Consider the following 72089-nt stretch of genomic DNA (forward strand, 5'->3'; position numbering starts at 1 on the left):
CCACAGAGCTGCTAGTCACTAGGAAAGCGTTGTTTTTTTATGCAGAAGATAGTGTGGGTTGGGGGTGGGGGAGGGAAGGAGTAAAGTGGAGATAGAGCCCAGAGAGAGAGATAAACAGTTGGGCAGACGGAGAAGTGGAGCAGCCTGGGAAATCAAATAGCTTATAGGGGGATAAATTAATGGCTAATAATGGGTTGGTATGTAATAGCAGACCAGGCAAGGACAAGGCTTGGGGTTGGGGCAAGGAATGGGAGAAGGTGTTTCAAGTTCTAAAATTGTTGAACTCAGAGTCTAGAAGGCTCTGGAGCTCTCAAATAGAAAATGAGGCACTGTTCTGGAACAATGCAGCAAGCCTGACACAGTGATGTCGGCCAGAGAGCAAGATGGGATGCTGAAGTTTCAAGCAACTGGAAGCTCAGGGACATTTTTTTGCACACAGAACATGGATGTTCTGCAAAGCGGTCACCCAGTCTATGCTGTTTCTCCAGTGCAGTAGAGACCACATTTTGATTTCAGTAAACTAAATCGAGTGAAGTATAGATTAAGCATGACTTCATCTAGAAGGTGTGTTTAGCCGCTGAGATATTGATGAGGGAGGAAGTAAATGGGCAGATATTCCACCTTATGGGGTTGCAGAATGAAAGAGGAGTGCACCAGAGTCTCCCAGAGAGAATGGTCCTTGCAGAAGGCTGACACGGGAGGAGAGGAGATGGGAGGACATATTTGTTGATGATATTTGGAGGTGGCAGAAATGGGGCTTATGGAGTGTAGAGAGACCTAACTCAGTTCTTCTTTTCTTCCCTTGTCCACATAGAGCCCAGTTATGTTGTCTCTTTGTGGGGTATGTGGACAAGGGAAGAAAAGAAGAATCCTCACCTGAACAGCTTCTCTTAATGGCACTCACCTTCTTCAGGTCAGAGTGAGTGCCATTAAGAGAAGCTGTTCAGGTGAGGATAAGCTCAGCCAGGTGGAGGAGGGTGGTGGTGGGTAGGGCCCATCAGGCCATTTTTCCAGGAAGAAGCAGAGAGCCCTGAGACCACCCTGATGGGGATGGATGGGGAAAGGATTGCTTGTCCACGGTAAAGGGGAGGTGGCTAGAACCTGCAAACTGAAAATTCTGAAACTGACGTAAAGTATTAGAGAAATTATAGATGTAAGTGGGAAGGGACTGGTCAATGGAAGAAAACCAGATGTGAGTTAGGTATCTCTACACTGCATAAGCCCCATTTCTGCCACCTCCAAACACCATCAACAAACTGTTCTAGTAACTGTTTGTGTGGAGTTTGCACGTTCTCCTTGTGTCTGTGTGGGTTTCTTCAGGATGCTCCAGTTTCCTCCCACATTCCAAAGATGTGCAGGTTCGGTGAACTGGCCAAGCCTCCCATGAGAGGAAACATCCTCCCTGCATTTTCCCTGTCAAAGCCTATGTTTCAATGAGATCACGGCTCATTCTTCTGAATCCCAGTGAGTACAGTCCCAGACAGTTTAATGTTTGTTCATAAGACAATCCATCCATTCTCGGGACCATCCGAGTGAATCTTCACTGAACTGCCTGCAATGGAATGATGCCTTTCCTTAAATAAAGGGACTGAAACTGTTCACAGTACTCCAGATGTAGTCTCACCAGCACCTTGTACAGTTACAGGAAGACTTTCCTACTCTTATACTCCAACCTCCTTGAAATAAGGGCCAACAATCACAATTGCCTTTTTTTTCCAGAATCCCTACAATGTGGAAACAGACCCTTCGGCCCAACAAGTCCACACTGAGCCTCTGAAGAGTAACCCATCCAGACCCATTCCCCTCCCCTACTACTCTACGTTTACCCCAATCTCATGCACCTAACTTGCACAGCCCTGAACACTATGAGCCATTGGTTTAGCTCAGTTGGCAGGGCAGCTGGCTTGTAATACTAATAGCAGAAGTTCAAATGGCATCCTGGCTGAGGTTACCAAGAAGGACTCTCCTTCTCAACCTTTCCCTTTGTCTGAGATGTCGTGATCTTCAGGTTAAACCACCACCAGTGACCTCTGACTAATGAGAAATCAGGACTATGGTCACTTTGCCTTTTCTGTTCTGTATGATTTGAAATGGACTTTAATGGAGTGTATTGCACATATTATTTCATAAAATGCTGCATACTTTTGCAACAAAAAAAATCATTGATTCACATAAATTATCCAATTGTATTACTTAACAATTCAGTATCATCATATTCTACCTCATCAGTGTTCTGACGTGGATAGCTGCCAGAATTTGTTAACCCAAACTGTACACAAAATCTTTGAAAATGCTGCAACCTGAATGTCCCTGTGGAGATTTCCAGAGAATATAGATAATTGGCTTCATTGACTCCAAGTTTAATTCAGTTGGGTTGTTCGAGGCAGAGTAATGCAGTCAGAAAATGCACGGAATTATTCGCAATGTCAGCAAAATATATGACGATCCTGGCCATCATTGGTATTCCGGGTAAGTGGGTTTGTACTGAAACTGTGTAAATATGCTGGTTTTACTGTGGGACTGATACTGCTGACCGTCTTTCTGCAGATACCAGGTCACTTTTTATCATATATTTTCAAACTGGTCGGTTGGTCTCAATTAACTCTGGAGTTTTGATTGACTGCCTCGGATACAAGTGAGGTTCTGATTGTAGTTGGCATGACTGTTTAGTACAGTGATATCTAAACCAGCGATGCCTGCAAAAGAAAAATTGATATTATCAAATCAGAAACAGAAATTGCTGGAGAAACTCTGCAGGTCTGGCAGCATCTGTGGAGAGAAAACAAAGTCAACGTTTTGAGCCTGGTGACCCTTCTACAGAATTAAATCTGTTCCAAAAGCTTTGGTTTTGTTTCTATTTGCTTCATTGTCCCAGCTCATCTTGCTCTCCTGCTCCCACCCCTCCCCAAATGGGGAATCCAGAGCAAACTGAGGTCCAGCTGCATTTGGTCCACTTTGGTAACTGAGGTCACTGCTCATGATATGATTCTTTAGCAACGTGTTTAAACTTTGGTCAGAAGACAACTCTTCCATACAGGGCTTCATCCTCGTATTTGGACCTTCTGTTACTCATCTGCAAGAGGCCACTCAAGTCACCATCCAGAGGTGTGATGGGAAATGGGGTAACATGGTGGAATCTGGAGTGGAATTCTGGTCCAGGTAATGTCTAAGGTTAGATTGACCAAATCCCAGTATGATCTGAAGATACAACCGGAATGGGATCCGATCTTCAACATTGTGCAGCTTTAGCTTCTCGTGACTCTAAAATAGGTGAGCTAAGTCAAAGAAAACCATTCCCATTTTTCCAGCCTGATAAGAAGCGAGCTTACATTTTCACTGATTCTGGGTTTACCTCCTTTCAGCTTCCTGATTTCCCACACCAGGCTGGGAAATGCTCAAACTGCAAAGTCAGTTAAATCAAGGTTCAAAAATCTCATTGAAACTTACAAAGATGTCAATCGTCTTTCAGGAAGTGGACTAAAGTTTATCCCATAAACTCTCTGTGTATTAAACCTTGGAATAGATATGTCTGAGATTAAATGAGATCATAGTTGTGATGTTTAACCATTTGCTTAATTCAAAGTCCATGTCTTTTTGTATCAAAATACAGATATGATAGCCTGGACTCGGGCAGTATGTTTGCTTCAAACTATTTTAGTCTATTTTCTTTTCTCTCCCTAGCAACAGTTAATTTAGTGGCACTTAATATTTTGTCTCTGGAAAGTGTGGCCTGTCTTCCTGCACCTCTTGCTACCTGGTGGCTATGGCAGCATCTGATCTGATGGTTGTTATCACTGAGGTCATACTGAGGCAGATCAATGTTTATTATTTCCCTTTATCTTTCTTGGATAAAACTCCTGTGTGAAGCATAAACTATGTCCTGTCAATAACAGCCACTTCTTGCTCTGTTTGGTTCATTGCCACTTTCAGCTTTGATCATTTTGTCACTATCTGCTTCCAGAAAATGAAAAACTAAATATTGCACAAAGAGAAATGCTGTTGTAGTTCTAACAACAACCTACCGTGGTTTTGTATTTCAAGGCCGAGCTATTATAGTGAATCCCAGCTGGGTGGGATTTAAATGGTTCCTTACAGTTCTTAATCCATTGTTGCCATTTGATCTAATTCTGCTGCTCAACGCTCTGACAGTCAGACACATTATAGTAGCCAGTTGAGTCCGTAAGGGACTGAGGGGTCAGAACAAGGAAGAGAATCACAGTGATCCAGAGATGGAGAGCAGAAGGAGGTCTATAATTTTACTCTCTACCATTTCTGGCAGCTTTGTTATTTTGTGATCCACATATGTGATAAATTTCATTTACAATACTATTCCTCGAACTGATCCCATCGATGGAAATCATTCTTTACACGTATTTGAACAAGTCGGAGTTATTTTGGTGAATTGAAGTGGTTGCACAAATGCATTTATTTGTGGGGCAACATAGTCCAAATTCAGGCACCAGATCAAGAAAGCAGTGAAATGTTCTTTTACATAAATCAGCATTGTAATGAACAAATAGAACAGCATAGAGTGTCCAAATACAGATCCTAGTGTTTCCATAGCATGGAAAGTTTATTAATATCTTAACTTGACATTTGCATATCTCTAGTGGCTGATTTTGTGGGTGGATGAATGAGATGTTGCTGGGAACGGTGTGTAGGGGGATGCAGGTAGTGTTGTAAATGGTAAAATAATTGTGATTCTGAAAAAACTGCACAGAGCTGGTATCCCATTATCAGGTCACCTTTTATCGACATGTGCACAGTACACTGGCTGTGGGTAGCCAGCTCAGAATCAGCCCCTGAAGTGAGGAGACTGAATTTCCTATTTTTTTTTCTTTTCTCTTAAACTATTTCAGATGGTGGTAATTCTGTGTGAAATTGTGCTCTGTTATTATCCTTATGCAGCCTGTTTTGGAAGTCAATTGCTCATTCATTCTCTTTGCCCAATCTGTCTAAATCATAGAATCCCTACAATGCAGAAGGTGGTGATTTGGACCATTGGGTCTGCCCTCACCCTTCAAACAGCATCCCACCTAAACTCAGTGCATCACTTTAACACTGTAACCCCAATTTACCATGGTCAATTCACCTAGCATTGTACACCCCTGGACACTACTGCATAGTGAATCCACCTAACCTCTACACCTTTGGACTGAAGGAGGAAACCCATATGGACACAAGGAGAACATGCAAACTCTACACAGACATGGGGTGGAATTGAACCCAGGTCCCTGACACTGTGAAGCAGTGATGCTAATCACTGAGCCACCATGCCAACTTTCCCACAGATGGAAGAAACTGGAACCAAATCAATGAAAACAGAGGAGTAGTTGTGGCTATATCTTCACCTCAATATTGTATAATGTTGCAGAACCATTGGCATTACCTCAGTGTCCCTTAGCTTGTTGTCAAGGAAGAGCTGAATCTCATGGTCATTTGTACAATTAACAGACTTGTATAACAGATCTGTGTAATCACTGGATGGTCGTCTGTGAAAAGGATTGATGTTTACCCTCAGAAACTCAATCAAAAAGTAAAACTTGCTGACTTTACAGGTTCATGTCAGTCTCATTCATACCTTGTGTTGATCCCGTGGGAATTGTGTGAAATAATTGCTGGAATAGGGAAGGGTCCAGCAATTCCTTTCCCTCCAGCTCAGTCTGAACAGCATCAAGAAGCTGTGACTCTGGGACTGGAACAGATCTGCAGCAATCTCGGCTGGTTCTAACAAGTCAGTCTGACAGAGAGAGAGAGAGGTTTATGTGTGGATGTGGGGATGGCATGGGCTGGGTCCTGGTCACTGGATATCCCACACTTAGTCTAGGTTCAACCCTCCCTGTTCCACTAAGCTGCCATCACCTGACTGGTCGCACTGTATACTGCAAAGGTTGTGCATCCTGACAACATCAGTCTCTAAAAATTGTCACATGCCTAATAAAGGTGTGCCAGTACAGCTACAGTGCTGGCGTGGAATACAATGTCTACAGTATGAGATAACTGATGTATGGACTGTCTACAGTAATACAATATCTACAGTAATGCAACATCTGTAATATTTGATAACTAATATACGGACACTCTGTAGTGTGCAAAGTGTGAACTTCCAACAGTGATTGCTGTCCACAGTGTGTGACAATGACACGTAGACAGTTAGCAGAGTGCACGTTTGTATTGTCTACAATAATACATAGTCAACAGTGTGGGAGACTGATATTTGAATATTTAGCTGAGTGCAGCCTGAATTGAACACACGGGTGCCCAATGAGATGCTGGGTCCTTTCCAGTCTTTACCATTGGACGATGCACCATTTGTTGAACTCTAAGACTGAATGGAACCTTGTGGAGATCTGTGTTAGAGGCAAATATTTAACAGACAAATCGACAAAATTGCCGTTGGACATTGACAAGTTGACCTGACCCTACAACCCGACATGAGATAGGGACCAGAGATGGTCAAAGTGAAATCCCAGTGAATGCAGTGGGAGCATCAAAAAATGGCCTTTTCGGGACTGGGAGGGAGATTACTTAATTAATCTTCCCTTACAAATGTGATTTCTTTCAGAGTTTTGTTAGCGGGATCTCTGCAAGTGTCGGGGTCTCCAGTGTATTTGATGAGAGTGGGACAGGCACACGTTGTGCAGATGGTCACTGGTTCCAAACTACGACCTGATACTGACTGATTTTACACACACTGTTGATGCAGACCCTGTCATTCCCACAGGGGAACAGTTACAGCGCTGATCAATCTCTGACCCAGTATTTACACACACTGTTGATGCAGACCCTATCATTCCCACAGAGGAACAGCTACAGCACTGACCAATCTCTGACCCAGTATCTAACACAGACTGTCACTAAAGTCGAACGCTGGGAATAATTACACACTTGAACATATGTTTATTACACAAACAACCATATGTTTATGACAAATTGAGTATAGCTTTATGTACAACTGAAGACAGGTAGTAATAAGAAATAATTAATAACAAACAGGTTTATTGTAAAATTGAACAAATTGCAGAGTATGGAGTACAGGAGTTGGAATGCCTTGTTGCAGGTGTACAAGAGCTCTTTGAAGAAGTAACAAAGAGGATTGATGAGGACAGAGCAGTAGATGTGATCTATATGGACTTCAGTAAGGCTTTGACAAGGTTCCCCATGGGAGACTGATTAGATCTCATGGAATACAGGAAGAACTAGCCATTTGGACACAGAACTGGCTCAAAGGTAGAAGACAGAGAGTGGTGGAGGAGAGTTGTTTTTCAGACTGGAGGCCTGTGACCACTGGAGTGCCACGAGGATCCTCTGCTTTTTGTCATTTACATAAATGATTTGGATGTGAGCATAAGAGGTACAGTTAGTAAGCTTGCAAATGACACCAAAATTGAAGGTGCAGTGGACAGCGAAGAGGGTTACCTCAGATTACAACAGGATCTGGACCAGATGGGCTAATGGGCTGAGAAGTGGGAGATGGAATTTAATTCAGACAAATGCGAGGTGCTACATTTTGGGAAAGCAAATCTTAGCAGGACTTATATACTTAATGGTAAGGTCCCAGGGAGTGTTGCTGAACAAGGAGACCTTGGAGTGCAGGTTCATAGCTCCTTGAAAGTGGAGTCGCAGGTAGATAGGATAGTGAAGAAGGTGTTTGGTATGCTTTCCTATATTGGTCAGAGTATTGAGTATAGGAGTTGGGAGGTCATGTTGCAGCTGTGCAGGATTAGGCCACTATTGGAATATTGCATGCAATTCTCGTCTCCTTCCTATTGGAAAGATGTTGTGAAACTTGAAAGGGTTAAGAAAAGATTTACAAGGATATTGCCTGGGTTGGAGGATTTGAGCTATAGGGAAAGACTGAACTGGCTCGGGCTGTTTTCCTTGGAGCGTCGGAGGCTGAGGGGTGACCTTATAGAGGTTTATAAAATTATGAGGGGCATGGATAGGGTAAATAGGTAAAGTCTTTTCCCTGGGGCCGGGAAGTCCAGAATTAAAGGGCATAGGTTAAGGATGAGAGGGGAAAGATATAAAAGAGACCTAAGGGGCAACTATTTCACGCAGAGGGTGGTATGTGTATGGAATGAGCTGCCAGAGGAAGTGGTGGAGGATAGTACAATTGCAACGTTTAAGAGGCATTTGGATGGGTATATAAATAGGAAGGGTTTGGAGGGATATGGGCCGGGTGCTGGCAGGTGGGACTAGATTGGGTTGGGATATCTGCTCGGCATGGACGGGTTGGACTGAAGGGTCTGTTTCCATGCTGTACATCTCTATGACTCTATGACATGAGTGAGGTCACATTTGGAATACTGTACACAGTTCTAGTCGCTCTACTATAGAAAGTAACTATTAAACTAGAAAGAGGGCAGAAAGGATTTACTAGGATGTTACCTGGACTGGAAGGTTTGAGCTACAAGAAGAGATGAGATAGGATGGGACATTTTTCCTTTGAGCGTAGGAAATTCAGGGGTGACCTTATACAGAACTATAAAATCATGAGAGGCGTAGATAAGGTAGATAGCCAGCAGCTTTTCCCCAAGGAAGTCTAAAACTCTAGGGCATATGTTTAAGGTGAGAGGGGAGAGATACAAAAGGGTATAGAGAGGCAGTTTTCTTCACATTGAGGATGGTGAGTGTCTGGAATGGGCTGCCAGAGATGGTGGAAGTGAGTGCAATTTCATCATTTAAGAAACATTTAGACAGGTGTATGGATTGGTTAGATATGGGGATACATGGACCAAACACAGGCAAAAGGGACTAGTTTAACGGTGAAAACTGGACAGCATGGGCACGCTGGCCGAAAGGCCTGTTTCTATGATGGCGATCTCTCGGACTCTTTTATAAAAGCTTCACAGTCACAGCTCCATCTCCCTGTGCTCGACGGTGAATATCACCCACACACCAACACACACCAGCTGCTACTGAAAGTTTCTAGGAATTGTTTTTCTTGAGCCAATGTAATATCTCATGTGTTTCACTTGATGGAGGTGAGAGAAATACACCTCTCAGTAATATTAAGTCCAAATAGTTGGTAATTTCTTGATCCTTTGATCACACAAATACTCAGACACCAGCCCTGCATTCTCTCAGTGATCAGAGCTGCTTCTTTCTATCTGAACTGAACTGATTCCTCCATAATGTAAGAAAGAAATTAATGATTAATAACCAACCAATTAATAAAGTTAAAATGACAATCATTCATAATTTTTCAATTGAAACACACATTTTGAAATCAAACTGTGAGCAGCTAAACAGTAACAAATGGGTGTAAGTGGTGGGGGAGAGAGAATCTAATGAGCTGCTGCACACACAGACAGTGCTGTAAGAAACTAAGGTGTTGATATTTGGGGAATGATGTAAATTGAGGATGTAGTTGGACTGGGGGAAATCGCATTGGACTTGTAATGCAGTGACCTAGAGTACAAATGCCAGCAACTGGCTGTATTTTATCTCAAATAATTAATCCATCTGGAATTGAAAGTTAGTTTCATAGTCACCATTTTCATAGAACCTAATCAATGATTGCTGTAAATACACATCTGCTTCACTCATGTCCATCACCAAAGGGAATCTGGGAATCTTACCTGGTCTGGCCCAGAGGTATTTTCAGAAGACATTAAATAGTTCTGACTGATATACAATGTGTGGTTAAAGATGTATGTTTCAGATATTAATATGGAATGAAAATGGGATGGATATCTGGTTTCAACTTTGGCACTGAAGTTTACAACACACGTAATTAACACGGTAATGACTCCTTCCTAACGACTGGTATCAAGACAGATATGGGCAAGGATTTTTATTTTGCTGATTTTTCATCACTTCACACTGAAATGTTGATTGCACTTTGAACACCACCTCAAAGACGTGCTTCAAATGGCAAGGACGGAGAATAGATTCCGACTGGGGAGCATCAGATTCTCAGTAGCAACACAAGGGACCAAATTCGTTAATTCGTGAAGACATTGTCAACCAGACTAGACCTGAAACTAGCGCAAAGGGAACCAATAAGAGATAACAACTTGTTTCAACTTAATGAGATGGGAATCGCGGAAGCCATGGGACTCAGCAGGAGAAAGAGCATCCACCAGAGGGTGGTAGTGAGAAGTGACTGAGGAAAATTCTGGAAGTTGAATCACTAGAACAGGGAAGGAGATTGCTGAGTATTCAGTGTCAAAGAACAGCTGGATTAGTCCCTGGAAAGGGAGGGTGAACAGCAGTGTGTGTGATTCAGGTGGGAACTAACAATCAACAACTTTGAGGCAGAGCAAAGAGTGTCTTTCAGCAAGGTGACGGTCCTCCAGGAGTAGTTGATGTTTGTCTCATTGTGCGTCCCGGGGAACAGACTGTATAGCACAGAGTCTTGTGTCATGGAACTGCTCAGGATGAACCTTGACAAAGGCCGCTGCATCTTTCTCCAGACTTCCTTTGCAAAGACAAATTCCAGAAGGAGATGTGTGACAGTCTCTCCCCCCCCCACAACCCCTTAGAGAGTAGCATGCTGAGGCGAAGAGAGTCCGGGTGTGAGAGAGGCAGAGAGAGAGAGACAGACAGACAGACAGAGAGAGAGACAGAAAAAGAGAAAAAAAAGAGAGAAGAGGATTCAACGACAGGAGCAGGGCTGTCTAGTTGCCTACATGCAGTGCCTTGGTGAGACTACACCTGAAGTCATGTGTATAGTTTTTTGTCCCTTATCTAAGGAAGGACATTCGTGCATAGAAGGAATACAACAAAGGTTTCCCAGACTGACTCGTGGGATAGCAGGACTGATGAATGAAGAGACACTGGATCAGTTAGGACTATTTTCACTGTAGGTTAGAATAATATGGGGCACCTTTTAGAAACCTACAAAATTCTAACAGGAAAGGTCAGGGTAAACACAGGAAGGATGTTCCCAAGGTCCAGAAAGGGTCAATGTCTAAGGGTCTGGGGTCGGCTATTTCGAGCTGAGATGAGGATAAATTTCTTCACTCAGGTTGAGGTGAGTCTGTGAAATTCCCTGTCAGAGAGAGTGTTTGTTGGCTAAAACACTGAATGGTTGGAAAGAAAAAGTTAAATATTGTTCACAAAAAGAACAGAAATTTCTGGTGAAACTCAGCAGGTTTACAGAGAGAGAAACAGAGTCAGCTGTGAAGAAGGATCACTGGACTCGAAACATTAACTTTACTTTCTCTCCACAGATGCTGTTAGGCTTGTTGAGTTTCTTCAGCAATTTTGGCTTTTGTTTCAGGTTTCTACTATCTGTATTTCTTTGCTTTAGTACGTCATGTTGTGGCTGTGCAGGCCATTGCTTTGGCCACTTTTGAAATGCTGCATGCAGCTCTGGGCTTCTTGCTATAGGAAGGATGTTGTGAAAGTTGAAATGGTTCAGAAAGGATTTACAAGGATGCTGCTGGGTTTGAAGGGTTTGATCTAGAGGGAGAGGCTGACTAGGCTGGGGCTGTTACCCTTGAAGCGTGGGAGGCTGAGGGGTGACCTTATTGAGGTTTATAAAACAATGAGGGGCATGGGTAGGTCAAATAGACAAGATGTTTTCCCCAGGGTTGGGGGAGACCAAAACTAGGGGCATAGGATTAAGTTGAGGGGGCAAGATTTAAAAGGGTCCTAAGGGGCAACTTTTTCACACAGAGGGATGGTATGAGATTGGAGTGAGCTGCCAGAGGAAGTGGTGGAGGCTGGTACAATTACAGCATATAAAAGGCATCTGGATGGGTTTATGAATGCAAAGGGTTGAGGGGGATTAGGGCCAAATGTTGTCAAAGAGAGTCTGTGATGATGTTGCTCCTTTAACAAGGTTCTGTTGTACTTGGTTTTCTTCCCCCCAGAGAGATCGTAAAAGACACAGGTTCCAAAAGGTTTGGGTTTCGAAGGGTTTTAGGGCCAGGTTGATTATAGCTACAGATACTGCCTCCAGCAAAAAGTTTTATTTTTAAAAGAATTTGTGCAATGAAAGGGGAATGGTCACTTCCGCCAGCTCAGCTTTTCTCTGGTTTGATTTGGTTTTTGGACGTCTGGCTATTCACTGAAAGCAGGCAGGTAGTGTTTTGAGGCTGCTGATCCAAGAAACAGTTACGTGAAAGAAGCAGGTTCGTGCTGATCTTCTCTGTCTGACATCTCTCTCCTGTAAGACCCTGTGTTTGATGCTACCTTTTGCGCCACGAGGTATTTATGGGGATTGTTGCAAGTATAGGGAACAACAGGTAAAGTCTGTTTGGTTTTTGGATAGGTGAGGTTATTCTGCATTCGGTTCTCTTTTGCTTCTATTGCATTGGGTAATCTTGTAAATAAATTTGGTTTTGTTTAAAACGAAGTGGTTTGACCAATGGCACCTCTCCTGGAATATCCACTTTACACCTTCTTAAAACAACGAGCAAAGTTAGGATCTAGGCTACTTCCTTGAAATGTTTTGAGGGGGTCTGGCCTGGTCCATAACAAGTCAGAGACATGTACAGCACAGAAACAGATCCTTCGGTCCAACTCGTCCATGCTGACCAGATATCCAAACCTAATCCAAAAATCATTCAACACCAGGTTATAGTCCAACAGGTTTAATTGGAAGCACTAGCTTTTGGAGCACTGCTCCTTCATCAGGTGGTTGTCCGGAGCAGCGCTCCGAAAGCTAGTGCTTCCAATTAAACCTGTTGGACTATAACCTGGTGTTGAATGATTTTTAACTTTGTATACCCCAGTCCAACACTGGCAGCTCCACATCCTAACCTAATCTCGTTCCATTTGCCAGCGCTTGTCCCATTTCCTTCCTATTCTTGTACCCACCCAGATGCCTTTTAAACGTCATAATTGTACCAGCCTCCACCATTTCTCTGGCAGCTCATTCCATACAAGCACCACCCTCTGCATGAAGAGGTTGTCCCTTAGGTCCCTTTTCAATGTTTCCCCTCTCACCCTAAACCTATGCCCTCTAGTTCTGGACTCCCCCATCCCAGAGAAAGACCTTGTCTATTTACCCTAACCATGGGACTCATTATTTTATAAACCTCTATAAGGTCACCCCTCAACCTCCGACGCTCCAGAGAAAACAGAGTTTATTCAGCCTCTCCGTACAGCTCAAAGCCTCCAACACTGACAATAACTTTGTAAATTTTTTCTGAACCCTTCCAAGTTTCACAACATCCTTCCTCTAGGAGAGAGACCAGAATTGCACAGAATATTCCAAAAGTGGCCTAACCAATGTCATGTACAGCTTCAACATGACCTCCCAACTCCTAGACTCAGTCCTCTGACCAATAAAGGAAAGCATACCAAATGCCTTCTTCACTATCCTATCTACCTGTGACTCCACTTGCAAGGAACTATGAACCTGCACTTCAAGGTATCTTTGTTCAGCACAGTCCCCAGGACCTTCCCATTAAGTGTATAAGTCATGCCCTGATTTGCTTTTCCAAAATGTAGCACCTCACATTTATCTAAATTAAACTCCATCTGAACTAGATTAATTTGGGGTATCTGTTCAGCATGGACAGTTAGACAAAATAACCTGTTTCCGTGCTGAACATCTCTATAACGCCAGGCAGATAAAGTTCTTAAGGGTTAAAGGGGTCAAGGATATCAGGGAGAAAACAAGAACAGGGTTCAAAGTTGGATAATCATCCATGGTATATATAATGATAGATCAGGGTCTGTGGGCTGAATGGCCTGCTGCTGCTCTGATTTTCTATGTTCCGGTGAATTAATATGTTAAGCACCCCTGAAGAACTTGCTGTGGACATGACTTAATGAAATTATTGTTTACAATACAATGGAAATGTTTAATGTTTTAACATATGCACTCACTGAATCAGCTCCAAATTCTTGCAGTTGATGAAGAAGTTTCTCATTTTCGGAATGCAATCATCTGTGAATTTATTTCCATCCAGGTATAGCATTGACAATGATTCGCTCTGACTAAATGCCATCCTCAGGTCTTCAATGCAAGCAAATGTCAGATTGTTATCCTGCAAACTAAAGATTGATAATTACAAATCAGTTTTCAATACAGCTCGAAAAGATGAAAGAAATTCCACTGAGAAGGAAGAGCAATAATTGGATCAGCATAACAAAGTGAGAAAGCTTTTGAACCATCAGCCTCCTTTTCATTTTATTTGACTCCTTAATGACGAACTAATAATCAATTAATTTTAATGCTTTTAGTCTTTAACACTATTATTCCTTAATTGAAAGACCTTACTCTTAATTTTGAAAAGAATATGCGTTCCTACAGCCTCACAGAATCAAACAGGGTACAGTGCAGGAGGAAGTGATTCGGGGCTCCGAATGAGCAATTCACTTCCTGCCACTCTGTATCCCGTATCCCTGTGCACTGGGCCTTTCCAGACCAAAGTTTAATTCCTTTTTGAACACTTCAGTTGAACCGGCCTCTGCCATGATGTCAGTCAGGCACAACATTCCAACCTTAACCAGTCACTGTGCAGAAAAGATTATCTCACATTGTTCTTGCTTCTTTTGGCAATTTCTTGAATTTTTGTGCTGATATACTTGATCATTTCATGGCAGTGAACATTTATTGTTACCGACTCTTTCCACTGTCATTATCATTTTTAATACTTCATTCAAATTATATCACAGCTTCCTTTCCTTAATGGAGACGGATCCAATGTTTTCAATCTATCTTCAGACCTTATGTTCATGATCCATGAAATCCTTTTCATGAGTCATTTCTTCCTTTCTCTGATGCCCTGCATCTCTCCTCAAGCATTGTATCAACGTGGGATGTAAACACATCAGCTTAGGCCAAATTGTTTTAATTGAACAAAAAAATTAACTTAACTTTTTTACTTTTGTCTCTGAATCTTAACAACACTTTTTGTTGAGAATCTGAAAATTGTGCTTCTCTAGTTGGAAGAAGTGTGGTTTGAACTGGCTCCTGAATGAATGGCTTAACTGTAACTTTAAAATAATGCTCTTTCCTTGATCTTTTAGCTAACGATCCTGTCCCGTCATTCAGCATTTTAAACATCTCCATTGGTTACCATGTGACCATAATTTCCACAAAAAAATTCTGATTCAATTTCTCCCTAATATCTTCCTGTTGAAATTTGATTGCAGTCTAATATATACTTGTTGTGCAGAACAGAACAGAATACTCCAGATGCAGTCTAGCAAGATCGAAGAATGTGGTGCTGGAAAAGCATAGCCGGTCAGGCAGCATCCGAGGAGCAGGAAAATCGACATTTCGAACAAAAATCCTTCATCAAGAGTCCTAATGAAGGGTTTATATTCAAAGCATCACTTTTCCTGCTCTTCGGATGCTGCCTGACTGGCTGGACTTTTCCAGCACCACATTCTTGACTCTAATCTCCAGCATCTGCAGTCCTCACCTTCCCCTATATATTCAACAGTGGTCATGCCAAAGATACAGCAAATTCCCGACTTGCCACAAATCATTGCACATAAAATTTGGGGTTAATGTTGGGAAGATTACCTACTCCAATCGCTTTGTTTTGCATTCCGAATGCGCCAATGATGCAGACAAAATGTTGATTCCTGTATCTACAATGTTATTGTCATTCAGCCTAACAGCCAAGAAAAAAAAACAATCAAGGAGTGGGACATCTCTCCGATTAACATAACATAAACTTCACCTTACAGAAACTCCATCCAATTGTTTCTCATTGACACACTGAGGCATGGGTAGATAGAACAGTGTTGTGCAGTATTAGAAAACAGATTGAAATCTTGCATAACTATTCTCACTGAATTAGTTGGTGACCAGTGAACACATATTTCAAACAGTAGATTAATTGCTTGAATGGTGAAAAATGAGAGGTGTACAGTTCTTATCATATATTTTACTCAGTAAATTGCTGTTACTCGTTCACTGACTGAAAGGCTATTGACAGTACAACCCAGTACAACTCTGAAAAGAGGAATTTAATATATACCTGAAGAGAAAACATGTGATAGCTTTGAGGGAAGAGGAGGGGAATAGGATGAAGTGTGTAGGCCATTTAAGGAGCCAGTGCAGACATAATTGGCCAGATGGCCTTATTATGTACTACCCATTTTATGACCTGGAAATAGAATATATATTTTAACCCAAAACTGGACACATGGGATTCAGGGAGAGCTTGCCAATTGGATACAAAATTGGCTTAACAGCAGGAGACAAAGTGGAGGGTTGTTTTTCAGACTTGGAGGCCTGTCACCACCAATGTTCCATGGGGATCGGTTCTGGCTTGTCTTTTGTTTGTCACTTATAGAAACGATTTGGATGAAGGCATGGTTAGTAAGTTTGCAAATGATATCAAAATTGGTGGCATAGTAAAGAAGAGGATTTTCTAAGGGATTTTGACAAAATGGGTCAATGGGTTGAGAAATGGCAGATGGAGTTCAATCTAGATAAATGCATTTTGATACAACAAACTTGGGGAGAGGTTAATCAGTTAATGGGAGGGCTTTGGGCAGTGTTGTACAACAGAGGGAGCTAAGGATTCAGGTACATAATTCTTTGAAGTTTGCTTTGGTGAGGCCTCTTCTGGAATACTGTGTCCAGTTATAATCACTTAGGTAAAAGAAGAATATTGTTAAGGTGGAGAAGGTTCAGAAAAGGTTTACCAGGAAGCTTTGATATGGAAGGTTTGAGTTATAAGGAGAGGCTGGATAGACTGGGATTTTTTTCCACTGGAGCATAAGAGGTTGAGAGGTGACCTCAGAGGGTTATAAAATCATCAGCGGTATAAAAAGGCTTAATGGTAGGTGTCTTTTCCCGAGGATGGGGGATTTCAAGACTAGGGGCACATTTTTAAGGTGAGAGGAGACAGAGTTAAAAAAGTCACAAGAAGAAATTGTTTTAAACTCAGAGGGTAGTTCCTGAGGAAGTGGTGGATATGGGCGCAATTAGTGGCAGATGGAATTTAATTCAGATAAATGCGATTTGCTGCATTTTGGGAAAGCAAATTTTAGCAGGACTTATACACTTAATGGTAAGGTCCTAGGGAATGTTGCTGAACAAAGAGACTTTGGAGTGCAGGTTCATAGCTCCTTGAAAGTGGAGTCGCAGGTAGATAGGATAGTGAAGAAGGCGTTTGGTATGCTTTCCTTTATTGGTCAGAGTATTGAGTACAGGGGTTGGGAGGTCATGTTGCGGCTGTACCAGACATTGGTTAGGCCACTGTTGGAATATTGTGTGCAATTCTGGTCTCCATCCTATTGGAAAGATGTTGTGAAACTTGAAAGGGTTCAGAAAAGATTTACAAAGATGTTGCCAGGGCTGGAGAATTTGAGCTATAGGGAGAGGCTGAACAGGCTGGGGCTGTTTTCCCTGGAGCATCGGAGGCTGTGGGGTGACCTTATAGAGGTTTACAAAATTATGAGGGGCATGGATAGGCTAAATAGGCAAAGTCTTTTCCCTGGGGTCGGGAAGTCCAGAACTAGAGGGCATAGGTTTAAGGTGAGAGGGGAAAGATATAAAAGAGCCCAAAGGAGCAACCTTTTCACACAGAGGGTGGTATGTGTATGGAATGAGCTGCCAGAGGATGTGGTGGAGGCTGGTACAATTGCAACATTTAAGAGGCATTTGGATGGGTATATGAATAGGAAGGGTTTGGAGGGATATGGGCTGGGTGCTGGCAGGTGGGACTAGGTTGGGTTGGGATATCTGGTTGGCGTGGACAGGTTGGACCGAAGGGTCAGTTTCCGTGCTGTACATCTCTATGACTCAAAGATATTTCGATAAATACATGAGAAGGAAAGGTTCGGAGGGATATGGGCCTGGAGCAGGCAGGTGGGACTAGTTTAGTTGGGATTACGTTCAGCATGGACTGGTTGGACCAAAGGGTCTGTTTCCATGTTATTTGACTCTATGACAAGTTGAACGCAAGACAAAAAATTGATTGTCTTATATTCAATTTTTTAAAACATTTGTGCAATTATATTCCATTGAACTCATCCATATGTAATCCAGCAAAGAGTAAAAGCAATGGTTAATTGTGAGGCATTATTGCCCTGCTTGGATTACACAACAAAGAAAAAGACTTATAGACATCAATCAATCAATAAATTCCTGCTTCTCTGATGCATTTAACAATACACAAGCCATGTTTTCAGTTTCAAGCAGAATGGATAATAGTTCATCCCAACAGTCATGTAAAATATGTGGTGATGAGCTGCCCAATCTCCCTGCTGCTGAGGTGAATGGTGAATTTGGTGCTACCACAAAGGGCAGATCATGCCTTCTGTAAATCACAGACTGTTGAACCTCTATTTCAAACCCACCCTGACCTCACCCGTAACAGTTTCAGATACATGAATGGCAGCCTTGGTGTTAGCAACGTATTCTGCATTGAACTAGGTACAGCATTCACTTACTATTTATCTAGTGAATGGTTGGGTCAAATACAATATCAGATTAGCTTTGGTTTGTAAATGTAAACTACAAAGGATGATATTCATCTCTGCAATGGCACACAATTGGTGACAGAGGTTGGGTTCAACAGTTTGATTTGCCACCTGATCTCCATTGCTATTCTCTGTCAGTGAACTGTGTTCAGTCTCACACCAGGTCTGTTCATTTAATTGAGGGCCTCTTAGGATTAGTGTTCAAACCTTCGCCAACTTTTCGTTTAATTTATAATTTTATCAATTTTGATTTGTAGCTGTGAACTGCAATGAGCTGGAAATGATCTTTGGATTGTGAACAGCAACTTGTGTTTCAACAAAACAAACAAACAAGCTGCTGTTTGTTCGTGAGGTGGGGCCTCACAGGTAATGGCAGGTTAGCTCTTGATCAATAGGATCCTGTAGATGATTCAGCACAGTGGGAGAGCAGCACATTGAACCAGATAAGAAATGTTTGGGAATTGATCAGGCCAGTACCTGGGAATTGTTGTGAACAAGCCTGGGATAGAACATAAAATCGAAAGAACTGTGGATACTGGACATAAGAAACAAAAACAAAAATTGAGGGAAAAGCACAGCAGGTCTGGCAGCATCTGTGGATAGATATATTTCGGTCCAATGAGCTTTCCTCACAACAGCAATTTCCATTTGTTTCTGGGAGAGAATGAGATGGTCAAACATAGGCATAGATCACAGTTTAAGTTGGTTTTTGGGACTGTGCTTTTGAGAGAATGAACTTAGCTATTGACGTTACAGCATGAAGATTTAAATGCTCCCTGTTTAACCTTCCACTTTATTTCAGAATTTCAGTTCTCAGAGTGAATTCAAAGGTGGCACAGATCGATATCTTCAGAAAATTAACAAAGAAACCATTAAATATACATTGAGAGTAAGATATGAAAACCACTTAATCTGGCCAGTTTTGTTACTTTATTTTAATTATCCCTTCACTGTGTTTATTTGTCTGTCTTTTGTGTGAATTGCCCTGAAAACAAGGTTATTGGTTTCAAACTTTGTTGTTTAAGTTTGCTGTGCTAAAGTTCCTATATTGGTAATAAATTGCTTTTTTGTTGTTGTTTCAGTTATTAACCTACCGTCTAGGTTTCATTATCAACAGAGTCTGCGATTGGTTATAAAGTCTGGTTAGGAATTGCTGAGGTTAAAATCTTTGAAGGTTTTAATTTTACTCTGTTGTGAACACAGAGGTATGATGATTTGGCTTGGTTCTTTGTTTCCTTGTCATTGCACTAGTTAAAGACTCTGCCAGACTCCTTGTGGCTTTGAATGTCTCACAGTGTAAGACCAACCAAGTTAGCCTGGTGCTTTTTTTTTGTTATAGTTAGAGCACTCAGTATCAAGGTCAATGCGGTAGTAGCGTTAAAAATAAATAAAAAGCATGGAAAACTCCTTGACTCTCAGAAAAAAAACGAATAGTAATTGTGATTCAGCTACTATAGTGACAAGTGGCTCAACAGTTAACATTGTTTCCTCACAGCACCAGGGATCTGGGTTTGATTCCACCCCTGGGTGACTGTCTGTGTGGAGTTTGCACATTCGCCCAGTGTCTGCGGGGGTTGCCTCTGGGTACTCCGGTTTCCTCCCACAGTCAACTATGTGCAGGTTAGATGGACTGATCATGCTAAATTGCCCATAGTTTCTAGGGATGTGCAGACTAGATGGGTTATAGAGTCATAGAGATGTACAACAAGGAAACAGACCCTTTGGTCCAACTCGTCCATGCCGACCAGATATCCTTAATTAATCTAATCACATTTGCCAGCATTTGGCCCATATCCCTCTAAATGATTCCTATTCATAAACCCTCCAGATGCCTTTTAAATGTTGTAATTGCACCAGCCTCCACCACTTCCTCTGGCAGTTTATTCCATACCCACACCATCCTTTGTGTGAAGACGTTGCCCCTTAAGTACCTTTTAAATCTTTCCCCTCTCACTCCCAGATCCCAAGGAAAAGACCTTGCCTATTTACCCTAAACATGTTCCTCATGACTTTATAAACTCTATATATAAGGTCACCCTCCGCCTTCAATGCTCCAGGGAAAACAGTCCCAGTCCATTCAGCCTCTCCCTATAGGTCAAACGCTCCAACCCTGGCAACATCCTTCTAAATCTTTTCTGTAGCCTTTCATGTCCCTTTGAAATGCAGGGATAGGGGAGGGGTCTGGATGGGATGCACTTCAGAGGGTTGTTGCAGACTAGATGGTCCAAATGACTGTTTTCTGCTCTGTAGAGATTCTATGATCCTATGAAATTCATATCAGGTGGAATTTATAAGAGAAAATCAATGGGTCATTGCAGACATGTTATCTAATTTCACCCGGATCAATACATACCTTAGAACTTTGCACTTGTGGATTGCAGGGGCCAATCGTTTGATCCCCTCCTCCTGAATATAACATTTCTCCAAATTCAACTCCATCACTGACTCACAAAGTTGTACAACATGTGACATTACAAAACAGTCCATTGGGTTCAATCTCAGTGCATTCTTTGGATTGGAGTCCCCAAAGTTCAAACGCTCCACAGATCCAATGGTCTTCTGAACTAAAGCTCTATTCTGAGACTCCGACAAATAATGGAATATGTTCAGCAGTTTCCTCTTTCCAGTGACTCTGTCCATGTTTTTGATTTCTGCCTGAACATTGGCCTGCAGCCAGTCTATCACCTGACAGGTCGTGTGATGAGACAGCGGACCCAGGAATGGTTCCAGATTTCGGGATGAAGTGGGTGTTGAAAGACCAACTAAAAATCGAATAAAAATCTCAAACCGACCATCATCCTTCTTAAAAGCACAGTGTAGCATTTCCACCACGTTCTGATGCTTTGGACTCAAATACTGAGCCAGGGCAGCCAAGAATTCCTGGATGGTAAGGTGGAGAAATGTGTACACAATGTTTTTAGCTGTGTCATCCCTTTCCAAGATCTCCATCATGAATCCTGAAATGAATTTGCTGGACTCCAGCTGATGCTGAATGAAGTGATTCTCATTAAAAACAATTCTCCTTTTCGAAACTCCCTGGTAAGCCAACTCCCCGAGTCGCTGTAAAACCATCCGCTGGTCCTCAACATCTCGCTTGTGGTTGTCCAAGAGATTGGAAAGGTAGATGGAGAAAAGTTGAGTGATAGTTTTGGGAAGAGGTTGCTTGCACTTCAGCTGTGTAAAGAGCGGGCCTAAGGTTGAGCAAATGATCCAGCAATATGAAGGGTTGTAGCACATGGTGTACAGGATCTCATTCTCCTCGATGTGTTTGAAGACATTGGTAGCGAGTTGCTCACTGCCAAAAAACTTTCTGAAAAATTCTTTTCTTTCATCAGCAAGAAAGCCCAGGATCTCAGCCCAAAGGTTGACATTGGCCTTTTCCAATGAGTCAAGGACAGTCGGCCGGCTGGTAACCAGCACAGAACAACCTCTGAGCAGCTGTTGCTGTACCAGGGAGTACACCATATCAAAAACTTCACATCTGCAGTCAGGCGCAACACAGTGATTCACAGAGACATCACCAGCCACGCGGCCAGTGAAATCAATCTGGTGTTTGTACTCATCTAATCCATCAAAAACCAAGAGAAGATATTCAGGTTTCATCCAGATATCTTCAATTATCTTTTCTAAATAAGGGTACTGATCCAATACCATTTCAGTCAGAGAAACGGCTCTGTTGATGGCATTAAGATTTCGAAATGTGAAATGTAGAACAAATTGGAACTGAGGATAGATGTTTCCTGCTGCCCATTCATGGACCATCCTCTGCACCATTGTTGTCTTACCAATGCCAGCCACTCCGCTAACCACCGTGGTGCCAGACAGGCTGGAGTGGCCAAAACTGCTCCTGAATAATTGATCAATCCGGATTTTTTCAAGTTCGCTGGTGACGTACTTCCGCTGCCATTCTTCATGTTCCCTGCCTCTGGAAAGGAGCTCATGTTCCACCAGTCTCCGTTCACGCAGAGTGGAAATAATGATAAGCTCTGTATATCGATCAGTGAGGGAAATGGTCGTTATTTTGCTGTCTCCTTTGATGGTGTGTTTGACCACATGCTCGGTTTGGTGGAGGAGGTGTTGCTTGTGTTGATCTTGTATACCTTTCATGACAATGATCAAAATTATGTTGGCATTGTTCTTATTTGTTAATTAACTACATTAAAACAATTAACGAGAAGCAAGGAGGAGTTTGAGTTGGGTAGCAATACAAAATATGTGAGTCGAATCCAAATTTTACTATGCTGTGCTAGAAATTAATCTTATCGAATAAATATTGAATTAAATTAAATATAAATCAGGGAGAATCAGATGGATTATAGTAGATTTTACATTATAACAGACAAGCCCCTCCACTCTATCGTCATCTCCATTTGAGGAGAATTTAACATTGGAACATGTGAGAAGCCAAATATTATCACATTGTTCACTTATTATTACTTCCTGTATTCATTTTTGTTTTGTCTGTTGTCCCCAGTGGAGATAGTATCAGAGTGTTTATAAGATTGATGTCTGCTTCAATCTCAGACAATTTATACCTAATGTAAACATATGGCCCACTGGCTGAATAGGGACTGTGTATAATACTCACTTTTTCAATGCTTAATGTTGGGAACAGGATGACAAACTAGTGATACAATTCAATGTGCTATGTGAACCATAATTATAAAATAACACTGTCGATGTATAAGGATCACATTGGGATCTTCCACCAATTTTATCAACTCATTGTCCATTTCAGTGCGAAAACTGAAGCCTCTCATTGTACAGTCTAAGATTGTATGTGAATGGACTCCCTATCTATTCTGAATCTTCATGTGAATCTACCTATACCCAGCTTGACCCCATATTTGATTTCATGTTTTAACAAGTCCGAGACATAGACAAAGCAAATCTTATCTCGATATGAGCCTAAATATGTTTCCAAGTCAACTAATTGCCTGGCCTGACAATTGAGTACAGTCTTTGACACAGCCACTCTACGTCAGTAATATTTCAGTCCAAAGATGTGCAGGTCAGGTGAATTGGCCATGCTAAATTGCCCGTAGTGTTAGGTAAAAGGGGTAAATGTAGGGGTATGGGTGGGTTGCGCTTCGGCGGGGCGGTGTGGACTTGTTGGGCTGAAGGGCCTGTTTCCACACTGTAAGTAATCTAATCTAATCTAATCTAATTTCAGCAAATATGGGCTCTTCACAAATCCAATGTTTCAGCACTGTGTGTAGAAATGTGTTTCTGGGATATGTGACTTATTGAAAAACAATTCCTTATCTAGTCCTGGTTGATCAATTAGGTCAAGCTAATATCATTGTAGCCCTATTTGTGCCTTCATTCAATGCCCAAACAACATGTGTGCAATCTGATACATGTTGAACTCTAGTACATATGCAGTCGGTAGAAATATGACACTTGGATGTTTAAAGATTCTGTTTCTATACATGACCCATATCCTCACCTTCTTTAGGTCAATGTGCGTTTCAAGTCATTGCCCAGGGCGGAGCCGACATATGAATCAAGACCTTCTTCAACCAATACATACATATCAGTTCAGTCTATCCACACTATGGGACCACACTCTAACTTCTGTATTCATCAGATCTGACTTCATCAGTAACTAGTCTAGAACCAATTGTGATCCTATAAATTACATCATCTTTACTCAGTCTGTCATGTATTTGATTTAAGCTTTAACTAGGTCTGGAGCTCTATGTGACTCCAGCCCAATACAGACTTTGTAGACTCCGAGACTCTGGCAATATTGAGGTTTACATTTGCATAAAGGCACCCGACGGCCTTGTATTGACAGTAAAAGCAAGACTTCTTTTCAGACTTTCCCTTCAGACTGAAGGGAAAAGAAATAATGGCCTGACAAAGTTCCAGGGAAGATTTTGAAACCAACTGACTTGCAAAACTGAATGTGACTTTATGGTTCAGCATCTAAAACTGGAAGGTTGGGCTCAGTCTGCTCCAGAGCAGCTGGGAAAATCAAAATGAGCATTCAGCAATTTCCAACAAAGCTCAATATCACACATGTGGCATATAATCTGTGGCAGATGGAACACTGTCCATGCCCAAGTTCCAGTTCATTTGCTTTGTGTTGTAACTTGAATTGCATTTTATAGAAATAGTTCATGGTAATAATTTGGAGGGTTTGTTTCCTTTCAGTGATGAAATGTGAGACACAAATAAAATGTTAGAACTTAATTAATGCGGTACGTTTTTATGATTAACGATTACTTTTATTTTGACTTACCTTTGAGGTGATCTGATAGCTCTCCTTCCATCTCTCCAATGTGTGCATTATAAAGCAAGTCAAAACCTGGGAAAGATGTTTCATTTCATTAGTAGTGTGTGGCAGCCTCACCCATTAAAGAGGCAACCATGTTTGATTGCTAGAAATACTTGGACTGTACAATACCTCTGCTCTGAATTTCTTTCAGAATGAGTTTCAGTTTTGGCTTTGATTCTTGCATTTTCACCAATGTTTCCCAAAATATTCGTTCTCTGCAGCCATTGGTTTTGGTCACTGTGTTCAGAAGATGTTTTGTTGCTTCCTTTCTCTGTTGATGCTCTGACAGATTACGGATATACTGGAATAAAAGAGAAGAACAGGTAAAATAGAAAGGGAAATGGGAAAAGGGAAACAATAGATGAAGGAACGGAATGGAAGAATGAATTGATGGAGGAAATGAGGGAAAAAGAAAGATGGGAAAGAAAGAAACAAAGGAAGAACAATGGAATAAACCAGAAAGAAACAAGAAAAAGAAGAAATAGAAAGGAAAACAATGAAAGAGAGAAAATGATAAACAGCAGTGTCGTAATTGTGAAAAGCTGTTACATTAATGATATTCGATTGGTGAAGAATATTCATCTCAGCACACTGATGAGACCTTGCCTCCACTTGTGAAGAAGAACTATGAGGGAGACATTAGTAGTAGGCAAAAACAAGGGCTGCAGATGCTGGAAACCAGATTCTAGATTAGAGTGGTGCTGGAAAAGCACAGCAGTTCAGGCAGCATCCGAGAAGCAGGAAAATCGATGTTTTGGGCAAAAGCCCTTCATCAGGAATAGAGAAATCTATTGGATATGACATGAAACTTGCAGTTAACAAGTTATGTGATAAACAAAACTGGACTCTACAATATTGGAAGTGGAAGTTTTGGGGTTTGGGTTTGAATCCATAACTGAGCTGAAAATGTGTTGCTGGAACAGTGCAGCAAGTCAGGCAGCATCCAGGGAACAACAGAATCGACGTTTCGGGCATAAGCCCTTCTTCAGGAATCCATAACAGGAATCCTGTTTGAATCCATAACACTTGAACTATGATGCGAACATGAGATCCATGTTGTCACTTTAACAGTTTGTTGTGCATTGCCTTTGATGCTAGAACCACGACACCTTCAATGAATTCCTACATTAAAAGTGGACTAGTTTCACTGCTATATCCAAAGAAACAAAAAGGAAATCCAAAACAATAGATTAGAAATTTTGTAGGAAACATTGAAAAGTTTGTAATTGCCAGGATTTTATTGCAGTAAGAATTGAAAGGATATCAACGGTCATTATGGTATTTGGGGCAATTTGGGTAACTAGTTCTGATAACATCATGAAACTCCAATAATTGAAGTCATAAATATTCTTCAGCTCACCAACAGACACAATATTAACATCACTGCAACTGCATGAAGTGTTGCCTTTTCAACGTGTGTGCTTACAAAGAACAAAGAGAATTTACAGTCCAGGAACAGGCCCTTCAGCCCTCCAAGCCTAAGCCGATCCAAATGTACTGTCTAAACCTGTCGCCCAATTGATAAGCATCTGTATCCCTCTGCTCCCCACCTACTCATGCATCTGTCTAGATGCATCTTAAATAAATCTACTGTGCCTGCCTCTACCACCTCTGCTGGCAACGTGCTCCAGACACCCACCACCCTCTGTGTGAAGTACTTGCCACGTGTATCCCCCTTAACCCTTCCACCTCTCACCTTGAAAGCGTGACCTCTTGTTATTGAATCCTTCACCCTGGGTAAAAGCTTATCTCTATCCACCCTGTCTATATCCTTTATGATTTTGTAAACCTCAATCAGGCCCCCCCTCAATCTCCTTTTTTCTAATGAAAATAAACCTAACCTACTCAACCTCCCTTCATAGCTAGCACCTTTCAGACCAGACAACACCCTCGTAAACTTTCTCTGCAACCTCTCCAAAGTGTCCTCATCCTTTTGATAATGTGGCAACCAGAACTGTACACAGTATTCTAAATGTGGCCGAACCAATGTCTTGTACAATTTTAACATGACTTGCCAGCTCTTATATTCAATACCCCGTCCAATGAAGGCAAGCATACTGTATGTCTTCTTGACCACTCTATCCACCTGTGCAGAAACCTTCAAGATACAAAGGACCTGCACTCCCAGATCTCTCTGCTCATCAACTTTTCCCAAGGCTCTTCCATTCATTGTATAATTCACTCTTGAATTAGTCTCACCTAAATGCATCACCTCACATTCGTCTGGATTGAAAACCATCTGCCACTTTTCCGCCCAACTCTCCAGTCTATCTATACCCTCCTGTATTCTCTGACAGTCCCTTATGCTTTCTGCTACTCCACCAATCTTCGTGTCATTTGCAAACTTGCTGATCATACCAACAGTGCCCTCTTCCAGATCATTTATATATATCACAAACAACAGTGGCCCCAACACTGACCCCTGTGGACCACCACTGTCACCTTTCTCCATTTCGAGAAACTCCCTTCAACTACTACTCTCTGTCTCCTGTTGCTCAACCAGTTCTTTATCCACCTAGCTAGAACACCCTGCACACCATGTGACTTCACTTTCTCCATAAGTCTACAATGGGGAACCTTATCAACTGCCTTACTAAAGTCCATGCATACGACATCAACAGCCCTTCCTTCATCTATCAACTTGGTCACTTCCTCGAAGAATTCTAAGTTGGTAAGGCACGATCTCCCCCGCACAAAACTATGTTGTCTATCACTGATAAGCCCATTATTTTCCAAATATAAATAGATCCTATCCCTCAGTACCTTCTCCAGCAACTTTCCCACCACCGACGCCAGGCTCACTGGTCTGTAGTTACCCGCAATATCCCTACTACCCTTCTTGTAAAGGGGGACAACATGAGCAACCTTCCAGTCCGGCACCTCACCTGTATTTAAGGATGCTACAAAGATATTTGTCAGGCCCCAGCTATTTCCTCTCTCGCCTCCCTCAGCAACCTGGGATAGATCCCATCTGGTCCTGGGGATTTGTCCACCTTAATAACCTCTAGCCTACCCAACACATCCTCCCTACTTGTGTCAGAGTGATCCACTCCACCAAGGATATGCAAGTCCTGGGCCTCCTCCACCACCAAATCCTAACCACCTGATATCTAGAGGAAGAATGTCTCATCTTCTGCCTTGGGACCCCCCAACCACCCAGAATCAATATGGGTTTCACCATTTTCCTCATTTCCCCTGCCCCCACCTTCTCCTAGATCCAACCTTCCAACTCAGCACTGCCCTCTTGAACTGTCCTACCTGTCCATTTACCTCCCACCAATCTGCTCCACCCTCCTCTCCAACCTATCACCTTCACCTTTATCTACCTATTGCATTCCCAGCTACCTTCTCCCCCCCCCCCCCCCCCCCCCCCCCCCAAGCCCAACCCTATCTCTCAGTCCCCTTGGGCCACCCTCCCATTCCTGATGAAGAGCTTGTGCCCGAAACGTCGACTCTCCTGCTCCTCGGATGCTGCCTGACCTGCTGTGCTTTTCCAGCACCAGAGATTCTGATCTCCAGCATCTGCAGTCTCACTTTCTCATACTTAAAATTAAATTGGGCGATTTTTCTTTTTCAATTTCTTTCTGGTTAGTGCAGACATGCTGCACTGAATTGCTTTATTCAGTATCTTTATATTCCTATCGTACCAAACCCACAACCCTGATATTCAATCTACAAACAATCTGGACTTGGAAATATTCTACCTTTCATTCACTGCAGCTGTTTAATAATCCTGGATCCCAATCCTATCGAGAATTCAGCTATATCACATCAAATCGAGTGCAATGCTTCATGAAAGTATGTCGTTCCCAACTTGGCAAGAACAATTAATGACGCAATGCAAATGCTCACCGAGCCACTGGGGAGGAAACTTAATGAAATGATAAATTTGCATGTTATTATATTTCACTTTGATGTCATAATCATTATCTGACTTAGCTTAATGGTTCATGTTTCTAAGGAAGCCTTTCTTCCACCAAGGAATAATTTGTTTTTGGAATCATTAAATGTTTCCTTCACAGCTCTGGTCTTAATTTGTAAACATTTTCCCGAAGGTTTTTTTTTACTGTGGAATAGCAGGCATGATATACTTTTATAAATGTATGTCATTTGTCCAAACATGAAAAGCTCTTCCCTTCAATATGAATTGATAAATTTTCAAGCTGTGGTCATTCTTGGTGACAGGGATATTCACTATGGCAAAACTCTTTACTGTATTCATTACATGTAACTTGTTTTTGTTTTGTTTAAAAATATTTTGTAGTTGTAAGAAACCATTTTGAATGAACTCTGCGTGTTAATTTCAAGTCACATTTACCAGTTTGTTTTGTACGTTTTACAATGTGACACATGAGCACGTGGAAAATCTATATTATGATTTGACTAGAGACCAATTACCTTCACCTAAAAAGTAGACACACTGAGTTCAAGGAACTTAGTCAGTGAAAAAAGCTGAATAATTCTCCAGCAACAAACAGCAACAGATTTTACTTAATTATATTTATGACAGTGGGCCAGAATTTATGCACCGTTTATATTCAACATCCAGAATTAACAAGAGGGAAATATGGGAACAGATTTTGATAGAGCACACTACGGAGCATATTGATTAGCAAAAGTAATTAGAACAGTGTCCAGAGATTTCTCAGCTAAACTCACATGGAACACGACCAAGCCAAGAAAACTTCACAAGGGGTTGTAATTCCTCACTTTCAATGATCTGGACAGGACACTTCTTCAAGAGTCCCTCAACATTATCTGCCTCAGTGACATGAGTGGCACCTAACTGGTACTTGAACTTGAACTTCATAAGGTGACCTGTTTAAAACTTGACAACATATTTCTTATTTTTTTTAGATTCCCTACAGTGTGGAAACAGGCCCTTCGAAGAGTAACCTACCCAGACCCATTTCCCTTTGACTAACGCACTTAACCTATGGGCAATTTAACATGCTCTCTGCTAGGATCTTGTTGCTTGCAGAGCACACACAAGCTATTCTTCTCAGTGAAATATTCATCGTGGCATTTCTTCCATCTCGCTAAAACTGATCTGGTATCCTGACATTCTCTGACATGTGGTTTTCATCATCACATGATTTCATCCACTAACCACGAAGCCACCTCAATAATTTCTATTTTGCTCTCAGTTCGTTATCAGTCCTTCAAGTAAACAACTTTTCATTATTTATTTTTCTTTGAAAAAAATATTGTTTCAGTATTTTCTATTTTCTGGTGCATTTTTATTTTTGTACCCCTGACCCTTACTTTTATTGTTTTTCATATCATTAATGAGATGCACAACCTTGTTACTTTTCCTTAAATTTCCAAAGGTTCCTTCAATTACATGCCCACTTCAATCATTTTACTGATTAATAATAGAATAATGGAAAAATTCTATCATATAACTTACAGCGTAATTTCCATTGCTCAATGAACCAGTTGCTGTTAATGTCAGGGCAATGCTCTCCACCAAGTCTAATATTGCATCCTCCAATCTCTCACAGTAGAATTGGGTAATCAGGTTTAACTCCCTGTCGCTGTAACTATTCAGCCATTGACTAATTCCTTTTCCATCATCGTCTGTCCGAAGAAAGTGAACAAAACATGCAATTAAAAAATCTGATGTAAAAAGTTAAAGAAATATCACACCGAAAACCTTCTATTTTCAACCATTGATACAAAATATTAATTTGCAATAAATAATTGTGCGATTTTACTTGCAGACTCTTCCTGTCTCTATGTAGCAATTTCACAAGGATTAATGGTCTCTTTCTCCTCCTACATGACAGAGTCAAAAACCTAAATTGTTTCAGTTCTCATTAGTTATTTCTAATCACTCTGCCCATAGATATTACACATTTAGGGTAGCAGGCTGAACTTGAACACATTTAAGAATTCTAACCCTGCATCATTGCTGTGTTTTATTAGCATATGTTTCTACCCAGAAGTGTTATCACATAAAAATGAGTTCTTTCCCACTGCAACTTCTTTTGTTTTTTTTGTATAACGAGCAGCCACCACTAGTAAAAACTCATGTGTATCCAATTGATGATTTACAAGCACAGCCTTTTTTGGGCAATGCAATACCAAATATAAACATGGCAGGGGACGTAGTAGGAAGAGAGGGAAGGGATAAAATTGAAATGGAGTTGGACGGGAAATAAAGCACTGTATGCCTCTGTGGTGTTCCATCCCTCTAAAGGCATTGAGATGGATATTCTGCGCCCCATCTCCAAGGACACCCGGGCTTGAATGGAACCACAGAAGGACAGATAGTTACCTCCCTCCACAGCCACACTGCCAAGACCTGTTTACAACCAGCCTGACCATCCAATTGATGTTACGAGCTGGTTCAGTAAACTGAATTTTGTGTTTCCATGTAGCAGGATTGTGAGCCTAGATGATCTCTCCTGCTGCCACAGATCATGTATGAGGGGATAAAACAACTGTTTTTGTTCATAGGTGGTCTGCCCAGTGGCCAAGCACCAAATACCATTCATCTGCAAGTTGTGCTCAGGCTATCCAGTCTCCTGAGATGCCTGCCATGCTGTTTACCATTCTGATAGCCACAGTCACTTCTCAGCCTTTCCTGAAATTGTAACATTCTATCCTGGAGTGTCTGATACTCATCAGGGAATATTGCCAGTAACACAGCTGATCTTTGAACTTTACCTTTTCCATTTCTTCCTTTCATTGAAGTACATTGTATTTGTCCCACATTTACTCCGTCCGTCATAATTTTGCATTTGTTCACCAGCTAAATAAAAGAATATGTACCATTGTTAGACTGATCAAAATGCTGGCGGAATTTTGTTGCTGCTGCTATTCAACAAATGTAAGCAAACTACATTCTAATAACAGCAAAATGATCGTGTTGATATCAAAATGCAATGACACTGAAAATATTTAACTGTATTGATTAGGATGAAGAGTCATCTAGATTCGGAACGTTGGCTTGTTCTCCCTCTGTGAATGCTATCTGACCGGCTGTGATCTCCAGCAATTGTTGTTTTCAGTTCCGATTCCAGCATCTGCAGTCATTTGTTCCCGCACCTTGATTAAGATCTCAGTGTGTTACCTTCTGGTTATACGATTGTCGTAGAGATCGACAGCACAGAAGAAGGCGATTCCGATTTATCCCCTTTTTCACACCTCTCTCAGACAGGTTGAGCAGGTTAATATTTAACCGACACTGTCAACACCCAGCACAGTCGAGGCTTCCTGTGACCCGACATGAAACGGTCTCACTCAGTGGAAGCGTCCACATCAATCCCGAAAGAGCGGGCTCGGGTTTGAGGACACACCTTGAGGGGCTGAGGCAGCGGAAGGAGCTTCCGGGGCCAGACCTGGAGGGGAGTGACGTCACAATGCCAGAGTAACGTTTTGGACAGAAGGGCTGCTGATTGGTCAGTAACGGTCAGATGACTCACTGTTCTTACCTGAAACCTCCATTCACCTTTCCCTCCCCATCAGGTTTAAGGGCAATGGGAGTCAGGCTGGTGGGGGAGCGGTACAGTCCTGGGATTTAGAGTGGGATCTAGACTGCTATTTCTAGAATTAATTGCATGTTTAATGTTCTTTAATGAGATTCTAACTCTAGGGCCGTCTAGTTTGCTGGAAGTTAACTTTAATAGACATTAATTTTCAATGAAATAGTTGTGAGAAGATAAAAATGGCAGTACACTGGGTAGTTTGCTTATCATATCGAATGTGGGAAATAAGAGACAGTTCGAACAGTCATGCCAACCAAACCTGTGGGAACTGTCCAATTGTAGCTTCTGTCAGATTACATGGGTCAGAGTGGGGACACACTTCGGGGCATTCAGGAAAGTAGGTGGAAAGCATCATAGACAGGAGTTTTAGAGTCGTGGACACTACCAAGGTTCAGGTAGGTAGCTGGAAGGGACAGGCAGTTGAAGACTGGGACACCCCTGTGGCTAAACCATCTCCAACATGTATACTGTTTTGGATATTGAGAGGAGAGGAGTGGAGTGGTGGGTAGGGTCCGATCAGGGGATAACAACAGCAGCTGCCAGAACAGTGCAACCACAGCTGGCACTGTTGTTCAACAGGCAGGATCAAAGTGCAGAAAACCAGTACTAATAGCGGTCTCCATAGGCATTTCTGTGGCTGCAAAAGGGACCAGGATGGTGCATGGCCTCCCTTGTTCCAGGGTCAAGGATGTCTGTGAGTGGGCAGAGAACATTGTCAAAAGGAACAATGAGTTGAAGCTGTACAGGACATTGGTTAGGCCACTTTTGGAATATCGTGTGCAATTCTGGTCTCCCTCCTGTAGGAAGGATTTGTGAAACTTGAAACATTTCAGAAATGATTTGCAGGAATGTTGCCAGGGTTGGAGGATTTGAGCTATAGGGAGAGGCTGAACAGGCTGGGGCTGTTTTCACTGGAGTGTCGGAGGCTGAGGGGTGATCTTATAGAAGTTTATAAAATCATGAAGGGGCATGGATGGGATCAATCGACAAAGTATTTTCCCTGGGGTGGGGGAGTCCGGAACTAGAGGGCATAGGTTTAGGGTGAGAGGGGAAAGATAAAAAAAAGGGACCTAAGGGGTAGCGTTTTCACACAGAGGGTGGTGCTTGTATGGAATGAGCTACCAGAGGAAGTGGTGGAGTCTGGTACAACTACAGCATTTAAAATGCATCTGGAATGGGTACATGAATAAGAAGGGTTCAGAGGGATATGGACCAAGGTGCTGGCAAGTGGGACTAGATTAGGTTAGGATATCTGGTTGGCATAGATGAGTTGGACCAAAGGATCTGTTTCCACGCTGTCCATCTCTCTGACTCTGAGAAGCCAAAGAGTGTGGTACAGGTTGGTATGAATAACATAGGCAACCCCTCTGGGGTTCACATCTCGGGATTACTCCATGTGCCAGTGAGGCGAGGAATAGGAAGACAGTGCAGTGAAAAACATTGCTAAAAGGCTGTCGGATGGATGGCTTCCAATATGTGGATCGTTGGAATGTCCACCAGGGCGATTGGGACCTCAACCAGAAGGAAGGATTTAACGCAAATTGGAGAGAAACCAATATCCTGGCAGGGAGGTTTGCTGGTGTCACTCGGTAGGTGTTTAAAGCAGGGTGGGAGAAAGGGAAGACTACAGATGCTGGAGATCAGAGTCGACTGTGGTGCTGGAAAAGCATAGCAGGTCAGGTAGCATCTGAGGAGTAAGAGAGTCAACGTTTCAGTCATAAGCTCTTTATCAGGAATGGGGCTTGTGGGCCAGGGGTCTGAGAGATCAATGGGAGAAAGCTGGGGCTGGGGGGAAATGTAACTGGAAATTTGTTAGGTAGGTGAAAGTGGCAGGGAAAGGTGATAGGGTGGAGTGGGTAGGTGGGAAGGAAAATGGACAGGTCAAGAGGGTGGTGCTGAGTTGGAAGCATGGGACTGGGATAAGGTGGAGGGAGAGGAAATGAGGAAACTGGTGAAATCCATATTGCTCCTGTGTGGTTGCAGGGTCCCAAAGTGGAAGATGAGGTGTTCTTCCTCCAGGTGTCGGGTGGTTTGTGTTTGGTGATGGAGGAGGCCCAGGACCTGCTTGTCCTTGGTGGGGTGAGAGGGGGAGTTAAAGTGTTCGGGGGGATGGGGTTGGTTGGCTCTGGTGTCCCAGAGATATTCTCTGAAACAATCCGCAAGTTGGCGTCCTGTCTCCCCAATGTCAAGGAGACCACATCAGGTGCAACGGATACAGTCAATGACTGTGGAAGTACAGGTAAGTCTCTGTCAGATGTGGAAGAATCCTTTGGCGCCTCGGATAGAGGTGGGGGAGAGGTGTACGTGGGATCAATGTGGACTTCACCAGTTTCCTCATTTCCCCATCCCTGCACATTATCACAGTCTCAACCCTCCAACTCGGCACCGCCCTCCTGATCTGTCCATCTTCCTTTTCACCTATCCGCTCCATCCTCCTCTCCAACTATCACCTTCCCCCACCCCCCCACCTTCACCTACTGATCATATTCTCCCACTCTCCCCAGCCCCACACCCCTCCCATTTATCTCTCAGCACCCCTGAACTACAAGCCTGATTCTTGATGGAGGGCCTTTGCCTGAAACATCGAGTCTCCTGCTCTTCGGATGCTGCCTGACCTGCTGTTCTTTTCCAGCAGCGCACTCTCAATGAAGTAGAAGAACAAACAGGAAGAGGTTACTGAACACTGCAGGACTGGCGATCTGAAGTGAATTTGTTCTAATGCAAGGATTATGACACATTAAACAGATGAATTTAGGGCTTGGATTCATGCATCTAACTATGACATTGTAGCTTTTACTTGGTTCAAAGAAGGAAAAGAATGGTAGCTTAAAGTTCTATATTTTATCATGTAAAATAGAGAGGGATGTAAAAGATGTTGAGGATTATTGATTAGAGAGAATATCACAGGTTTACTGAGGGAGGACATCTTGGAGGGCTTATCCAGTGAGGTCATATGGGTAGAGCTCAGGAATAAGAGGGCTGCAAACCTTGTATTACATGCTTCCCAACAGCCAGTGGGAGACAGAGGAACATATCCATGGAGAGTCAATGGAAAAATGTGAAAACACCAGGTTTGTGGTGATGTGTGATTTTAACATTCTAGAAATTGACAAGGACTCTCTTAAGGAAAGGGGCTTTTGTGTGGGTGGGGGTAGAATGTGTTAGTTGAGTCCAAGAGGATTTCTTGAAGCAATATGTCTCTAGTCCAATTGAGGAAGGGAAATACTTGACCCGGTATTAAGGAATGAGCCCAGTCACGTGATCAAAGTTTCAGTGGAAGAACATTTTGGGAACACTGACCATAATTCTGCAAGTTATACGTTACTTATGATGAGGATAAAAGTGGTTCCTGGCAAAATTGGGAGAAGCTAGCGATGGCGATATTAGTCACAAACTGGAGCATATAGATGGGAGGAGTTGTTTGCTGATAATATGAGACTCTTTTAAAGGCGAGTGAATTCCAGGCCAACGTTTCCTGTGAAAGTGAAGGATAATGATGGCTAGATTCAAGTGCTTTGGATGACAATTGGTTAAGCTACTTTTGGAATACTGTGTGCAATTCTGGTCTCTCTCAATATGTTGTGAAACCTCAAGGGGTGCAGTAAAGATTTACAAGGGTGTTGTTAGGGTTGGAGGCTTTGAGCTACAGGGAGAAGCTGAATAAACGGAAGCTATTTTCCCTGTAGCATTGGAGGCTGAGGGGTGATTTTATAGAGTTTTATGAAATCATAAGGTACATGTATAGGGTGAATAGTCAATGTCTTTTTCCCAGGGTATGAAAGTCCAATGTCAGAAGGCATAGGTTTAAGATGAGAGAGGAAAGGTATAAAAGGGACCGAAGGGGCAACGCTTTCACACACAGGGTGGTGCATGTCTGGAATGAACTGCCATTGGAAGGGATGGAGGCTGGGACAATTACAACATTTAAAAGGCATCTGGATAGGTACGTGTATTGGAAGGGTTTAGAGGGATATTGGCCAAAGCTGAAAAATGTGTTGCTGGAAAAGCGCAGCAAGTCAGGCAGCATCCAAGGAGCAGGAGAATCGACGTTTCGGGCATAAGCCCTTCTTCAGGAATAAGGAGGGTGTGCCAAGCAGGCTAAGATAAAAGGGAGGGAGGAGGGACTTGGGGGAGGGAGGAGGGAATGCGATAGGTGGAAGGAGGTTAAGGTGAGGGTGATAGGCTGGAGAGGGGGTGGGGGCAGAGGCGGAGAGGTCGGGAAGAAGATTGCAGGTCAAGAAGGCGGTGCTGAGTCCGAGGGTTGGGACTGAGATAAGGTGGGGGAGGGGAAATGAGAAAGCTGGAGAAATCTGCATTCATCCCTTGTGGTTGGAGGGCTCCTAGGCGAAAGATGAGGCGCTCTTCCTCCAGGCATCGTGTTGCCATGGTCTGGCGATGGAGGAGGCCAAGGACTTGCTTGGCCTTGGCGGAGTGGGAGAGGGAGTTAAGGTGTTCAGCCACGGGGCGGTTGGGTTGGTTGGTTGGTGCGGGTGAGGGAAAAGCCAGGTCCAGTTGAGGACAAAGAAGGAAATTTCTGCGTGAAGCCAGAAGATGTGGGTGAGGACCTTAGTGAATAATTTGCATGGGTATTCAAAAGAAATGGACATGGTGAATCTAGACAAGGGTATGTTGATAATTCTAGGGCATGTCTATATAAAAAAAGAAGGAAGTGTTGGGCTTTTCAAAAATCCATGAGGTTACAAGTTCCCAGGAGCTGATGGTGGCTATTCTAGGGAGGAAATTTCTGGGTCCTTGTACAAAATCTTTAAATCCTCTTTAGTTACAGGAGAGATCCAAGAGGACTGGAGAATAGCCAGTGTTGTTCCCTTGTTTCAGAAGGGCAACACGGATAATATGGGAAATGCAGTGAACCTTATGTCAGTGGTAATTTAACATATCTGGTCAGTATGGATGGGTTGGACTGAAGGGCCTGTTTCCTTGCTGTACAACTCCATGACTCGAGACCGCCAAGCCAAGAGATCTTGGAGAAGATTCTTAGGGCCAGGATTTACTCACATTTGAAAAAAAAGGACTAATTAGTGACAGGCAGCAAGGCTTTGTGTGGAGAAGGTCATGTCTCACAAACTTGATTGAGATTTTTGAGGAAGTGGCAAAGATCCCTGAAGAGAGCAGAGTGGCAGATATTGTCTCACTGGATTTTAGCAAGGCCTTTGTCAAGATCTGTCATGGTAAGCAGATACTGGGGGTGAAGTCAGTATGACCAGTATTGTTGCACAGGGATCAGTATTGAGACCCCTCATTTGTTTATAAATAATTTGGACGAGAATGTCCATCGTCTGATCAGTAAGTTTGCCGATAACACAAACATTGAGGGAGCTATGGATAATGTGGAGGATTGCCAGAGGATACAGCAGGATTATAGATAATCTGGAGATTTGGGTGAAGAAATGGCAGATGGACTTTAATCTGGAAAAATATGAGCTGATATATTTGGAAGGTCCAATGCATAAGGGAAGTTACACAGTAATTGGCAGAACCCTTAGAAGCATTAAAGTACAGGGGCTTGAAGCATACAGGGCCACAGTTCCCAGAAAGGGACAATGTCAGTGGATGAGGTAGTCTAGAAGGCATATGGCATGCTTGCCTTCATTGTTTAGGACACAGAGTATAAAAATTGGCAAGCCATGTTGCAGAGCATTAGCAAGGTCGCATTTGGAATATTGTGTACAGTTCTGGTCATTGCATCATGACCAGAAACATGTGAGAGCATTGGAGAGGGTATAGAAAATGTTCTCCAGGATTTTATCTGGTTTGGGAGGTATTATCTGTGAAGGAGATTGGACAAGATTGGTTTTTACTTGAACACCAGAGGCTGAAAGGCGGCCTGATAGAGATTTACAAAATTATGAAAGGCATGGATAGAATGCAGTTTTTTTTCCCCCAGGATAGAAATCTCAATTACTAGCGGACATCGATTTAAGGGTAAAGGGGAATGATTAAAGGAGGTGGGAGGGGCAATTTCTTTTTCCACAGAGGGAACTTCCTGAGGAAGTAGTGGATGTGGGTATAATTACAATGTTTAGAAAGAGATGAGAGAAGTACATGAATAGGAAAGGTTTGGAGAGTTGTAGGCCAGGAGCAGGCAGGTGGGACTAGTTTAGTTTGGGATTATGCTCGGCATGGACGGGTTGGACTGAAGGGTCTGTTTCCGTGCTGTATGACAATATGACTGACTCAATGTGCCTGGAATGCGCTTTCAGAGGAAGTGGTCGAAGCAGACATTATAGCAATTGGCATTTTGACAGACATGATTGGCAGGAAATAAAAAGGATACAGACAATACAATATACAATACAGTTCACCTCCATCAACATCGACCTGGCAAAGGAAACACTTACCACACTTTTAGAAGAGACCATCTCACACACCCCAACCACCATCCAATCACATTACCAACGAAAACATCATGAAGCTAGTGGACGTGTGCCTCACCACCCACTTCACCTTCAACAACATAATCTACAAACAAACCAACGGCACACCCATGGGATCTCCGCTATCAGGATTCATAGCGGAAGTGGTAATGCAAAGACTACAACAAACAGCCCTACCGACCATCAAACCAAAAATCTGGGTCCGCTACACAGATGACACCTTTGTCATCACAAAACGAAACAAGATAGAAGAGACATTTAACATCATCAACAACACCCTCACAGGAATAAAGTTCACCAAGGAGGAAGAAACCAACAACAAACTCGCATTCCTGGACGTCACAGTCGAAAGAAAGGACAACAGAGAACTACAAACCTGCGTATACAGAAAACCGACAAACACTGACCCAATACTTAACTACACCAGCAACCATCCCAACACACACAAACGAAACTGTATCAGAACACTATTCCAACGAGCCGCCACACACTGCAGCACAGACGAACTTTGGAAAACAGAGGAGAACTACCTATACAACGTATTCAAGAAGAACAGATACTCAAAAAATATAGTCCGCAGATTCCTCAAGAACAAACCACGACAAGCAGACCAAACACAACCAGAAACCCTAACCACCTTACTATATATCAAAGAAGTTTCAGAAATGACAGCCAGACTACTAAGACCCTTCGGAATCCTAGTAGCACACAAACCCACCAACACTCTCAAACAAAAACTAACAAACTTAAAAGACCCAGTACAACCCATGGACAAAACCAACATCATCTACAAAATTCCATGCAAGGACTGCCACAAACACTACGTAGGACAAACAGGAAGAAAGTTAGCCACCAGGATACACGAACACCAGCTAGTCACAAAAAGACATGACCCTCTCTCCCTCGTAGCCCTACACACGGATGAAAAAAACCACCAATTCGACTGGGGCAACACATCTATCCTGGGACAGGCTAAGCAAAGACATGCCAGAGAATTCCTAGAGGCCTGGCACTCCAACCACAACGCCATAAACAAACACATAGATCTAGATACCATCTATCAACCCCTCAGAGAAAGAACAGGAAATGACATCACCACAAATGCCAGGAACCCCATCCAGGACAAACATATAAATAGAAAGCAGGAGACAACAGCTTCGCTTCACTTGGAGGTCACCACTGATGATGTTACCTAGCCAGGTAATGCAACGTTTGGATATCAAACCTACAGCTCAGCGAGCAAACCTACACCTTAAACCTCAACCTGAGCTACAAACCTTCACAAACCTTGCACATACAATACTAGTCCGATTAAAACACCCCTGATTAAGATTTACAAAAAAAAACCAAAACTTCTTATCTCAAAATCAGACAGCTTTTGTTCTTCTTTGTATTTCAGTCTTCTTTCAGTCTCCTTGGGGATATTGCGTCACAGGTTACTGATCGATAAAGGGACCTTTGAAGAGAGCTATTCTGCTGGGCAGTGTGCAGATGCTGTGGCAGTTGAGAAGATGCTCCTCCCAACTGTTCAAATTTCCCTGGTCTTATATCCCTAAAGCACTGGATTGTATCAGTTTAAGATTGTCAATATACCAAATTCAAACTGGATTGGAGTTTGGTATTTTTGGGGGTATAATTTAAACTGATTGGCCTAATTCGATTCTGTTTTGTCGTTTCCTGGCAACCAGCTGCCCTAGCTACACCAGTAGCTGGGGCACGTTACATTATCTTTTCTTTTTTCTGTCAGGTAGTTCTGTAGCTTTTAACTCTCTTAAAGGTACAGTACACCCCACATCTTCACAACACTCACCCAAAATAAACTTGTTGGATAAATTAATTTTGTACTTATGGATGCTTCTTAAACTCGCATTCAGATGCATTGTGGCACAGCTCTGAAGTAGATGGGTTTTAAACAGAGGCCTCTGGGCTAGGGGAAGCAATGGCCTAGTGGTATTGTCACTAAACTGTTAATCCAGGGATGCTGGTAATGAGCCTGGTCCCCAAGTTCAAATTCCACCGTGGCAGCTGGTGGAGTTTGCATTCTGTACAAAATCAGGAATGAAGAGTCTCACAATGACCGTGAATTTATTGTTGACTTTTGGGAAAAGCCCTCCTGGTTCACTGATGTTCTTTAGGGAAGGAAACTGCCATCCTTACCTACATGTGACTCCAGACCACCTAGCTAATGTGACTCAATCACAACTGGCCTCTGGGCAATTAGGGAGGTGAATTAAATGCTTCCTGAGCCAGCAAAGCCTTTCTCCTGTGAATGAATACAAAAACCCAGCCAAACGAGTCTCTAAATATTTCAATCAATCTGTTCAGACCCATCTTTAGAGAAGCAGGGTCTTGAACCCAGGGCTCCTGGGCCAGAGGTAGAAGTATCGCAAGAGCCCAATTTTGCTCCCGTGTTGAATATTGGGAGTAGCAATCTAAATTTTTCACAAGTACTTAAAGGGTGAGGTGCAATGTTACTAAGCGTAATGTGCCTTCAGAGGCATATTGTGCAGTGGTAATGTCCCCATCTCTGAGTCAGGTGGCCAGAGTCCAAGTCTTGCCTGCTCCAGAGGTACGCAATAATATTTGTGAACAAGTTGCTTTGCGGAACGTAAAATGAACAGAATGGTTAGTTTTCAATCATCATTTATTGGTGCCCTGTTGCTCAGAATTTGAAATGCCCATTTTTAGGATGGTGCTTTTGCCTCCAAGGCAGAGATATATGGGATCCTGCTCCAGGTGGATGCTTGTTGCATAATAATAATGGAAAGTCACTCATCATCTGTGACATTCTCTGGTGGAAATTTAAAACTCCATTACAGGAGTCAGAAAACATCACACCACTGCTAGTTCAGTTTGGGAAAGCTGGGCGGCATGGACAAGTTGAACCCAAAGGTCTGTTTCTGTGCTGTATAATTCTATGACTGCAAGATTAGAAGAATTTTGAGCTGAGTTCTGTTCCTCAACTAACAACCCAGAGGTCACAGACATTTCATATGATGTCTCTTTATAAATTTAGAAGTTTAAGCGATAATCTGATCAAACTCTTTGGGATATGAACAGGAAAAGACAGGGTCGGTAGGGATCAACTCTTTTCACTGATTCGAGAACTAGGTGATATAGTCTGTGTGTAGGACAAAAGGTGTTAGGAAGCACATCTATGCATAAGGCAGGTAGATATTTAACATCCTCATCCACAAATAGCTATGGATGCTGTATCAGTTCTAATTTCAAATCTGAGGTTGATAACTTTTTGTTAAGCAGAGATATTAAGGGATCTGCGTCAAAAGCAAGTAAATGGGGTTAGGCCACAGATCAGCCGTGATCGCATTGAATGGCAGAAGAGTCTTGAGGGGTTGATCGGCCTATTCCTGTTCCTATGTTTCCTTTCATTTTAGTGTTTATTAGGTTGTCAGTGAAACTGTTGTCAATTTGCCCACCTCTTGACCTCAGCAGGCTTGAGAAGCATGGCAGAGAGTATTTACCAGTCAATCACACCGTGGGTCTGCGGAAAAAAAAAAGGGATGGCAGATTTTCTTCCCAAATGTAAGTTGCTGAAAAAATAATCAGCTTTGATGAAAATAGCTGTTACATTCACTGCCACTGTATTCCACGTGATTACATAGATTTCAAATTGAATCAGCCAACACAGCAGAATTGGTACACTGTCTGGAGCTTTCATCCTATTAGTTCAAGAACCACAATACAACAATACTGCCTCTGTGCAAAATAAATGTTCTTTACTTCTATTCGTTACAATAATGTGAAAGGATTTCAAAGTCTGTGAGAAGATTTATAGCTCGGATGCTCGTTGTTGTGGTTGTGTTCGTCGAGCTGGGAATTTGTGTTGCAGATGTTTCGTCCCATGTCTAGGTGACATCCTCAGTGCTTGGGAGCCTCCTGTGAAGCGCTTCTGTGGTGTTTCCTCCGGTGTTTGTAGTGGTTTGAATCTGCCGCTTCCGGTTGTCAGTTCCAGCTGTCCACTGCAGTGGCCGGTATATTGGGTCCAGGTTGATGTGCTTATTGATTGAATCTGTGGATGAGTGCCATGCCTCTAGGAATTCCCTGGCTGTTCTCTGTTTGGCTTGTCCTATAATAGTAGTGTTGTCCCAGTCGAACTCATGTTGCTTGTCATCTGCGTGTGTGGCTACTAAGGATAGCTGGTTGTGTCGTTTCGTGGCTAGTTGGTGTTCATGGATGCGGATCGTTAGCTGTCTTCCTGTTTGTCCTATGTAGTATTTTGTGCAGTCCTTGCATGGGATTTTGTACACTACATAGACAGCTAATGATCCGCATCCATGAACACCAACTAGCCACGAAACGGCACGACCATCTATCCTTAGTAGCCAAACGCAGATGACAAGCAACATGAATTCAACTCGGACAACACTACTATTATAGGACAAGCCAAACAGAGAACAGCCAGGGAATTCCTAGAGGCATGGCACTCATCCACAGATTCAATCAATATGCACATTGACCTGGACCCAATATACCGACCACTGCAGCGGACAGCTGGAACTGACAACCGGAAGCGGCAGATTCAAATGCCAGAGGAAAGATCACAGAAGCGCTTCACAGGAGGCTCCCAAGCACTGAGGATGTCACCTAGACAAGGGACGAAACGTCTGCAACACAAATTCCCAGCTCGGCGAACAGAACCACAACAATGTGAAAGGATACTCATACAGGATCGTGTTTAGGGATGACAAAAGATTAGGTATAGCAGCTTAGGAATTGGGTTTTGTTTGGCTTAATGGCAAATAGAAGTGCCGTGGCAATGTATGCTCCAAGTGCAGTCATGTTTATAGTTGTATGAAGTCGTCACTATCAAATAAAAATTGAAAGAACTAGGGATGCTGGAAATCAGAAACAAAAACAGAAATTGCTGGAAAAGCTCAGCAGGCCTGGTCACATCTGTGGAGCGAAATCAGACAATGTTTGGGATTCAGTGACCTGTCCTCAGAACTATTCTCTACTTCTCTTTGTTACAATAATTTCAAAAGGATCCCTTATACAGTGTAAAACATTCTGAGGGAGGATCACTAGACCCGAACCGTTAACTCTGATTTCTCTGCACAGTTGTTGCCAGACCTGCTGAGCTTTTCTAGCAATTTCTGTTTGTTTCAGTCACTATCAAATATCCTTCCATTTAACACTGAGACTCTGGTAATAGCTGCAGATTCAACCACATCAATATCTGGCTTGGGAAATTAACGTGATCAATTTTCCATCTTCTCTGCTGAGCTTTTTCTGACAACTTGCTTAGGAAGGAGGCTGCAAAGAGCAGAGGACAAGTCTGACCATCTGTGAAAATACCCGAAATAGATAACACTCACATTTATTCTTATTTAGGAACAAAGTGACGCAGTAATCAGACTGATACCTCAGGCTGTTGTTTTTTACTCAAATTAGTGGGACAAGTAGAGTTTTACTGGAATGGTGGTGTTTAGAGCCATGCTTCATTGATTTTGTTCCTACCTCATAACGAGCACTGTGCAAAGTGACACAATTGGATGTATACAGTATCATGTTAACCACACAGCCTAACCAAAGGCCACTGATTGAGAGTCTTCTTCCCGTCCTTACAGTCAATTTGTCCCACTCTCTGGTCAAAGTTGAGACTCCGATTACAATTACCAAGGGTGACTCAATCTGATAAGCACTAGTTTTTATTGATTTGTAATTATACTTGTTGATAGGAAGCCATCAGTTTATAATCTACCATTGCAAGTCCCTAACAAAGGTTACACAAACGGGCTTCAATCTTTCAACTTTGAGGCAGGTTACATGCAAAGGAAAAAGTTTAATGATTGATCAGGTCCACGTGAGAGGGTTGTGGTGACAACTATTTTTCCGCAGTCAAGAATTATTTCTAGATGCCTGTAACGGTTACGGACAGTTAAAAACAAATGTTTCTGTGGCAGCAATCGAGACACCAAAGTGTTGTGTTGCCTTCCTGGTGCCAGGGTCAGGGATATCCCTGAGTGGTTGCATGAAATTCTTAAAGGGAGTGTGAGCAGTCATTGTACATATTGGTAACAACTGCATGGGTAGGAAAAGGGATTAGGTCCTGAACAGTGATAGTAGGGAGTCAGACAGAAGGTTAAAATGTGGGACCTCGAGGGCAGTAATTTCTGGACTACTTCCGGTGCCATGTGGAAGCGGGAGTAGGAATAGGAGGATTTGGCTGATGAGTGCGTGGCTTGAGAGATGGGGCAGGTGTTCAGGTACTTGGATCATTGGGATCTCTCCTGGCGTAGAGATGATCGGAACTGGAGGTTGGGAGACCTGCTAGAGCCACAAGAGATGGATGAGATCCTAAATGAATATGTCTTGTCAGTATTTACTGTTGAGAAAGGCATGGATGCGAGGGAATTTGGTGAAATAAATTGTGATGTCTTAAAGACAGTCCAAAGTACAGAAGAGTAGGTGCTTGAAGTCTTAACGTGAATTAAGGTTCAATCCCCAGGACCTGATGAAATGTCTTCCTGGACTGTGAGAGGCTAGGGAGGATACTGAGAGGTCCCTGGTGGAGATATTTGTATCATCGACTGCCAGGAATGGAATGCCCAAAGATTGAAGAGTTACTAATGTTGTACTATTATTTAAGAAAGGATGCAGGGAAATGCTTGGGAACTTTCCACCAGTGAGCTTACCATCTGTGTAAGTTGCTACAGGGGATTCTGAGAGACAGGATTGAAGGTATTTGGAAAGGCAACGATAGTCTGGGATAGTCAGCATAGCTTTTTGCATAGGAAATCGTGTCTCATGAATTTGACTGAGTTTTCGAAGAGGTGATCAAGAAAGTAGATGAGGGCAATGTAGGAGATGTTGTCTATGTGGACTTTAGTGAGGCTTTTGACAAGGTACCACCTGGTAGATTGTTGAGTAAGGTTAAAGCTCCTGCGATTCAGGGAGAGCTAGCCAACTGGATCCAAAATTGGTTTGACAGAGGGTGGTGGAGGTTGTGTGTCTACTGTTATTCATCATTTATTTAAATGATTTGGACGTGAATTTAGTAGGAATGGTTAACCAATTTGTGAATAAGACCAATATCGATGGTATAGTGAATGGTAAAGAATGTTATCTGGGAATACAGCGAGATCTTGATGAACTGGTCCACTGGACCAAGGAATGGCAGATGGAGTTTAATTTAGACAGGTGCAAGATATTGCATCTTGGTAGGGCAAACCGGGGCAGGAGTTACAGTCATGGGCCTCTGGGGAGCGCTATACAACAACGAGATCTGGGGATACAGCTTCATAGTTCCTTGAAAGTGGAGCCACAGGTAGATAGGGTGGTAAAGAAGGCTTTCGACATGCTAGCTTTCATTGGTCAGAACACTGAATACAGGGATTGGGGCGTTTTGTTGCAGCTGTACAAGACATTGGTGAGGCCACTTATGGAGTACTCTATGCCGTTCTGGTCACCCTGCTTTAGAAAGGATATTATTAAACTAGAAAGCGTGCAGAAAAGATTTACGAGGATGCGACCTGGACTGGAAAGTTTGAGTTATCCAGAAAGACTGGATAAGCTCGAACTTTTCCTTGGGGCGTCGGAGAAGGAGGGGTCCCCTTATAGAGGTCTATAAAATGAGAGGCACAGATAAGGTAGATAGCCAACTGCTTTTCCTCACAGTGGGGGAGTCTAAAACTGGACAGCATAAGTATGAGGTGAGAGGGGGAGAGATACTAAAGGATCCAGCGGGGCAATTTTTTTTCACACCGAGAATGGTGTCAGGAAGGAGCTGTCAGAGGTCGTGGTGGAAGTGAGGGCAATTTCATTATTTGAGAAACATTTGGGCAGGTACGTGAATGGGATAGGTATGGAGGGATATGGACTAAACAGCCTGTTTCTATGCTGTAAAACTCAGTAACTAGGAATAGCAGATGTGCACAATTTCCTCATGACTTTTCCTAACTATCCCATATTTTTTCCATATGACTTTATCCCAAATAATTGTTCCCCATAGTTAAACTGACAAGGTTGTAATCGCCAGGATTAGCCTTAGGTTTTCAACCCTTTTTAAAACAAAGCTGTAATGCTGGCAACCCTCCAGTCTCCTGACACTTCCTCCCAGTCCAGGGGAGACTGTAATGTTATAATGTTTATGGGCAGCACGGTGGCACAGTGGTTAGCACTGCTGCCTCACAGCGCCAGAGACCCGGGTTCAATTCCCGCCTCAGGTAACTGAATGTGTGAAGTTTTCACATTCTCCCCGTGTCTGTGTGGGTTTCCTCCGGGTGCTCCGGTTTCCTCCCACAGTCCAAAAATGTGCAGGTTAGGTGAATTGGCCATGCTAAATTGCCCGTAGTGTTAGGGGCAGGGGTAAATGTAGGGGAATGGGTCTGGGTGGATTGCACTTCGGCGGGTCAGTGTGGACTTGTTGGGCCGAAGGGCCTGTTTCCACACTGTAAGTAATCTAATCTAACCATAAGAAGTAGGAGTGGAAGTAAGGCCATTCGGCTCATCGAGGCCACTCCACCATTCAATCATGGCTGATGGGCATTTCAACGCCACTTACCCGCACACTCCCTGTATCCCTAATTCCCTGCAAAATTAACAATTTATCAGTCTCTGTCTTAAAGACATTTAACATCCCTGCCTCCACTGTGCTCCGTGGCAATGAATTCCACTGGCCCATCACTCTCTGGCTGAAGAAATGTCTCCTCATTTCCGTTCTAAATTGACCCTCTCTAATTTTAAGGCGGTGCCCATGAGTCCTAGTATCCCCGCCTGACAGAAACAATTTCCCAGCATCCACCCTTTCTAAGCCATGCATTATTTTGTAAGTTTCCATTAGATCTCCCTTCAACCTTCTAAACGCTAATGAATACAATACCAGAATCCTCACCCATTCATCGTACATTAGGCCTACCATTCCAGGGATTATCTGTGTGAATCTCCACTGGACACGCTGCAGTGTCAGTATGTCCTTCCTGAGGTGTGGGGCCCAAACCTGGACACAGTATTCTAAATCAGGCCTAACCAGAGCTTTATAAAGTCTCAGTAGCACATCACTGCTTTTACATTCCAACCCTCTTGAGATAAATGACAACATTACAATACTTTCTTAACCACGGACTCAACCTGCAAGTCAACCTTTAGAGAATCCTAAACTAGCACTCTCAGATCCCTTTGTACTTTGGCTTTATGAATTTTCTCACTGTTTAGAAAATAGTCCATGCCTGTGTTCTTTTTCCCAAAGTGCAAGACCTCACATTTGCTCAGATTGAATTTCATCAGCCATTTCTTGGACCATTCACCTAAACTGTCTAAATCTTTCTGTAGCCTCCCCACCTCCTCAGAACTACCTGCCTGTCCACCTAACTTCATATCATCGGCAAACTTCACCAGAATGTCCCCAATCTCTTTGTCCGGATCATTTGTGTAGGAAGTGAACAGCTCCAGCCCCAACACTGAACCCTGCGGGACACCACTTGTCACCAATTGCCATTCTGAAAAAGAACCTTTTATCCCAACTCTCTGCCTTCTGTCAGACAGTCAATCCTCAATCCATGTCACTAGCTCACCTTGAACACCATGGGCCCTCACCTTACTCAGCAGCCTCCTGTGAGGTACCTTATCAAAGGTCTTTTGGAAGTCTAGGCAGATAACATCCACTGGGTTTCCCTGGTCTAACCTGCTTGTTACCTCTTCAAAGAATTCTAACAGGTTTGTCAGGCATGACCTCCCCTTACTAAATCCATGCTGACTTGTTCTAAACGATACTACACTTCCAAGAATTTAGAAAGCTCATCCTTAACGATGGATTCTAGAATTTTACCTACAACCATGGTTAGGCTAATCATTTATAAATTTCCATCTTTTGTCTTGATCCTTTCTTGAACAAGGGGGTTACAACAGCGATTTTCCATTCACCTGGGACTTTCTCTGACTCCAGTGATTTTTGAAAGATTATAACCAATGCCTCCACTATTTCTTCAGCCACCTCCCTCAGAACTCTAGGATGTAGCCCATCCTGGCCAGGATATTTATCAGTTTTTAGACCTTTTAGCTTTTCAAGTATTTTCTCTTTTGTAATGGCTACCATACTCAACTCTGCCCTTGACTATTGTTGGGATATTACTCATGTCTTCCACTGTGAAGACTGACACAAAGTATTTGTTAGGTTGTTCAGCTATTTCCTTATCTCCCAGCACTCGCCTTCCTGCATCAATTTGGAGCAGCCCGATCTCTAATTTTGCCTCTCATTTGTTTCTTATGTATTAAAAGAAACTTTCATTCACATTTCTAATATTACTGGCTACCTTACCTTCATATTTGATCCTCTCCTTCCTTATTTTTCTCTTTGTTATCCTGTTTGTTTTTGTAGTCTTCCCAATCTTCTGATTTCCCCGTGCTCTCGGCCACTTTATAGGCTCTTTCTTTTTCTGAGTTCCTTCATCAGCCATGGATGTCTAATGTTGAGGGCAGAGGTGCAGGACGTGGCTGAAATACATTGGAGGGCATTTTCAACCACGCGGGAGGGGACATTACGGTCTTTAAAGAAGGAGGCCATCTGGTGTCTTCTCTGGTGGAACTGGTTTCTATTTCCCCTCCCCCCACTTTACCCCAGTTCCAACCTTCCAGTCAGCACTGTCCCCATGACCTGTCCCACCTGTCAATCTTCCTTCCCACCTACCTGCTCCACCCTTCTCTCTGACCTATCACCTTTATCCTCACCTCCATCCACCGATTGCACTCTCAGCTACCCACCCCTCTTCCATTTATCTCTCCACCCCCGAGGCTCCCAGCCTCATTCCTGATGAAGGGCTCTTGCTCGAAAGGTCGATTTTCCTGCTCCTCGGATGCTGCCTGCTGTGCTTTTCCAACACCACTCTAATCTAGACACCGTGAGAGTCCTCAGGGCGGGCCTTTGTTCTCCATCCCGCTCTGATTGGTTAGAAAGTCTGTCCATCTCGAGTTTATAGCCAATAGGAAGTGCGGTCCCACCTTGGGAATGTCATCTGGATGTGAATGTGAATGAAAAGAGAAATCGCTTGAGAAACCAGCAGGTTTGGCAGATTCTGTTGAGTTAAAGCAGAGTTAACATTTCAGATCCAGTAATCCTTCATGGTAACTGATAGGAGCTAGGAAAAGGTGCAGATGGGGGGGTTGGGGGGTGAGGCATCTCACTGCTGCAATAGGTGGAGATGGAGCCCAGAAAGAGACAGAAGAGCAGTCAGACAGATAAAGGGGACCAATAATTGTGAGGCAGGGAGAAAGAAAAAGCTGATCATGGGGCGACAGATGAAAATGGGGTTGGCTCTGCCTCCATTTTGACAGAGCGGCGAGGAGAGAAGGTGGAGTGAAGCGAGGGCTGCCGGGAAGGTAAGGGCTTAATTTATATTTGGGCAGTGGCTAAACCCGAGATACTACACGTGTATCCCTGCACAGCCCCCCACCCCCCCACCTCGAACCGGAAGAAAAAGATTCTGTAAGATAAAGCTTTTATTTTTTCTTTATCTTTCTTTTTCATATATTTAAGGGCATTGTTAGGTTTTAGTTAGTTGATATAAAGCTAAGCCTACAATGGCAGGGGACCTCAGACCCATGTCCTGTGCCTCTTGCTTGATGTGGGAGCTCAGGGATATGTCTGACTTTTCTGACCCTTACACTTACAAGAAGTATGTCCAGCTGCAGCTCTTGTTTGACCGTATAACGGCTCTGGAGCTGCAGATAGACTCACTGTGGAGCATCCGCGATGCTGGGGAGGTCGTGGATAACACGTTTAGTGAACTGGTCACACGCAGGTTAGGATTGCTGAGGGAGACAGTGAATGGGTGACCAAAAGACAGAGAAAGAGTAGGAAGGCAGTGCAGGTGTCCCCTGAGCTCATCTCCCTCCAAAACAGGTATATTATTTTGGATACTGTTGAGGGAGATGGCCGACCAGGGTAAGGCAGCAGTTGCCAGGATCATGGCACCGTGGTGGGCACTGCTGTTCAGAATGGCTGGAAAAAGACTCATAGGGCCATAGTCATTGGGGATTCTATTGTGAGGGGAGTAGATCTGCAGTTCTGTGGCCGAAAACGGGACTCCCGGATGGTATGTTGCTTCCCAGGTGCTTGGGTCAGGGAAGTTACCGATCGGCTGCAGAGCATTCTAAAAGGGGAGGGTGAGCAGCCAGTTGTCTTGGTGCATACAAGCACCAATGATATAAGTAAAAAACAAGATGAGGTCCTGAAAGCAGAATTCAGGGAGCTAGGAGAGAAGTTAAAGAGAAGGACCTCAAAGGTAGTGATCTCGGGATTACTACCAGTGCCACGTGCTTGCCAGCGTAGAAATGAAAAAATAGGCAGGATGAACACGTGGCTAGTGGGATGGTGTAGGAGGGAGGGGTTCAGATTTGTTGGACATTGGGACCGGTTCTGGGGAAGGTAGGACTATTACAAAATGGACGGTCTACGTCTGAACCAGACTGGAACCAATGTCCTTGGGGGAGGTTTTGCTACCGCTGTTGGGGAGGTTTTAAACTAATGTGGCAGGGGGCTGGGAACCAGAAGAGAAAACAAGTAGGCAGTGAGGTGGAGACTGGAGGTGGTAAGAATAATGAAGATAAAATTAGTAAAGGGAAGAGTAGGCAGAGACCAGATGAATACAAAAGAACTGGTGGCCTGAAATGCATCTACTTTAATGCAAGGAGTATTGTGTATAAGGCAGATGAACTTAAGGGCTTGGATTGGAGCCTGGGAGGATGACATTATTGTGATCACAGAGACTTGGTTGAAGAAAGGGCTTGATTGGCATGTTCAGGATATAGATGCTTCAGACAGGACAGGGAGGGAAGTCAAAGTGGGGGTGGGGTGGAGTTGTATTGTTGGTCAGGGATGATACCACGGCTGTGCTAAAGGAGGTCACTATGGAGGGCTTGGGTAGTGAGGCAAGATGGGTGGAGCTGAGAAATAAGAAGGGTGCAGTTACATTGTTGGGGCTGTATTACAGACCTCCCAACAGTGAGCGTGAGGTAGAAAACAAATAGGTAAACAGATTATGGAAAGATGTAGAGGCAATAGGGTCGTGGTGATGGGAGATTTTAATTTTCCAAACATTGACTGGGATACACTTAGCGTCAGAGGTCTAGATGGCGTAGAATTTGTACAAAGCATCCAGGAAAGTTTTCTAGAGCAGTATGTCAATAGTCCGACGATGGAAGGGGCCATATTGGATCTGGTACTGGACAACAAGCCAGGACAGGTGGTAGAAGTTGTGGTGGGGGATTTCTTTGGGAACAATGACTACAATTCTGTAAGTTTTAGAATAATCGTCGATAAAGATGACAGTGATCCTAAGGGATGAGTACTAAACTGGGCCAAGGCCAATTATATCAAAATTAGGCAGGAGATGGGAAATGTGGATTGGACACAGCTATTTGAAGAGAAGTCCACATTTGATATGTGGAAGGCTTTCAAAGAGAGGTTAAAGATAGTGCAGGGTAGGCATGTCCTGTTGAAGGCAAAGGATAGGAAGGGCAAGATTGGTGAACCATGGATGACAGAAGAAATTGTACAACTAGCCAAGAGGAAAAGGGAAGTGTACATAAGGTCTAGACAGCTAAGAACAGAACGGGCCCTGGAAGAATATCGGAAGAGTAAGACCAGTCTTAAGCGAGGAATCAAACGGGCTAAAAGGGGTCATGAAATAGCTTTTGTGAGCAGAATTAAGGAGAATCCCAAAGCATTTTATTCTTATATAAGAAGCAAGCAGGTAACTAGAGAAAGGATTGGTCCACTAAAGGATAATGAAGGAAGGCTGTGTGTCAAACCTGAGAGAGTGGGTTAGATTCTGAATGATTACTTTACATCAATGTTCACTGAGGAGAGGGACATGATGAATGTTGAGATTAGAGATCAAAGTTTGATTAGTCTGGATCACATTGACACAAGTAGGGAAGATGTGTTGGGTAGGCTAGAGGTTAGTAAGGTGGACAAATCCCCAGGACCAGATGGGATTTATCCCATGTTGCTGAGGGAGGTGAGACAGGAAATAGCTGGGGCCCTGACAGATATCTTTTTGGCATCCTTCAACACAGGTGAGGTGCTGGAGGACTGGAGGGTTGCTCATGTTGTCCCCCAGTACAAGAAGGGTAGAAGGGATATTCCAGGTAATTACAGACCAGTGAGCCTGACGTCAATTGTGGGAAAGTTGCTGGAGAAGGTGCTGAGGGATAGGATCTATTTATATTTAGAAAAGAATGGGCTTATCAGTGATAGACAACATGGTTTTGTGCAGGGGATGTCGTGCCTTACCAACTTAATAGACTTCTTTGAGGAAGTGACCAAGTTGATAAATGAAGGAAGGGCTGTTGATGTCATATACATGGACTTTAATAAGGTGTTTGATAAGGTTCCCCATGGAAAAACTAAGAGAAAGTGAAGTCACATGGTGTGCAGGGTGTTCTAGCTTGGTGGATAAAGAACTGGTTGAGCAACAGGAAACAGAGAGCAGTAGTTGAAGGGTGTTTCTCGAAATGGAGAAAGGTGACCAGTAGTGTTCCACAGGGGTCAGTGTTAGGGCCACTGTTATTTGTAATATACATAAATGATCTGGAAGAGGGCACTGTTGGTATGATCAGCAAGTTTTCAGATGACACAAAGATTGGTGGAGTAGCAGAAAGCATCAGGGATTGTCAAAGAATACAGGAGAATATAAATAGACTGGAGAGTTGGACGGGAAAGTGGCAGATGGTTTTCAATCCAGACAAATGTGAATTGATGCATTTAGGCGAGACTAATTCTCAAGCGAATTATACAATGAATAGAAGATCCTTAGAAAAAGTTGAAGGGCAGAGAGATCTGGGAGTGCAGGTCCATTGTACCCTGAAGTTTGCTGCACAGGTGGATAGAGTGGACTAGAAGGCATACAGTATTCTTGCCTTCATTGGACGGGGTATTGAGTATAAGAGCTGGCAAGTCATGTTAAAATTGTACAAGACATTGGTTCGGCCACATTTAGAATACTGTGTACAGTTCTGGGCGCCACATTACCAAAAGGATGTGGACACTTTCGAGAAGTTGCAGAGAAGGTTTATGAGGGTGTTGTCTGGTCTGGAATGTGCTAGCTATGAAGGGAGGTTGAGTAGGTTAGGTTTGTTTTCATTAGAAAAAAGGAGATTGAGGGGGGACCTGATTGAGGTTTACAAAATCATAAAGGATATGGACAGGGTGGATAGAGACAAGCTTTTACCCAGGGTGAAGGATTCAATAACAAGAGGTCGTGCTTTGAAGGTGAGAGGTGAAAAGTTAAATGGGGATACACACAGCAAGTACTTCGCACAGAGGGTGGTGGGTGTCTGGAATGTGTTGCCAGCAGAGATGGTAGAGACAGGCACGGTAGATTGATTTAAGATGCATCTGGACAGATGCATGAGTAGGTGGGGAGCAGAGGGATACAGGTGCGTATCAATTGGGTGACAGGTTTAGACAGTAGATTTGTATCGGCTCAGGCTTGGACGGCCGAAGGGCCTGTTCCTGGGCTGTAAATTTTCTTTGTTCTTCGTTCTTTGACTATGAAATGTGTCTGCAAGAAGTTAAAAATCACACTACACCAGGTTATAGTCCAACAGAATTGTTTGGAAGCACTAGTTTTTGAAGTGCTGCTCCTTTATCACAACCACCTGATGAGGAACAGTGCTTCGAAAGCTCGTGCTTCCAAATAAACCTATTGGACTATAAACTGGTGTTACCCGATTTATAATTTTGTCCACCCCACCCCAGTCCAACACCGGCACCTCCAAATCATGTCTGCAGGATGAGATACAAGAGAGAGTGCAGATTTTCAAATCCACGGCGACTTCCATCCAACTAAATCACAAATCTCAAGATTAAGATCAAACATCTTTTTTAAAGCTAATGAGGAGTATTGGGCACCATGGCCACATGCTGAGAATTGTTTGCATCTCTGCAAGCTCTTGAGATTGGCACCCTTGGCAATGTTGGTGGAATTGAGGGCAATGATGATGTGAAGCAGGGCATCATCTCTCCACAATGCCTTCCCCTCTAATCCTCACCATCAGACTCCTCTCCCACCCTACTCTCTCACAGGGAGCTCCACTTCAATCAATCTCTCTCCAACTCAATTTCTGACCCGTCTTCCTCCCAGTCACATGCATTGTCTCTGGGCTCTCCTCAAACTGTTGGCACATCAGTTCTCTACTGAACAATTTTTACCACCCTTAGTGCTTTTCAAAAGGATGAACAGAGGGATTGGCCTAGGTCCGAGGAGAAGGGTGGCATTTGGGACAGTTTCTGTCCCTCATTAAGAATCAGTTCTGTGTATCTCACCGGTTTCAATAAGCCCGAAACTTTCTCAGAATAAATCTCTAGAGCATTACTCCCCAGTTACCCCCAAATCCTCAGTCAGTGCAAGAGGAAGAATTTTACACTAACCTTTTTTAGGGCAGCACGGTGACTCAGTGGTCAGCACTGCTGCCTCACAGCACCAGATCCCAGGTTCGATTCCAGCCTCGGGTGACTGTCTGTGTGGAGTTTGCACATTCTCCCCGTGTCTGGATGGGTTTCCTTCGGGTCCTGCGGTTTCCTCCCACAGTCCAAAGATGTGCGGGTCAGGTGAATTGGCCACGCTAAATTGCCTGTAGTGTTAGGTGCATTAGTCAGAGGGAAATGAGACTGCATGGGTTACTCTCCGGAGGGTTGGTGTGGACTTGTTGGACCGAAGGGCCTGTTTCCACACTGTAGGGAATCTAATCTAATATCTAAAAAAAACCTTTCAAACTTCCCCATCTTCTGCCTGATCAGATTGCTGATGGTGTTTTCAAAGCTTTGTTTTCTCTTTGTAAAGTCCAGCTGTTTTGATGATCTCTCTGATCACCTTCACTCCCAGACAGATCAGCCCGAGACACGGTCAGTGCAGCGACTTGGCCTTCCCTGTGTTTCCTGACACAACCTCGTGTCTCAGTTGAAGCCTGTTTACAAACCAGTTGTGATGTCAGAAGTCTCTCTGTGATGTATACGGTGAGGTCACAGTTGTTCTGTGAGGTCACACTTTGATCTGTCCAGTTCAAGTGGCCTCACTGCGATCAAACAGGGAGTAAGCCGGGGAGGACCGAAACCCTCACCTTTCTCAGGTTACAATGTGTTCATATTCCAGAATATACAAAGCAGTTCTAGACATAGACATTAGGGTGTACAGGTGATGCTCAATGACACGGAGTCAGAGACACACAGATACAGATTGAGACTGCCCTGGAGATGTCTCAGAGCTGACTCTGAGACACACACGATCTGTACGGCAGCAAATGGGGATGAATCATTTTGTTCCCTGCAGTATACTGGGCATGCTCAGTGTAGAAACCCAAAACAGCTGACTGATGATGGAGCAGTTTGAAGGGAGATGGAGGGGTGAGGCCAGGGAGGGTATGGGTCTGGGCCCACTATACAGAGAGGTGTGGGTTTCACTCCTTGTCTGTCATATCCTCTTGCCTTCACTGTCTACATCAGTCTGCAGCCTTGTCCACTGTGGCATTTCAAAATATCATCCATATAATTCCGAATTGTCTTCAGGGTTCACACCTCTACCACTCATTTAGACTGTGCTTTCCAGCTCTTTCTCTTACCCTCCAGCCATTTAGTTGTTGACACATTACTCCTCCCTTAACTAAAGGGTTCAATTTCCTTCACTTAAATCTATGTCCCGGTCCTTAATCCCCCCATCCATGGGAAATGTTCTCTTCCTGTATACCCTCCACCCATCATAGTTTTATACATCTCAGTCATGTCTCCTCTCCATCGCCTCTGCTTTAATGAAAACAATCCCAGTCTGTCCAAACTCTCTTCAGAACTAAAACTCTCCAAGCCCAGGGAAAGTCCTGGTCAATCTCCTCTGCTCCCTCTCCAATGCACTCACATCCCTTCTAGAATGTACAGAACTCTGTTGGCCAATATTTCAAGTGAGTTTGAGAACGGTCATGTCGAACCTTAGACATCGCTGGGAGCATCATGGACAGTTCTAGAGTTTTTTTTAGATTAGATTAGATTTAGATTAGATTAGATTAGATTACTTACAGTGTGGAAACAGGCCCTTCGGCACAACAAGTCCACACCGACCCGCCGAAGTGCAACCCACCCCTACATTTATCCCTTAACTAACACTACGGACAATTTAGCATGGCCAATTCACCTGACCTGCACATCTTTGGACTGTGGGAGGAAACCGGAGCACCCGGAGGAAACCCACGCAGACACGGGGAGAACGTGCAAACTCCACACAGTCAGTCGCCTTAGTCGGGAATTGAACCCGGGTCTCAGGCGCTGTGAGGCAGCAGTGCTAACCACTGTGCCACCGTGCCGCCCACCAGTGTTCTGTTCTGGATGGAATTCGATTGGTCAGAATGTTGATCTTTACACAAAACACACTTAATTCTTACACCACAATTAAAATGCAAACAATGAAAAAAAACACAACTTGAACCTGTTGGAATACAGAACAAAACAATATATTATTTAATTCTACCCATCAACTGTTCCAATACAGCCACATCCTATAAACAGACCCTTAGTAAAGGCAAATTCAGCAAAACTGATTTCCCTCACTTACCATCTCCTCCAATCCAAAAGATGGGAACACCAAAACAAACAATCTCACAGCAGGGAGAGAGTTCAAGCTTATTTCCTACAGCAGAGAGAGGTGGCAGCTGTGACTAATCGCTTCAACACCAAATAATGCAACTTCAGTTACTGAAAGCAGCACTGAGCCCCTGGATCGGTGAGAGCCAGACTCCACTTCCTCATGCTGCTTTGGTCGTAATTTAAGAAAACCCAAAGTTATTTACTCTGCTTTCCATGGAACATACACCTTGGCACCAGGTTGATAACATCCCTCATCAAGAGAAACAGAACACATCCTCCTTAAAGGGACAAGGTATCAGTCTGCTCTCCTTGGAGTCAGTGACACAGACTCAGTGGGGTCAGCCTTCCCTCCCTGGGGTCAGTGATACAGACACAGTGGGGGTCAGCCTTCCTTCCCTGGGGTCAGTGATACAGACACAGTGGGGGTCAGCCTTCCTTCCCTGGGGTCAGTGATACAGACACAGTGGGGGTCAGCCTTCCTTCCCTGGGGTCAGTGATACAGACACAGTGGGGTCAGCCTTCCCTCCCTGGGGTCAGTGACACAGACACAGTGGGGTCAGCCTTCCCTCCCTGGGGTCAGTGATACAGACACAGTGGGGCCAGCCTTCCCTCCCTGGGGTTAGTGACACAGACACAGTGGGGTCAGCCTTCCCACTCTGGGGTCAGTGACAGAGACACAGTGGGGTCAGTCTGCTCTCCCCTGGGTCAGTGACAGAGACACAGTGAGGTCAGTTTGCTTTCCCCTGGGTCAGTGACACAGACACACTGGGGTCAGTCTGCTCTCCCCTGGGTCAGTGACACAAATAAAATGGGGTCAGTCTGCTCTCCCCTGGGTCAGTGACACAGACACACTGGGGTCAGTCTGCTCCCCCCTGGATCAGTGACACAGATAAAATGGGGTCAGTCTGCTCTCCCCTGGGTCAGTGACACAGACATACTGGGGTCAGTCTGCTCTCCCCTGGGTCAGTGACAGGGACACAGTGAGGTCAGTCTGCTCTCCCTGGGTCAGTGACACAGACACAGTGAGGTCAGTCTGCTCTCCCCTGGGTCAGTGACACAAATACAATGGGGTCAGTCTCTTCTCCCCTGGGTCAGTGACACAGACACACTGGGGTCAGTCTGCTCTCCCCTTGGTCAGTGACACAGACACACTGGGGTCAGTTTGCTCTCCCCTGGGTCAGTGACACAGATAAAATGGGGTCAGTCTGCTCTCCCCTGGGTCAGTGACACAGACACACTGGGGTCAGTCTGCTCTCCCCTGGGTCAGTGACAGGGACACAGTGTGGTCAGTCTGCTCCCCCTGGGTCAGTGACACAGACACAGTGGGGTCAGTCTGCTCCCCCTGGGTTAGTGACACAGACACACTGGGGTTAGTCTGCTCTCCCCTGGGTCAGTGACAGAGACACAGTGGGGTCAGTCTGCTCCCCCTGGGTCAGTGACAGAGACACAGTGGGGTCAGTCTGCTCTCCCCTAGGTCAGTGGCACAGACACAGTGGGGTCAGTCTGCTCTCCCCTGGGTCAGTGACACAGACACAGTGGGGTCAGTCTGCTCCCCCTGGGTTAGTGACACAGACACACTGGGGTTAGTCTGCTCTCCCCTGGGTCAGTGACAGAGACACAGTGGGGTCAGTCTGCTCCCCCTGGGTCAGTGACAGAGACACAGTGGGGTCAGTCTGCTCTCCCCTAGGTCAGTGGCACAGACACAGTGGGGTCAGTCTGCTCTCCCCTGGGTCAGTGACACAGACACACTGGGGTCAGTCTGCTCCCCCCTGGGTCAGTGACAGGGACACAGTGTGGTCAGTCTGCTCTCCCCTGGGTCAGTGACAGAGACACAGTGGGGTCAGTCTGCTCCCCCTGGATTAGTGACACAGACACACTGGGGTCAGTCTGCTCTCCCCTGGGTCAGTGACAGAGACACAGTGGGGTCAGTTTGCTCCCCCTGGGTCAGTGACACAGACACAGTGGGGTCAGTCTGCTCCCCCTGGGTCAGTGACAGAGACACAGTGGGGTCAGTCTGTTCCCCCTCTGTCAGTGACAGAGACACAGTGGGGTCAGTCTGCTCTCCCCTAGGTCAGTGACACAGACACAGTGGGGTCAGTCTGCTCTCCACTGGATCACTTCCATCTAGAAGGACAAGGGCAGCAGATACATGGTAACACCACCCCCTGCAAGTTCCCCTCCAAACCACTCACAATCCTGACTTGGAAACATATCACCGTTCCTTCAGTGTCATTGGGTCAAAGTCCTGGAACTCCCTCCCTAAGGGGCACATTGTGGGTTTACCTACATCACATGGAGTGCAGCGAGTTAAAGAAGACAGCTCACCATCACCTTCTCAAGGCGCAACTAGGGACGGACAAAAAACACTGGCCCATCCAGTGCTGCCTATATCCCATGGGTCAATGAAAAATATCATTCCACGGTCTGGGAACAATGTGACCATCCCTTTGGCTTCAATGAAGAGTTTTATTTATTCAGAAGGTAATGAATTTGTGTAGCCAGAGGTTTTACTGTGTTACTGATCTTCCCTCTGAACATAGACAGCGTTGCTGCATAAATAAATCTGTTTGTACAACAACGTAACCTCTGCAGCATGTAACCAACAACACTGAACACTAACAGAAACGGTGGGTAATCATCAGGATTGATGCCTCGAATGACATAATCTCAGAAATCTACAACATTGATGAAGCACGGGAGGGTGAAGCTCCCAGAGATGGTGAAGAGCAGAATCACAGCCTTCATTCTGCTCTCCATCTCTGGGTCTCTGCGGGTCTCTCCTTTGCTCTCACCCTTCAGCCTTTTAGTGATCAACTGGTCGCTAAAATAGAACATCACACATTACAGCACAGTACAGGCCCTTCGGCCCTCGATGTTGCACCGACCTGTGGAACAATCTGAAGCCCATCGATCCGACACTATTCCATTTTCATCCATATGTTTATCCAATCACCATTCAAATGCTCTTAAAGTTGACTAGTCTTTAACTGTTGTAGACAGGGCGTTCCATACCCCAACTACTCTGACATCTGTCCTGTATCTATCACGCCTCAATTTAAAGCTATGTCCCCTCGTGCAAGCCATCACCATCCGAGGAAATAGGCTCTCACTGTCCACCCTATCGAACCCCCTGATTATCTTGTATGTCTCAATTAAGTCACCTCTCAGCCTTCTCTCTAGGATTGTGACAGAGGGATACCGAAGGAATTGCACAATTCAAAAGGCTGTTCTGTCTTGGAGAGAGGGAGAGAGACAACTGATGGTGAGTTTAACCAAAGTACCACCTCACCTCTCTATATCTCACACCAGCCATCCAGCCAACTGTGCTAACTGAGCCCCTGCAGCAGTGAGGGCTGGACGGCTGGTTTGTGATTTGGAGTGACACCAACATCCAATATTGGATTTGGTGCTTGGCAACGAACCTGGCCAGGTGTCAGATCTCTCAGTGGGAAAGCATTTTGGTGATAATGATCATAACTCCATGACCTTCACTGTACTCATGGAGAGGGTTAGGAGCAGATGGTCTGGGAAAGTATTTAATTGGGGGAGGGGGAATTACAATGCTATCAGGCAGGAACTGGAGCATCGAAATTGGAACAGATGTTCTCAGGGAAATGCTGAAAAGAAATGTGGAGGTTGTTTAGGAAGCACTTGCTGATAGTCCTGGACAGGTTTGTCCCACTGAGGTAAGGAAGGGATGGGAGGTTGAAAGAACCTTGGGTGACAAGGGATGTGGAACATCTAGTCAAGAGGAAGAAGGAAGCTTACTTAAGGTTGAGGAGGCAAGCATCAGACAGGGCTCTAGAGGGTTACAAGGTAGCTGGGAAGGTACTGAAGAATAGACTTAGGAGAGCTAGGAGGGTGCATGTAAAGGCTTTAGGAGGCAGGATGAAGGAAAACCCTAAGGCGTTCTACACTGATGTGAGGAACAAGAGGATGGTCAGAGTGAGGGTAGGGCCAATCAGGGACAGTGGAGGGAACTTGTGCCTGGAGTCGGAGGAGGAGGTAGTGTTGGTCCTCAATGAATACTTTGCTTCATTATTCACTACTGAAAGGGAACTTGATGTTTGTGAAGACAGAATGACACAGGCTGACATGCTCAAACAGGTTGGTGTTAAAAAGGAGGGTGCGCTGAAAGTTTTAAGGATAGCTAACTCCCCCCGGCAGGAAGGAATATACGCAAGGTTACTACAGGAAGTGAGGGAAGAGATTGCTGTGCCTTTGATGATGATCTTTGTGTCCTCATTGTCCACTGGAGTAGTGCCAAATAATTGGAGGGTGGCAAATATTATTCCCTTATTCATGATAGGGAATAGGGTAATCTTAGGAATTACAGACCAGTCAGTTTTACTTCTGTGTTGGGCAAATTATTGGAGAGGATTCTGAGACACAGGATTTATGATTAATTGGAAAACCATAGCTTGGTTAGAGATAGTCAGCATGGCTTTGTGAGGGGCAGGTCATGCCTCACAAACCTTATTGAATCCTTTGAAGATGTGATAAAATGCACTGAGGAAGGTAGAGCAGTGGATGTGGTGCACATGGATTTTAGCAAGGCATTTGATAAGGTTCCCCATGGGATGGTCATTCAGAAAGTAAGGAGGCATGGGATACTGGGAAATTTGGCTGTCTGGACACAGAGTAGGCTCATCCATAGAAGACAGAGGCTGGTAGTAGATGGGAAGTATTCAGCCTGGAGCTTGGTGACCAGTGATGTTCTGCAGGGATGGTTCTGGGACCTCTGCTCTCTGTGTATTTTTATAAATGACCTGCATGAGGAAGTGGAAGGTTGGGTTAGTAAGTTTGCCAATGACATGAAGGTTGGTGGAGTGGTGGATAGTGTGGAGGACTGCTCTAGGTTGCAACGGAACATTGACAGGATGCAGAACTGGGCTGATAAGTGTCAGATGGAGTTCAACCTCGAAAAGCATGAAGTGATTCATTTTGGAAGGTCAAATTGAAATGCAGAATGCAGGGTTAAAGGCAGCATTCTTGGCAGTGTGGAGGAACAGAGGGACCTTGGGGTCCATGCCCTATTGATCCCTCAAAGTCACCCAGCGCCCCCCAAATTTGTTGAGGCAACTTATAGCGTGTTTGCTTTCATTAGCAGAGGGATGGAGTCTAAGAGCTGCGAGGTTATGCTGCAGCTCTATAGAGCCCCGCTGAGACCACACTTGGATTATTGTGTTCAGTTCTGGTTGCCTCAATATCGGAAGGGTGTGGGAGCTTTAGAGAGGGCGCTGCCTGGACTGGAGGGCATGTCTTATGAAGAAAGATTGAGGGAGCGAGGGTATTTCTCACTGGATGAAGAAGGATGAGAGCTGACATGATGTAGGTGTACAAGGTGATGAGAGACACAGATCGAGGGAATAGATAAAGATTTTTTCCCTGGGCGAAAATGGTCATCATGAGGGGGTTATCATTTTAAAGTGATTAGAGGAACTTTTAGGGGAGATGTCAGATGTAGGTTCGTAACACAGACAGTGGTGGGTGTGTGGAATTCACTACCAGCAGTGGTAGCAGAGTCAGATAGATTAGGAACAATTAGAACATAGAACATAAACATGACAGCGCAGTACAGACTTCGGCCCTTGAAGTTGTGCCGACCTGTGTAACTAATCTGAAGCCCATTTATCCTACACTATTCCATTTTTATCCATATGATTATCCAATGACCATTTAAATGCCCTGAAAATCGGTGTCTACTACAGTTGCAGGCTGTGTGTTCTCTGCCCCGACTACACTCTGTGTAAAGAAACTACCTCTGACATCTGTCCTATAACTATCATCCCTCAATTTAAAGCTATGTCCCCTTGTGCCAGCCATCACCATCCAAGGAAAAAGCTATCACTATCTACCCCACCTAACTCTCTGATTATCTGTATGTCACAATTACATCATCTCTCAGCCTTCTTCTCTCGAATGAAAAGAGCCTCAACCTTATCAAACTGGGTGGCAACTTTCAGGGATCTATGTACCTGGACGCTGAGATCTCTCTGCTTATCTACACTACCAAGAATCTTACCATTAGCCCAGTACTCTGTATTCCTGTTCCTCCTTCCAAAGTGAATCACCTGACACTTTTCCACATTAAGTTCCATTTGCCACCTCTCAGCCCAGCTCTGCAGCTTATCTATGTCCCTCTGTAGACTGCAACATCCTTAAAAACTATCCACAACTCCACCGACCTTATTGTCATCCACAAATGTTCTAACCCATCCTTCTACACCCTCATCTAGGTCATTTATAAAAATGACAAACAGCAGTGGACACAAAACAAATCCTTGTGATACACCACTAGTAACGAACTCCAGGGTGAACATTTCCCATCAGCCACCAGCCTCTGTCTTCTTTCAACCAACCACCGTCTGATCCAAACTGCTGAAACACCCTCAATTCCATGCCTCCGTATTTTGTGCAATTTAAGCAACTCTTGGATAGGCACATAGAGGAGAGAACAATAGAGTCAGATAAATGGTTGGCACAACATCGAGGGCTGAAGGGCCTGTACTCTGCTGTATTTTAGTATGTTCTATGTTAACAGCACAGGTTCAATCCCCACACCGGCTGAGATCATCATGAAGGTCCTACCTTCCCAACCTCACCGTTCCCCTGAGGCACGGTGACCCTCAGGTTAAACTCACGGCCCATTGTTTCTCACTAATGAGAGAGCAGCCCTATGGTCCACTGGGACTATGGCGATTTTACTGAAGGAATATATACCCAAGTCAGGATGGTGAGTGGCTTGGAAGGGAACATGCTGGTCATGGTGTTCTCATAGATCTACTGCCTTTGTCTTTAGCAAGGTAGTGGTCATAGATGTTGAAGGTGATGTCTACGGAGCATTGGTGAGTCTCTGCATTGTCAATGATGCTCAGTGGTGCCAATGAGCACCAGTGGTGGATAGACAATGTTTGTAGATGTGGTGCCGATCAAACTGGTTACTTCATCGTAAAAGAGAAAATATTGGAGAAACTCAGCAGGCCTGGTGTAACTGTGAATACAGAAAGAGAATGAATGTTTCTAGTCCGACATGACACCTCGTCAGCACTATTCTGAAGAAGGGTGATATTGGACTCAAAAGTTTAACTTTATGTATCTCTCCAAAGGTGTTGCCCGATTTGCTGAATTTCTCCAGCACTTTCTGATTTCATGTCGGAATTTGAATGTCTGCTAAATTGTGCTTTTATATGGCTGCTTGGTCATGCTCGGATCCCATTTCTTGAAGATATTTCCATCCAGGCAAGTGGGGAGTATTCCATCACACTCCTGCCGTGTGCCTTGGAGATGGTGGAGAGGCTTTTGGAGCCATGAGGTACATCCCTCACTGCAGTGTTCCTGCCCCCTGAGCTGCTCTTGTAGCCACAGTACTTACATTGTAAACCCATTTCATTTTCAGCTCAATGGGAACTCCCAGCTTGTTGATTGTGGGGGATTCAGCAACAGCAAAGCCTTGAATGTCACACGGCGTTATTTCTGTGATCTCTTCTTGGAGGTGATAATTTTTTTTACATTTGTGTGGCACGGATGTTAACTGCCATTTGACAGCCAGGCCTGGAACATAGAACATTAAACATTACAGCAAAGTACAGGCCCTTCGGCCCTCGATGTTGTGCCGACCTGTGAAACCAATCTCAAGCCCATCTGACCTACACCATTCCATGATCATCCATATGTTTATCCAATGACCATTTAAATGTTCTTAAAGTTGGCAAGTCTACTACTGTTGCAGGTGGGGCATTCCGTGCCCCGACTACTCTCTGAGTAAGGAAACTACCTCTGACAGTAAAGCTCTGTCCCTTCGTACCAGCCATCTCCATCCAAGGAAAAGGGCTCTCACTGTCCACTCTTTCTAATCCTCTGATCATCTTGCATGTCTCTATGAAGTCACCTCTCAACCTTCTTCTCTCTAACAAAAACAGCCTCAAGTCCCTCAGCATTCCGTCATAAGACCATCCTGGACCCAATATACCGGCCACCACAGCGGACAGCTGAAACTGACAACCGGAAGCGGCTGGGACAGGCCACTATAAATGCCGGAGGAAACACCACAGAAGCGCTTCATAGGAGGCTCCCAAGCACTGAGGATGTCACCTAGACAGGGGACGAAACGTTTGCAACAAAAACTTCCAGCTCGGCGAACAGAACCACAACAATCTATGTACATGGACACCGAGATCTCTCTGCTCACCACACCACTAGTAACTGAACTCCAGGATAAACATTTCCCATCACCAACCACCCTTACAGCTCACCAATTTCTGATGCAAAAAGCTAAATCACCCTCAATCCCATGTCTCCGTGCCTCCATATTTTGTGGAATAGCCTATCATGGAGACCCTTATCAAAAGCCTGACTGAAACCAATATCCATCACATTGACCACCTAATCTGCTGCTTGGTTTGTCAGGCACGAACTACCTTTCACAAAACCATGTTGACTCGCCCTAATCACCTTCATCCTTTCTGGATGATTGAAGGATGATTATAAATCTGAACTCTTATAACGTTTTCCAACACTTTATCCACAATCGAAGTAAGGCTCACTGGTCAATAATTCCCAGGGTTGTCTCTACTCCCCTTCTTGAACAAGGGAACAATTTTACTGTCCTCCAATCTTCTGGCACCATTCCTGTAGACAATGATGACATAAAGATCAAAGTCTCTGCAATCTCCTCCCTGGCTTCCCAGAGAATCCTACGATAAATCCCCTTCAACCCAGGGGACTTATCTATTTTCACACTTTCCAGAATTACTAACACTTCCTCTCATGAACCTCAATCACATCTTGTCTAATAATCTGGATCTCAGTATACTCATCGACAACATTTTTTCAGTGTGAATACGAATGCGAAATATTCATTTAGTGCCTCTTCTATCTCCTCAGACTTCTCACACAACTTCCCATTATTGTCCTTGTCTGGTCCTAATCTTATTTTAGTCATTTTTTTATTCCTGATATACTGATAGAAAGCTTTTAGGTTTTCCTTGATGCGACCTGCCAAAAATTTCTCATGTCCCCTCTTGGCCCTTCTTTGCTTTCTCTTTTGGTCCTTCCTGGCTAATTTGTAACTCTCAAGCACCTAACTGAGCCTTCATGTCTCATCTTTACATAAGCCTCCTTCTTCCTCTTAACAACAGATACAACTTCTTTACTAAACCAAGGTTCCCTCGTTCCACTACCTCCTCGCTGCCTGACAGGTACATACTTATCAACGACATGTAGTAGATGATCCTTGAAAAAGCTCCACATTTCCTTCCCATCCTATGCATCCTAAATCTTGCCAAATCACAGCATAATTACCTTTCCCCCAACTATATCACTTTCCTTGCCACATATCCCTGTCCCTTTTCATCTCTAAAGTAAACGTAACCTAATTGTGGTCACTATCACCAAAGTGCTCATCTACCTCCAAATCAAAACCTGGACAGGTTCATTATCCAGTACCAAATCCAATGAGGCCTCGCCCCTTGTTGGCCTGTCTATATACTGTGTCAGGAAATGCTCCTACACACATTGGACAAAAACTGACCCATCTAAAGTACTCGAACTACAGTGTTTCCAGTCAATATTTGGAAAGTCAAAGGCCCCATAGCAACGACCCTGTTACTTCCTCTCCTATCCAGAATCATCTTTGCAATCCTTTCCTCTACATCTCTGGAAGCCGACAGAAAACTCCCAACAGCATGACCTCTGCTTTCCTGTTTCTAACCTCAGCCCATTCTACCTCAGTGGACCAGTCCTCATCAAATGTCCTTTCTGCCACCATAACACTGTTCTTCACGAACATAGCCACACCTCCCCCTCTTTTACCACCTTCCCTGTTCTTACTGAAACATCTAAACCCCGGAACTTGTAATAACCATTCCTGTCTCTGCTCGATCCAGGTCTCTGAAATGGCCACAACATCGAAGTCCGAACCCATTGTGCAAGGTCACCCACCTTATTCTGGATGCTCCCGGCGTTGAAGTAGACACACTTGAAACCAAATTCCCGCCTGCCGCTGCATTCCTGCAACCTTTAAACCGTATTCAGGAACTCATTGTTCTCAACCTTCTGTGCACTGATGCTACAATTCAGGTTCCCATCTCCTGCTGAATTAGTTTAAACCCTCTCAAAGAGCATTAGCAAACCTGACCCCAGGTTATTGTACCTCTCTGTTTCAGGTGTAGACCATCCTGTTTGTAGGAGGCCCACCTACCCCAGAATAAGCCCCAATTATCCAGGTATCTAAATCCCTCCCTCCTGCATCATCCTTGTAGCCACATGTTCAACTGTTCTCTCTCCCTATTCCTTGCTAACATGTGGCAGAGGTAACAAACCAGAGTTGACATCTCTCTTTGTTTCAGCTCTAAACTTCCACCCTAACTCCCTGAATATCTTCTTTAAAACCCCATCCCTTTTCCTATCCAAGTCGTTGGTGCCTATGTGGACCATGAGTTGGGGCTGTTCCCCCTCCACCTCAAGGATCCCGAAAACACGATCTGAGATGTCATGAACCCTGGCACTTGGGAGGCAGCACATCAACCCTGATTCTCTCTCGTTCCTACAGAATCTCCTATCTGTCCCCTGACTGTGAAGTCCCCACTGACTAATGCTCTGCTCATCTTTCACTTCAAACAGCAAAGAGCCAAGAAAATTTACAGCCCAAGAACAGACCCTTCGGCCCTCCAAGCCTGAGCCAACTCAAACCTACTGTCTAAACCTGTCGCCCAATTCCTAAGCATCTGTATCCCTCTGCTCCCCACCTACTCGTACATCTGTCCAGTCGCATCTTAAATGAATCTAACATACCTGCCTCTCCTACCTCTGCTGGCAATGCATTCCAGACACCTACCATCTTCCGTGTAAAGTACTTGCCGTGTGTATCCCCCTTAAACTTTTCACCTTTCACCTTGAAAGCGTGACCTCTCATTACTGAATCCTTCACCCTGGGAAAAAGCTTATCTCTGTCTACCCTGTCTATACCCTTCATACCCTCAATCAGGTCCCCCCTCAATCTTTTTTTCTAATCCTTCCTTTCTGACCAACATGGACAGATTCTGTGCCAGAGACCTGTGCCCCAATGCTTACCCCTGGTAAGTTGTCCCTCCCTAGCAGTAACCAAAACAATATGCTTGTTATTGAGGGGAATGGCCACAAGGGAACTCTGCACTGTCTGCCTGTTCCTTTCTGTCTCCTGACTGTAATCTACCTTTCCCCGTACCTGAGGTATGACTACTTCCCTGTAACTCCTCTCAATTACTCCCTCAGCCTCCCGAATGATCCGAAGTTCATCCAGCTCTGGCTCCAGTTCCCTAACGCTGTTTTCGAGGAGCTGAAGTTGCCAGGATCTTGTTGCAGAGCCACATGGAGTGCTTCAGTATCTGAGGAGGGAAGAATGCTGCTGTACATTGTGTGAGTATTCGCGAACCCTCAGACCCATGACATTCTGCCTGAGGGAATGTCAGTTATACAGTCACTAAAGATAGTTAGGGCTAGGACACAATCTTGAGGACCTCCTGCTGTGAGGACCTGGAGCTTAGATGGCTGAACTCCACCAACTGCACCAATTGCTGTGGGTCTGGAATCACATGTAGCCCAGACAAGACAAGGACAGCCATAATCCCTAAAGGCCATTAGAGAACCAGATGGGTTTTAACAACAATTGACAAGGGTTTTGTGGAGAGATAAGTGAGAGGAGGTTGGGGGTGGGGAGAAAGTAGCATAGAGTACAATAGGTGAGTGGGGGAGGGGATGAAGGTGATAGGTCGGGGCGGGGGGAAGGTGGAGTGGATAGGTGGAAAAGAAGATAGGCAGGTAGGACAAGTCTTGGGGACAGTGCTGAGCTGGAAGTTCGGAACTGGGGTGAGGTGGGGGAAGGGGAAATGAGGAAACTGTTGAAGTCCACATTGATGCCCTGTGGTTGAAGTGTTCCGAGGCGGAAGATGAGGCGTTTTTCCTCCAGGCGTCTGGTGGTGAGGGAGCGGTGGTGATGGAGGCCCAGGACCTCCATGTCCTTGGCAGAGTGGGAGGGGGAGTTGAAATGTTGGGCCACGGGGTGGTGTGGTTGATTGGTGTGGGTGTCCCGGAGATGTTCCCTAAAGCGCTCTGCTAGGAGGCGTCCAGTCTCCCAAATGTAGAGGAGACTGCATCGGGAGCAACGGATACAATAAATGATATTGGTGGATGTGCAGGTAAAACTTTGATGGATGTGGAAGGCTCCTTTAGGACCTTGGAAGGAGGTTCAGCAACAAACTCATTAGTGTATAACTCCTGCTCTGATTTGTCTTTTCAAAATATACCACCTCACATTTATCTAAATTAAACTCCATCTGCCACTCCTTGGCCTATTGACTAATCTGATCAAGATCATGTGTATTTGAGGTAACCTCCAATTTTGGTGTCATCTGCAAACTTACGAACTGTATCTGCTATTTTCACATCCAAATCTTTTATGGAAATGATTAGATTCATGATTAGATTAGATTCCTTACAGTGTGGAAACAGGCCCTTCAGCCCAACAAGTCCACACCGACCCTCCGAAGAGCAACCCACCCAGACGCATTCCCCGACATTTACCCCTTCACCCAACATTACGGGCATTTTAGCGTGGCCAATTCACCTAACCTGGACATCTTTGGACTGTGGGAGGAAACCGGAGCACCCGGAGGAAACCCACGTAGACACGGGGAGAATGTGCAAACTCCACACAGACAGTTGCCTGAGGCAGGTATTGAATCCGGGTCTCTGGTGCTGTGAGGCAGCAGTGCTAACCATTGTGCCAACGTGCCACTCCAACTTGCTTCTCACTTTACTTGCTTCTCACTGATTTCTAAGGTACACCTGATCAGGTCCTGGGATTTATCTATCTTTATGCATTTTGAGATGCCCACTGTAACATGATGAAAAGCAATGGACCCAGCACTGATCCTTGTGGCACACCATGGATCACAGGCCTCCAGTCTGAAAAGCAACCCTCCATCAACAACCTCTGTCTGCTACCTTTGAGCAAGTTCTGCATCCAAATAGCTAGTTCTCCCTGCATTCCATCATCTCTAATCTTGCTAACCAGTCCACTGTGAAGACCCTTGTTGAATGCCTTACTGAAGTTCATGTAGATCACAGCCACTGCTCTGCCCTCATCAATCCTCTTCACACGCACAGAGTCATGCCGACTATCCCTAAACAGTCCTTGCCTTTCTAAATATATGTAAACCCTATCCCTTAGGATTACCTCCATCGACTTTTCCACCATCAATCAGGCTCACTGATCTATAGATCCCTGGCTTTTCCTTACCACCTTTCTTAAATAGTGGCACCCTGTTAACCAACATTCAGCCTTCCAGCGCCTCACCTGTGACTATCGATGATACAAATATCTCAGCAAGAGGCTCAGCAATCACTTTACTTGCTTCTCACTGATTTCTAGGGTACACCTGATCAGGTCCTGGGATTTATCCATCTTTATGCATTTTGAGATATCCACTGTAACATGAACATTTTTTAAGATGTCGCCATCTCTTTCCCCACATTCTATATCTTACATGACTTTCTCCATAATAAACACTGATGCAAAATATTTGTTTAGTATCTCCCCATCTCCTGTGGTCCCACACACTGGCTGCCTTGCTGATCTTTGAGGGGCACTATTCTCTCCCCAGTTAATCTTTTATCCTGAATGTATTTATTGAATCTGTTTGGATTCTCCTTACCCTGATTTGCAAGTGCTATCTCATGTTCCGTTTTTGCCTTCCTGATTCTCCTCTTAAGTATATTTCTACTGCATTTATACTCTTCTTAGGATTCACTTGTTCTCTGCTGCCTATACCTGACATATGCTTCCTTCTTTTTCTCAAATAAAACCTCAATTTCTCCCGTCATCCAGCATTCCCTGCACCTACCAGCCTTGCCTTTCACCCTAACAGGAATACATTCTCTCTGGCCTCTCATTATCTCATGTTTGAAGGCTTCCCATTGTCCAGCCCTGAGTAGCTTTGAGTGTGAGTTTAGGGATAAAAACTCGATGAAGTGAAGGGCCATCTCTATCCTGTATGATGTCATCATTCTCTGATTTTGGACTGAAAGTTCTGATTATTTTTGTCTTTGTTTTGAGAAAATGTGACCGAGTGGAAGTTCCAGCTGTTGGTGTATCAACTTCCGGTTCAGTGTTAGAGTGCTCATTCACAGAGAGAATTTCCCAAATCAGTCGTGTAACTGAATTAACAAGGAAAGCAGTGGGATAACAGTGTGCAGTGGAATAGCTCTCAAGGAGCTCGACAACATGAGATATTGAATGTCTGAATAACCTCAGCAGAATGAAGGTCATCACTGAAAAGAATACTGAAACATATTTAGATGCTGATGGGACTGATAGTGAGTGAAATATTGCAAGTATTATTGTTGAAGACAAATTGGAAATTACATTTGAGACCGAACAGGATCAGATTAATCCAGTCTTTGGGGTATTCAAATACAGACTTAAATCTCAATGCTACAACTTCATTAAAATAAACCTGTTGTCATTAATTGTTTGTTCAAAATGATATAAAAAGATATGATCACGGTTTCCCAGTGGGGATACCACACAATATAAAAAAACGTCTCTGAAACTGTGTCAGCTCAATCTCGTGGAGAATTCTCCGATTCCGACAGATTGCCAGCAGCAGGAAGGGTAAGGTTGTGTCACAAACAGCGAAATGTATCTTCTCAGGGAAATGATCGAGAGAGTGTACGAGACCATCCTCGCTGTCGTGTGTTTTCCTGGTAAATCTTGTAACAACTTAACTTATATAAACCTCTGCATTGAATCATCCTTATTTCTATCAACAACTGATAACAATATATTTCCATTTAGCAAGGCAAATCCCGATGTCAGACAAGAGTGTCCTCACTGCCTGAGTTTACAATAAATAGATCCTTAGTTCGGAGGCTCCTCAGTAATGTGCAGCATTGTGTGTTTCCCTATAATGTGCAGAATGGGTTTACACTGAGGC

The 72089-nt window shown here is 44.0% G+C and overlaps 1 protein-coding gene across 1 annotated transcript; it reads right to left on the reverse strand.

The window, feature by feature from the left end:
- Positions 1–2681: 2681 nt before the first annotated feature.
- Positions 2682–31779, reverse strand: LOC148146285 (NACHT, LRR and PYD domains-containing protein 3-like). Its single transcript, XM_087998629.1, has 9 exons — positions 31549–31779; positions 31310–31394; positions 30048–30217; positions 24767–24938; positions 24602–24667; positions 20708–22454; positions 13792–13959; positions 5390–5492; positions 2682–2696 (listed from the first exon to the last, which is right to left on the reverse strand). Exons 2-9 carry the CDS (start codon positions 31371–31373, stop codon positions 2682–2684), a joined length of 2505 nt encoding a protein of 834 aa, XP_087854755.1. The 5' UTR covers positions 31374–31394; positions 31549–31779.
- Positions 31780–72089: the final 40310 nt, after the last annotated feature.

The sequence above is a fragment of the Chiloscyllium plagiosum genome, unplaced genomic scaffold (assembly GCF_037043375.1).
Source record: "Chiloscyllium plagiosum isolate Xiang-an unplaced genomic scaffold, Cpla_swu_hap1 HiC_scaffold_21, whole genome shotgun sequence".
Taxonomy (NCBI): Eukaryota; Metazoa; Chordata; class Chondrichthyes; order Orectolobiformes; family Hemiscylliidae; genus Chiloscyllium; species Chiloscyllium plagiosum.

Excerpts from the sequence above, each read along its gene's own strand:
- LOC148146285 (XM_087998629.1), bottom strand. The coding sequence starts at position 31,373 with ATGACGGACGGAGTAAATGTGGGACAAATACAATGTACTTCAATGAAA. Across the intron at positions 30,218-31,309 it reads GAAAGGAAGAAATGGAAAAG|ACGATGATGGAAAAGGAATT; the intron begins GTAAAGTTCAAA and ends TTCTTCGGACAG. Across the intron at positions 24,668-24,766 it reads GAAAGAAATTCAGAGCAGAG|GTTTTGACTTGCTTTATAAT; the intron begins GTATTGTACAGT and ends CATCTTTCCCAG.